The sequence below is a fragment of the Castanea sativa genome, chromosome 1, assembly GCF_040712315.1.
Source record: "Castanea sativa cultivar Marrone di Chiusa Pesio chromosome 1, ASM4071231v1".
In the NCBI taxonomy this organism is placed as follows: Eukaryota; Viridiplantae; Streptophyta; class Magnoliopsida; order Fagales; family Fagaceae; genus Castanea; species Castanea sativa.
In genome coordinates, this window is record NC_134013.1 from 71,468,303 (window position 1) to 71,540,391 (window position 72,089).

At 36.3% G+C, this 72,089-nt stretch overlaps 2 protein-coding genes, 2 non-coding genes and 2 pseudogenes across 4 annotated transcripts; 2 read left to right on the top strand and 4 right to left on the bottom strand.

The window, feature by feature from the left end:
- Nucleotides 1-18,103: 18,103 nt before the first annotated feature.
- LOC142619269 (thioredoxin H2) lies at nt 18,104-20,827 on the bottom strand. The gene is made up of 3 exons (XM_075792332.1): nt 20,598-20,827; nt 20,382-20,504; nt 18,104-18,389 (listed from the first exon to the last, which is right to left on the bottom strand). Exons 1-3 carry the CDS (start codon nt 20,751-20,753, stop codon nt 18,243-18,245), a joined length of 426 nt encoding a protein of 141 aa, XP_075648447.1. The 5' UTR covers nt 20,754-20,827; the 3' UTR covers nt 18,104-18,242.
- A 3,475-nt stretch (nt 20,828-24,302) lies between these two features.
- Nucleotides 24,303-31,868, bottom strand: LOC142633646 (protein NRT1/ PTR FAMILY 2.10-like; annotated as a pseudogene).
- A 1,115-nt stretch (nt 31,869-32,983) lies between these two features.
- Nucleotides 32,984-38,258, bottom strand: LOC142634326 (uncharacterized). Its single transcript, XM_075808624.1, has 10 exons — nt 37,931-38,258; nt 37,772-37,833; nt 37,039-37,182; nt 36,554-36,664; nt 36,150-36,354; nt 35,366-35,424; nt 34,199-34,251; nt 33,881-34,103; nt 33,586-33,694; nt 32,984-33,458 (listed from the first exon to the last, which is right to left on the bottom strand). Exons 1-10 carry the CDS (start codon nt 38,154-38,156, stop codon nt 33,196-33,198), a joined length of 1,455 nt encoding a protein of 484 aa, XP_075664739.1. The 5' UTR covers nt 38,157-38,258; the 3' UTR covers nt 32,984-33,195.
- Nucleotides 38,259-38,287: 29 nt separating this feature from the next.
- Nucleotides 38,288-38,360, top strand: TRNAA-AGC (transfer RNA alanine (anticodon AGC)). The gene has a single exon. It is a non-coding gene; the product is annotated as a tRNA-Ala (tRNA).
- Nucleotides 38,361-50,655: 12,295 nt separating this feature from the next.
- On the top strand, nt 50,656-50,728 carry TRNAA-AGC (transfer RNA alanine (anticodon AGC)). Its single transcript has one exon. It is a non-coding gene; the product is annotated as a tRNA-Ala (tRNA).
- A 19,118-nt stretch (nt 50,729-69,846) lies between these two features.
- Nucleotides 69,847-72,089, bottom strand: part of LOC142622226 (putative disease resistance protein At1g61300) — a 3,004-nt pseudogene continuing 761 nt past the window's right edge.

Here is a 72,089-nt window from a genome sequence, read left to right on the forward strand (position 1 = left end):
TGATAATGCCTCATCTTTGAAGACAATCAACTCCCAATTGAATTGAACCAAAGCACGCACAAAAGTCTATAAATTTAAAAAATACATACTTATTAACAACCCAAGGCCCACAACTATATCCACCAAATGACCAAAAATTACAATTACAGAATTACGAAAATACCTTTGATTCTTACAAAAGTCAAATAAACCTAATTAACTACCATGGACACTAATTCTTCGGTTTTGCCTTAATTTTAGGCTTCCAAAGAGGATTTGTTTTTACTTGACACACGATGGTTACACCATCAAATACACCAAGTTTCACATGAGCACTCTTTAAACAGTAAACTTTCTTTAGCCTTTTTAGAAATCCTGTAAGAATGATATCACAAAAGTAACATTCATTAAAACTTCACATAAATAATATAACTTCAATGACTAATAATTATAACTTATCAGAAGTTCAAAACTAGGATGATTTAAGATTCCAAAAATACCTAGAGAAAGAGGAAACTGGCTTCGAATTGAGCCATTTTCAAACTATATTATTGCCCAAAAAAGATCATAAGAAATAGGGTTCATTTTCACACACAAACATATACAAAATATTACATCCATGTAATGGTAGATGCAATATTTACACACAGACACAAGCATATACACATAGAAATTGATAGAATTTTTTAATAACCCACTTTTTCTAGCACCATGTCCTGAAATGTCTGGAGAGGCATCCTTGTCAATTTTCAAATAAATGAAACAAAAACAACAACAACAACAACAACAACAACTATTATTATTATTATTATTATTATTATTATTATTATTATTGCAGGGATAAAGGGCTCAGGAGTATATATTGGGCTGTGCGCTTTGTTCGAGGACGCTTAGTAGTCCGAGGACAAGTAAATGATAGGGAAGAGGTACGAGTCAAAGTGCCACAAGCAAATTATGACTGCAAAGGTTTGGGCAGGAGGTCTAGGAAGAATGCCTCCTTGGCTAAGCAGAGCAGAGGTCAGAAGGTTTGGTCTGTCATCAAGAGCAACACTCCGAAAGATTCTACTGATAGGGATAAGCATCAGGGGAGCATAAGACAAAGGGAAGCTAAGAAATATCTAAATGAAAGCTGCTACCACCACAATTGAATGTTCTGCAGCTAACTCTCTATCGCATTAATGTGGAGGTGATACCTGAACAGTGATAATTAGCCTTATAGCTACCCCTCAAAGGCTTCAGGAAAGTGCTAATGGGATAAGGATCAAAGCTAGCAACTTGACCTACACGTGGAGGGTGGAGATGAAGAAAAGAGGAGTATAGAAGAGAGAAAGAAATCCCTTACAAAAGAGGAGGGAGGAGAGGATTGGTAGAAAAAAGACAGTAACAACAAGAACTGAAATTGTAATCCATTCTAAGAGCAATATATCCAAGAACCATTCTCCTCGGACATTGTCGAGGAAGGATTTCTTCATATAATACTTGTTTTTCTTTACTTCATTGTCATCTTTAGTCTATCATAGCTATTGCTCAATTCATTAAAGCCTAGTTTTTAGCATATTCTCTACAAATTCATTGTGTTGGGCGTTTTAGGCCTTAACCCTGTTATCTTCTTAGGCTTAGGACTCAAACCACGCCCTTACAGTTGGCACCGTCTGTGGGAAACTACTTGAGCTTTAGTGAAAGCGTTCAATCATGCTGGGTTCAAGGCCAAACCGGGGGGAGTTTGTAGGGTCCCAATGTCAAGATCAGTTTCTCAATCTTGAGCGAATGAGGGACCGGGAGGTTAGTGTGCAAACCACACATACCAGTAGGAGCCAGTCTAGGAGTGGGAGTCACGTCTCTCACAAGGCAACTACTAGAAGTATGCAATTAGAAATTGATTGTTTGTGAAGAAAGTTACACCGCGAGCGACGTAGAGGAACTCCTTCAAGTTTTGACCATTCCTTGGATGGTGAAAGTGACAATAGTTACCGGCCTAGGTCAAGGACTCCTCCTAGTGAGTCTTTTTCGTGTGATGAGGAGTGCCGTGGTAGGCGGAGAGGGAAGAGTCCGTCCTATAAGGGCTTGGGCAACGATGCCAGAAGCAAGACTCTGAATCAAATCTCCAAGTCACCTTTTATCGGGAGAATAGAGAGAGGAAAGCTTTTTCGGTTGTTTACTCAGCTAATGTTCACCATGTATAATGGTAGGAAGGACCTTGTGGAACACGTGAGCCATTTCAATCAGAGAATGGCTATTTACTCTAAGAGACTTTGATGTGCAAGGTGTTTCCATCTAGTCTAGGGCCAGTGGCGATGATATAGTTTGATGGTCTAAAGGAAGGTTCTATTAATTCCTTTAAGGAGCTTACAAGGGCCTTTGGCTCTCGGTTTGTAACTTGTAGTAGGGTTCCTCGGTCTTTAGACTCTCTACTGTCTTTGAACATGCGAGAGGGAGAAACTTTGAAGACGTACTTTGACAGATACTGGGAGATGTTTAATGAGATTGATGGAAATTTTGATGACGTGGCTATAAGAACATTCAAGGTCGACCTACCTGCCGAGCACGATTTGAGGAAATCTTTGACAGGGAAACTAGTTAGTAGTGTGCGTCAACTCATGGATTGTATTGATAAGTATAAGTAGGTGGAGGAGGACCAACAACAAGGTAAGGGGAAGGCTAAAGTGGTCTCTTAGGATAGAAGGGATGTTAGGTCGGACAAATACAACAATAACTGGCCTTGGAGGGATTTTGCTGGGCAATCTGGATCTACTAATGCTCAGATAGTTAACACGGCGTTCTAAGACCCTGTGCATCAAATCCTGGAAAAAAATAAAGAATGAGCCATACTTTAAATGGCCAAACAAGATGGGAGGGGATCCCACGAAGCACAATCAGAGTCTTCATTACCAATACCACCAGGAGTGAGGACACACCATAGAAGATTGCAGGACCCTATGGAGTCATTTGGAGCAGCTGGTTAGAGGTGGGAAGTTAAAGTAATTTTTGTATCAACCTAATGGGCAAAGAGGCCAAACAGGGTCAGGAATTCAAAGAGATGCTTCTTCAAGTCCGCCTTTGGGCACAATCAGCGTTATCCTAGCTGCTACAGGGAGAACTGGTTCTCGCCCCTTTAGGGTGATGTCCATAGCTCGGCCACTTGCAGAGGACTCCTCCCTGGAATCGAAGAGGGGTAAGGCGGAAGTTCGACCAACGCTGAGTTTTTCTAACGAGGACAAGGTTGGTACCTTGCAGCTACATGATGATGCCTTAGTGGTTACACTCAGGATAGGGGGTATGATGTGAAGTGGGTGTAGGCAATGGGGCAAAGATTATGTACCCTGATTTGTATAAGGGGCTAAAGTTGAAACCTGAGGATTTAGCTTGTTACGATTCACATCTGGTAGGTTTTGATAGGAAAGTTGTTATTCCAAAGGACCAAATTAGACTACCAGTATAGGCAGGTTCAGAAGTGGTCGAGGTAGACTTCATCGTAGTAGATGCTTACTCTCCCTACACTGCCATTATGGCGAGACTCTCGCTTCATGCCATGGGGACCGTTTTTTCCACCCTACATTTGAAAGTGAAGTACTTATCTAGGGACTAGGTTGGGGAGCTGGTCAGAAGCCAATCTATAGCCAGGCAGTGCTTAGTGGCTGCAATTAGGCATCAGGCTGAAGGCGAGTCCTCGGCCTCTACCGAGCAGGGATTATAGCAATCAAGGATGCTAGATTTATCTATGGTGATGGTAGAAGGGGCAAAATGTGAGGAGTTAGAAAAGGTTGTTATAGGCGACGATGTGGAGAAATTCTTTTAGGTCGGAGCTCAGTTGCCTCCTTAGGAGAAGGAAGATCTGATAGTGTTTCTCAAAAGGAATATTAATGTGTTTGCATGAAGTGCTTATGAAGCTCTTGGGGTGGATCCAAGTTTTATTTGTCATAATTTAAATGTCAATCCAGCTATCATCCCCAAAAAGCAACCACCTCGGCGTTAATCTAAGGAACATTCTGATGCTGTCAAGGAGGATGTGATCAAGCTTAAACGGGCTGGGGCTGGGGCTATTAAGGAGGTGTTTTACCCTGAGTGGTTGGCCAATACAGTAGCGGTAAAGAAGAAAAATGGAAAATGGTGAGTATGTGTAGACTTCACAGATTTGAACAAAACTTGTCCTAAAGACCTTTCTCTATGCCTCGAATAGATCAATTAGTGGATGCAACCGTTGGCCATCCTCGGATGAGCTTTTAGATGCTTTTCAAGGGTACCATCAAATACCATTGGCTTTGGGTGACTAGGAGATGATAGCTTTTTTTTCGCCTACTGAAAATTACCATTACAAAGTGATGCCTTTTGGTTTAAAGAATGCAGGGTTTACCTACCAAAGGGTGATGACTAGGATGTTCGAGCCACAATTAAGAAAAAATATTGAGGTTTATATAGATGATATGGTGGTAAAGAGTAGGGCAGAGTCTGAGCACGTTGGTGACCTCAGAAATAACTTTGGAATTTTGAGGAAACGCAAGCTGTGCCTTAATGCTTCCAAGGCTCTTTTGGTGTTGGTTTAGGTAAATTTTTGGGTTACATGGTCACTCACTGGGGAATTGAAGTCAATCCTAATCAAATTAAAGCAGTTAACAATTTGCAACCCTCTCGTAATCCTAGGGAAGTTCAAAAGTTAACGAGAATGACTGCTGCCCTAAATCGATTTATCTCTCGATCAGCAGACAAGTGTAGACCTTTCTTTCAGTTGTTGAATAAGTGGAAGGGGTTTGAATGGACCACGGAATGTTTCCTGGCCTTCTAGCAACTCAAGGAATACCTTTCTCGGTATCCCATTATGTCCAGGCCCGAAGAGGATGAAGTTTTGTTTGCCTACATTGTTGTAGCTTCTCATGCGGTGAGCTTAGTGTTGATACGAGTTGACAATGAAGTGCAGAGGCCAATTTATTATGTAAGCAAGTCGTTGCACAAAGCAGAGGTTCACTATTTACCATTAGAGAAGGCCACCTTGGCCGTTGTACATGCTACACGTAAGCTCCCCCACTACTTCCAAGCTCATACAGTCGTAGTTTTAACCCAACTTCCTCTTCAATCATTACTGCAGAAGGCTGATTACACGGGAAAGATTGCTAAGTGGGGTACAATTCTAGGGGCTTTTGACATCAAGTATATGCCTCGCACTTTTATTTAGGGTCAGGTCCTTGCAGATTTAATGACTAAGTTTGCTTAGCCTCCTTTGGAAGAGAAAGAAGAAAAGCAAAACATGGATGAAAAAACAGTTGGAATGATTTCCTTGCAAGAACCTCTATCCTGGAGGGTGTACGTTGATGGTGCAGCTAATCAAAAAGGATCTGGAGTAGGGCTGGTTGTGGTGTCTCCAGAAAAGATCATTATTGAAAAATTCTTAAGGTTAGGTTTCTCGGCCACCAACAACGAAGCTGAGTATGAGCCTTTGTTGGTAGGGATGGCAATGGTTCAGAAGATGGGAGGAAAAGTAGTGGAAATATTTTCAGATTCAAGGTTGGTTGTTGGACAGGTAAAGGGAGAATTAGAAGTCAGAGATCTGAGAATGCAAGAGTATTTTGGTCAAGTCAAGCATTTGCAATCAGGGTTCGAGTCTTTCACCTTACAGAAAATCCCTAGAAGTAGAAATTACACACGCTGACTCTCTTGCTATGCTTGCTACCTTCTCAGCACAGGGTTTACCTCGGGTCATCTTGGTTGAAGATTTGTGCAAGCCTGTTGAGGTGAAGAGGGAAATAGCGCAGATTCATCAAATTAGAGTGAGACTAAGTTGGATGGATCCCATTGTTTAGTTCCTCAAGGATAACATCCTGCCCGAGGAGAGAGGGGAGGCTAATAAAATGCGAAGAAAAGCTCCTCGTTTCTAGTTGTTTAAGACTAAAAGTTGTACAAGTGCTCTTTTTTTAGGCCATATTTGCTGTGTATTCATCTCGAGGCAGTGAAGCCCCTTTTAGAGGAATTACATGAAGGGATTTGCGGAAGTCATACAGGGGACAGGTCACTGTCTCACATGGTTCTCACTCAAGGGTATTGGTGGCCAGGTATGCAAGAGGAAGCACAAGAATGTGTGAAGAGGTGTGACTAATGTCAGATGTTTGCTCCAAACATTCATCAACTAGGGGGTGTTCTTAACCCTCTATCCAGTCCTTGGCCTTTTGCTCAATGGGGATTGGATATTGTGGGGCCCTTCCCTAAGGCAGCAGGCAACAGAAGGTGGCTTTTGGTCGGCACTAATTACTTTACTAAGTGGGTTGAAGTTGAGCCATTGGTGAATATTAGAGATGTGGATGCTAAGAAGTTTGTGTGGAAAAATATTGTCACTCGATTTAGGATTCCTCACAACCCCATCTCGGACAATGGGCTCTAGTTTGATAGCATTCAGGATGTACTGTTGTGAAATGGGTATCAAGAACATGTATTCAACTCCAGCTTATCCACAATGGAATGGACAAGCCGAGGCTGTCAATAAGGTCATAATAAGTGGGCTCAAGAAGAGGTTGGATGATGTAAAGGGCAAGTGGGTGAAGGAATTGCCACATGTGCTCTGGACGTATCGGACTACCCCTCGTAGGTCAACAGGGGAAATTCCATTTTCAATGACTTATGGAGCCGAGGTGGTAATTCCTCTGGAGATTGGGTTCCTAATGCTAAAGACAAGTTCGTTCACTCTAGGGAGCAATGACAGTCTATTAGAGAAGAGCTTGGATTTATTTGAAGAGCGGAGAGAAAATGCCATGGTTCAGTTAGCATACTATTAGCAAAAACTAAAACAAGGGTATGACTCAAGTGTAAGATTGAGACCTTTAGCACCTGAAGACTTAGTGTTAAGAAAAGTTGTGGGTACTGCAAAAAACCCAGCATGGAAAAAGTTGGGACCCAATTGGGAAGGGTCATACCATATTACTTAATAACTGGAATAGGTGCTTATTTCCTTGAGGACTTAGATGAAAATGCTATACCACGTCCTTGGAATGTAAATAATCTGCAAATGTATTATTATTAATGAAAAGCAGCTTTGCCAACTTTTTATTCAGATGTTATATGTTGTCTTCATTATTTGTTTAAGTATTAAACAGAACTATGGTCATGTTTGGCTCCTTGGACCACATACCTGGGGTAAATAAATACTTTTCATTACATGTTTAAGTGTTAAACAGAACTTTGGTTATGTCTGATTCCTCGAACCACCTACCTTGGGTAAATTAGCACTGCCAAACATTTAACTAAGTGTTAAACAGAACCTTGATTATGTTTGGTTCCTCGGACCATCTACCTTGGGTAAATTAGCACTACTAAACATGTTTAAGTGTTAAACAAAACCTTAGTTATGTCTTATCCCTCGGACCACCTAGCTTGGGTAAATTATTACTATAAAGCATCCAATTAAATGTTAAACAGAACCTTGACTATGTCTAATTTCTTGGATTACCAGCCTTGGGTAAATTAGTAACCAGCCTAACCATGGTGTATAATCAAAGTCCTCATTGTGGTAACTTAGTTGAAAATGCGCACTTGAGCATCACTTAAAGCATTTGCAAGTATATCCATGATCAGTTCATGAGCTAGTCGTCATCTATAATTCCTTAAAAATACTGCTAAGGGAAAGGTTATAAGGAACTCTGGATGGATAGATGCTCCACCCTTCTCTAAGATCAATAAAAAGCCCAGTGATATGCAGGGTCCTTTAAGTTAATTATGCTTAAGGTATGCTTTTGAAATTAATAGTATTTTTTTTATTGAGGTTATAAACTTGGATGGTTCAGCCTGTTTTGTTGTTGATTATATGAGATGTGGCAACTACATTATCACTTATGCAGATAACTAAATGAAGCAATATCTCATTTTCATATTGATTAAGTAACACAGAAACCATACTAAGATTCATATAAATATCACAAGTATAGAAGAAAAGCTCATAATTGCCATTAAGCTAAACCTTAAGAAAAAGGCAAATTGGTTACAAATTTTGAAAACAAAAACAATAGTTACAAAAAAAAAAAAAAAAAACTATTCTAAGAATTATTTGATCTTAAGTGCAAGCTTGTCTTTCACTAGGGCCTTGGCAGACTGGGCAGGGGCTGCAATTGAGGATGTTGGACCTTACCCTTGAGGTCCTCTTTGGTGGGCAAAGGAAGAGTAGCAAGGACAATCTCCATATTGTGGGAGGCTTCTTTCTCTTTAAAAGGGTCCCTGGGGGCAGCTGGAGGTTGGTGGCATCAGGGGCCATTTCCGTGGTTGTGTTTGCTTCCTTTTCAACAACCCCAGACTACTCTGCCCCTTTGGAAGGGTTGTTAGAAGAAGGAAGGACCTTGGCCGGGTTGTCCTTGCTAGTATGTTAAGAAATATCTAACGGAAAGCTGCTACCACCGCATTGAATGCTCTGCAGCTAACCCTCTGGCCGCATTAATGTGAATGTGATACTTGAACAGTGATAATCAGCCTTACAGCTACCCCCCAAAGGTTTCGGGAAGGCGCCGATGGGACAAGGATCAAAGCTAGTAACTTGACCTACACGTGGAGGGTGGAGATGAAAAAAAGAGGAGTTTATAAGAAAGAAAGAAGTCCCTTACAAAAGAGGGGGGAGGAGAGGATTGGTAGAAAAAAAACGATAGCAACAAGAACTGAAATTGTAATCCATTCTAAGAGCAATATATCCAAGAACCATTCTCCTCGGACGTTGCCGATGAAGGATTTCTTCATATAATACTTGTTTTTCTTTACTTCCTTGTCATCTTTAGTCAATCATAACCCTTGTTCAATTCATTAAAGCCTAGTTTTTAGCCCATTCTATACAAATTCATTGTGTTGGGCTTTTTAGGCCTTAATCCTGTTATCTTCTTAGGCTTAGGACTCAAACCGCGCTCTTATTATTATTATTATTATTATTATTATTATTATTATTATTATTATTATTATTATTATTATTATTATTATACGAAAATGTTAATTTAATAAAAATAATTATATTACATAATTATAATAGTATTTTTTTTATATATAAGTGGAGAAGATGTTATTGAAAGAACTTTCTTTAAATATACTATGATTGGTTGGCTAATTTGAACATATCCAAGAATATTTTAAAAATATGTACACCCCCATTCCATGGAACACATGTAACATGTTAAATTAAATTTAAATTATTATATGATTCTAAAAAAAAGTTTAAATTATTACATAAGTTTATAATTGTAGCATTTTTTTTTCTTTCCAAATATAACTATAATGCCTATATTATTGAAACTTGAGTTTTAAGGAAATTTGTGAATATATATATAATATTTATTGCTTTTTTCGGGCCCATAACTCAAGTTTTTAATGCATTTTTTTTTTTGTATTTTTTAACCCAAAATAGATAAAATTGCATACTTTTCAAACATTGATTAAAAATTACACTAACTTGTTAGAGACTTTGGTTTTATTTTTAAACCCATAGACCATAGCTTTAACATTTGATTTTATTTTCTACTTGCTGGAAGCTCCCACTTCACATTTTCAATGCCATTCAAGTTAAGTGTCGTCCAGATATGGACTTCTTTTGCAAGGTTAATGTGTAAATATTCTTCTTCATAAATGATCTACCTTTCTTGCTAATCCCAAAGGATTGGTTAAGTGGTTCCTAAGGTCTAATAATATCTATGAGATTTTGGTTCAAAATATCTTGCCAGCATCTTGAGGATGAGATTTCTTGCTATAATAACTTGGTGTGTGTAAAACAAGGGACTGCATCCACTCTTTGTTGTGGAGTGCTTCGAGTAGGATTTGATCTTATCCCAATAGTCAAACCCCTTCCTAACCTGGCCCACTTGCCTCCAAAGCTGGAATGCCTTGATAGAGGAGGCTACCCAAGGAATTGAAAATTTTTAAGTAGGATGTGGAATGTCATTTCAGTGAGAGAATAGTCACATACTCGAAGAGTTTTGAATACCCTCATTTGTCCAAAAAAAAAAATCTACCTTCCTTACTACTTGTAGAGCTGTACATTTCACTTGTTAAAATGAAGCTCGTTTCGTTAGAGCAAAAACATATAAATCTGAATAGATGAATATATATATATATATATATATATATATATATATATATATATATATATATATATCCACCATGGCACAAAAGCATATACCCTTATGAGTTATCTCTAATCTCTATTTCTCCTTCTCTTTCCAATTTTTTATTAACCTTCTCATCGCCACAACTCTTTAAGGCAAACCACTTTATCTTTCAAAATTCCATGTATCATTTTTTTTTTGTTGAGAATAGAAACATATCAATTAGAATGGATAAACATAACCACACAATTTTTGCAAAGTAGCACTCTTAATAAATAGGCAAAAATATCAGTTTGGTCTCCTACATTTGGAATTATTGTAATTTTAGTTCCTACATTTTGGTAATCATCAATTTGGTTCATATTATTTTTTTAATTTGTAGTCAATTTAATCTTTGTTGTCAACTTACTAACAGAAGTTGATTGCAAGTTGAAAATAACATGAACCAATTTAATTGTGTTAAGGCTCTTTTTTTTTAAAAAGCCCACCAACAGGAAGAAGTCCAACAATATGGGCAAGAAGAGAGTTAGCAGATTGATAGGAATGAGCCATTAACAGCAGGAATAATGGATCATAGGCCTATAAAAGAAATAAATAGGTCTTGAGAAAAAGCAAAGGGGCCTAGAGGAGCCCAAAGGAGGAAGTAGTAAACCCATAGACATTATGTAATGAAGAAAAGAAAGAATGGGCCACAGCAGGCCCGATGTAATGAACTAAGAAAGAAAGGAGTTGATAGAAAGCCTATGAGCCCCAAGGATGAAGGATAAAGTAATTGGGTCAAGGAAGCTCAAAATAGTTAACAAGGTGCCCATGGGAATGCAGAATTAGGAAATGGGCTGGGGATGCCCAAGGAAAGCAAATGGGCCAAGAATGCCCAAGGAGAAAGAAATGGGACAAAAGAGCCCACAAGAAATGTAACGGATTGGGAAAGCAATGTAACATGAATAATCATACGGAGTCATTGAAAGAAGGCTGGGCAGCAGGCCCAAAGAGGCCCAACAAACATGGGTCCAATAACACCGTGGCAAGAATAGCAGAATGGTGTGGCAGGAGCAGCAACAAGACTACGAGTAAGGCAAGAAATGGACTAAAAGGAGAAGCCCAAGTGTTGACACCTCATTTTGCAACCCGCATTTAATCTCACCTAGAGGGTAAAAAGGTAATTTTGCCTTGAAAATATGCGTCTTGATTTTGATCATTAGATCCTTAATCTCATTTCATCAAAATGATCTTGATGTTGTAACGATCAAATCGACTGGTCATAAGCCCTAATCGGACCACCAGATTGAAAGTTATCATCAAATCAAGTTTTAATGACTGAGATGCACTATCACAAATTGAGTCCGACCATATGTAATTATGAACAATTGATTTCAATTGGTTATATGTATAATCAATTTGAGATCAATGATGTGTCATAATTTGATTGGTTAGGACTACATTTTATGGCAGGGTTGCAAACACCTAATTAACTAGATAATTAAACATTAATTATTCAGTGAGTAATTTGTGCAATTATCTTTTAATTAGAGTAAATTTGGAATCAATTAAGTCTAAAATGGGAGTGATTGGAGCCATTTAATGTTAATTGAGAGCTAATTTGGGACCTATTAATGTTAATTGTGCTGAAACCATTTTCTAACAAATGACCTCTGCTCACTATTTCATTGATATCTCTCAGAATATTTTGAATATGTGAATGAGGTTAATTTTCCTAGAAACTAGACATCCGGGGCTTCAATTTGAGCACAAGAACGATATAATTCCGATCAGAATTGAGTTAGATATGATTTTTTAAAGTTGGCTCTGCAGGCTATTATAGCAGCTACGGGAAAACCGAATTTTGGCTTGCTCCTCACTCCTACAAATCTCTACATTTAATACTCTAGATTTCTCCCAAGGCTAAAATGAGGTCTAGGTTCATGATTCTTTGTCAACCATCATTAATGGTCTTCCATTCATATTTCCTCCACCACTACTATATAAACCTCCCCCTCCTTCATTCCAAGACAAAAAAATCCCCTCTCTTCTCCTCTCTTGAGTTCTAGGAAGTTGAGTAGTCTTGTCATATCTTGGTCTTCTTAAGACTCAAGGTATTGAGTGAGACTCACTCTTTCTCTCCTAACTCTTCTTTTCCTCCACCCTTAGGACCTCCCTCAAGAGTCTCCTCATCCACCATATGGATCTTGCATGAAGGTATAATCCCTTTCCCTAATTGTTTTTTTTTTGTGTTGCCATGATGAGAGTTTAAGATTAAAGCATGATAGTAATCATTTAAATTTCCTTGAATATGTTTGAATGTTCTTAATTGTTCTTATATGTTCTTCACACGTTCTTGTTTGTTCATCACATGTTCATGCATAACACTAGTTTTAATCTTAAATCCACATCAAAAATATGAAAAATATGTTTGTTTCATAATTCTTTCAAATCCTTGAATCTAGGATATCACCATGCACACACATTAAATTCAATATCTAAATTGATTGACATATTGGATGATGTGATATGAATGTTGGCCACCATAGTCTAGAAGACCGGTTTCACCGGGCAAGGTGGGTGCCTAACACCTTCCCACCTTGTAACATAGCCTCCGAATTTAGATCAAGGGTTAGTAGATCAAATGCGTATCCATGTAATTTTCAATTTTTAGATTGTAACTAGGAAACAAAGCCATGTACTTTATTTTAGATTGTATCTAGGACCAAAGCCATGTAATTTTCCTATGAACAATGTAAATACAATTAAAAATTAATAAAATGAGGAATTTTTCAATTTTGGTTTTCTTATTTTTCCAATAATTAAATAAGTGGCGACTCCATTGTAAAACCCTTGATCTAAAGGGGAAAATATAATCAGTCGAACCTCCATTTTGAGAGGCAATAACACGACTCTACCCATTCACGTGGGTTTGGCCCAACACACTCTATAAAACGGGCTGGGGGTGCAGTCTCTCACACCAAGCAAGGCCTAATCCTTGGAAAGAAACAGACCAATAAAGAATGAAGGACTAGATGATTCACGCCATAAGAGGTCAAGGGTGGGCGGTATAATGCACAGACAAGCCCCAGACCACGACAAACGCATGAGCAGCAGACAAGTTTGGATGTACACAAGAAGTGGAGCACGCGCAAGACCTAGACCCTACCAGCCTGTACCCAACCAATGCAAGAGTGGTGGGTCATGGGCCAAAGGTAAGAGAGGGTATGATTTGGCGGTGGGAAGAAGGGGAAGCCTATTCTGGGGTTTCTACTCAAGCTCTTTTGGGGGAAATGTCCTGCTAGAATGATATACCACCCAAAAGAGGGAAGATGAGCTGGAACTACTAGGTACATGCCATGAGGGATAGGAAGGGAGAACACCCACATCGTGGCAGATGAGAAGGCCATGGTGAGCAAACAAACAAAATAACATTCTTTGTTTAGTAATGGGGAGTGCCACAGCCAGCACAGGTAAGTGGTGGTGGCTGGGGCACTAACAGACCAGTGGTGGTTAGCAAGGATACCCAGACCAGACAAAGGTTGTTAAGGGGTAAAATGGTAAAGAAACAATCGCGGCAGGCAGTATATAAAGAGCCTTTGCCGTGCACAGTAGGGGGAAAACAATAACAATCATCACGAGAGTGATCACCATTACGCTGCATAAGAGAGCACTAAAAGAAAAGAGAGAAAACAAAAAACGGAGAGTTACGGAGAACTGAAATAGTAAAACAGGGGAAGGAAACAGAGAGTTAAAAAGAAAAATAGTAGGGGAGATTAGAATGGCAGGCATGCACTAATGAGTTTTCTCCTTCTCTCCCTCTTAAAACCTACCCTCTGCTAAGGAATACTCTTAGGCACAAGCCATTCAGGTCTGCTTCTTCAAAATGTGTAATTTCCGCTGCAGGATACTTCTGCGAGATTACCAACATTGAGGAAATGGTTCCCTCCTTGGCTACAACCTCGTAACTAAGCTAGATGTGGCAAACTAGTCATATTCTTCTTTGACTTTACTTAGTATTGTTATATTTTCTCCTCTAGTTTTTATTATTTACTCTTACAACTTGTTCCCTTATTTTATTAAGAGATTGTTTATTCAGTTTGCCTAATAATAACGTATCTCGCTTATCATTGTTTTGTTGCACCCATTCCGCCACAACTTTTTTATGCGGCAGTTTTGCCTGCCGTGAGCAAGTGACAATAGTTTCGGCAAACGGAGGCATAGTTTGTGCGCAAGCCAAACTAAAGTGAGTTGCAGTTGGGCCGGTCTCGACTCTCTTATCTCAAATACTCACGCCTAGTGCGGCAGGAGACAGTCCAGCCCGGAAACACAAAAAGGCCCCCCACAAACTGTTATCAAAATGTATGGACCAAATTAACTGTTACCAAAATGTAGAGACCAAACTAATAGTGACCCGAAATGTATGAACTAGCAAGGTATTTTCAATTTATAAATGTGCATCTACTATTGTCGGACCTGTTTATCAAGTTTTTTCATCGTAGGTAGAATGTCATAAATGTAGTTTCAACGACTTCTCTACAAAATTGAGATGCAAAGAAAACTTACCCCTACGTTTTAATTCTTTCTTATAACTCACTGCGATTTTCCATATCCACCAAATTGACCTTTAGGACTAACTTTCAATAGCTCTTGTGCAAATGAAAAATTATGAGACCGTCATGTGATTATTGGCGTGAATCAGTTAGTAAGTATTCTTAATGTGATTTTGGGATTGTTACGTGATCTTTTCGTCCATAAAAGTTGATAAAAGTTAGTCTAAAGTGTCAATTTGGTGACTATGGAAACTCCATCAAGTATTTTTGCAATTGATTTAAACTCTAGTGGGTGTTTTGTTTTCTAGCAAAACAAAATCCCTGATTTGGCTATCTAATATAGCTTTTATAATAATAATAATAATAATAATTTTCTGAGAAAAGAAAATTCTAAACTAGATCACACTAACAATACTGAGAAATAAATTGATTTTTTTATATAGATGAGATTCAAATCTCATATCTATTATTCAACAAGAAGATACTTTACTAATTCAAGTAACTTTAACCTTACACCAAGTGTGAAACTTTAAAGTTTGGTGAGTAGAATTTTGCTTTCACAGTCACCAACCACAACCACAACCACGCAGTCCACACCCACACCTAATTAAACTTTAATAGTTCCTCTTATCAAATGAACTCTATGAATGAATAAAAAGAAGCAAAATCTCATACAATTATGTACCCAAGCAAAAGAACAAAGGCAATGGCAACAAGAATGTGCATTAGTTCAATTGTTTAACACATTTTTTGATTAATAAAGATGGATTTGAAAACAATTACAACACACTCACAAGACCCTCAGCTTTGCCCAAAATAATTAGAAATCGATTAAAAACAGAACCAATGTGAATAAAAATAAATAACAAGAATAAATCCTAATGATCAAGAGAATCAGAGTGGTAATGTGTGAAAATTAGAAACCCTAGAATACTAGAGATTGGAATGGATGATGTCAACTCCACCAAAAGAGGCTATGGTGGTGTTCATGGAGGACGGTCATTGTTTGGATTTTAATTTTTTGAAATATAGTTTTAAAATTTTTTTTAAGTGATTCTTTGTATCCGATTGTAATCTTTTAATTGTAAAAAAATGACATGGCATGATAACTTTGGAGCTATAAAAATGGACTTTTACGCCGAGTTTTTATTGAATTTAATCTCTTTAGGAAAAATGATTTGATTAGAACGGATACAAGGTCGACAATATGACATAGGGAGTAAGAGTGGTTCTTGAACTATAATTTTTCATAAAATGTGGTAAACTACAAGTATTTAGCTATTACTTTTACGTGAAAATACCATTTTTTTTCTCCACTACCTACCATCTATCATGTCACAATTGTGAAAAAGTTATGACAAAAAGAGTTACGGTACCATATTTTCTCCCTCATGGATAGTACACAATAATTTAACCCTATGAGAAGTCAAAGTCCAACATACAAACTTTCACACAAAAAGTTGGCGCACATGCATGCACTACAAAATTTATGTGGTTTGGCAATATGCATACATCCACAAGTGGTGGTAAAAAATATTTCACTATAAAATAATGAAATTACAATAGTAGCACACATACACTCTCACAATACCCAAACTCCAAATACATCATTAGCTCTTTCCCACAAAGAATAGAGCACCCCTATTGTATTTGCGAGTGTTGCATCTGCCTCTCTTTCTCACATACAAATGCTATAACACACACACATCTATATAAAAGGTTGAGTTTAAATTATACCTGATATAACTTTAAGTAATATTACACCACTTGATATTATTTAATTGAATGAAAATTTTAACAAATCCACTGTTAGATTACATTATCTTCATATATTCTCCATGTTTGCAAAATTTCAATGTGATTAAAGATCAATAACCATGTCATCAGCCAATTATTTAAATTCAAGTTTTTATAGTTCAAAATAATGCATAAAAGATGGATCAAATGGTAATGGGTAAATCTCAAATTGCACCCCTAAAGTTTGGATATGTTTGGGTTTTACACCCTGGAGTTTTAGAATTTAGAATTTACCACTTGAAGTTTTGAGGTATTTGGATTTTACACCCTAATGTTTCGAAATTTAGATTTTACCCTCTAAAGTTTAGGGGTGTTTGGATTTCATACCCCAAAATTATGAAATTTTAGAGTGTAAAATTCAAATACTCCCAAACTTTAAGTAGTAAAATCCAAGTACTCCTAAAATTAAGGGAGTAAAATTCAAATTTAAGGACTAAAATCCAATTTGTGTGTTAATAGTTACATATGGCTAGTGGGTTTGCTGTGCATTAATCCTTAAACTTGGTTTTACCTGTTGCAGAATCGTAGGATCCAAGTAGAATTGGCCCACCTAACAAGGACCGAATTCTCAAGCTACACGCAATACTCTCACTATAAATACAAAAAGAAAAGTACAAAAACCCTATATTTTACTAGCTCAAAGAGACACTTTTTTTTTTCTTTTTTTTCTAATGTCATAATTTCCTTTTTTTATAAAAATTTTTTTTTGGATAAGTTTTATTTATTTGTTTTTTGTAACTAAATTTTGGATAAGTTTGTTTTAAAGACATAAATTAGTAGGAGAAAGTCCTATTTTGTAGGCATTTTAGATAGAATTGGAGATATACTTTTAAAGAGTTGTCTTTAAATTCTTTTACCCTTAAACCTGAAGTTTAGGGATATTTCTGAATTACATAAAAATTTAATCCAAATAAGAGGTAATAGGGCTAGTGAGGTAAGATTTTCAAGCTTTTAATCATTTCATGGTAGCCATTTTGCTGTTGGTCTAGTTGCAAGGGTTCGGAGGTTTAGTGAGAGTTCATGAGGGATTTTGAAGATTACTTCTTATCGTGATCACAAGTTTGGTAGAAAGTCTCTAACAAGTTACTATAAGTTCAGTTTGCTTTTGAAATTGAGGTCTTTAAAGCATACATAATTACCCATCTATGAATTAGTGGTATGGGGTCTATTGGTTCTCGATGAATGTCAGGGGTGCCCCATTGAAATACATAATTAACTTCTTCTCTTTTGATAGGTAATATAAGAATTATTATTGATGGAAATTGAAAAAGAAACGTACAAATGCGTTCATGAGAATGAACACAGCAAAGCACAAAATAGAACACAACAGAAAACAATCAAGAGACTAAACTAAGAAAAGAAAAAAAATTGAACAATTGAAGAACATTCTATAAAACCCTAGCTCTGAGACCAATCATAAAGACTTCTCTGGCACAAGCCTATTAATTCAACCAAAGACTTCTCAGAATCTTCAAAGGACTGACGATTACACTCCATTCATACAGTCCACATCAAACATCCTGGAATTAAATTCCAAAAATCTGAATCATGTTTGGGAAATCCTATCATTGTCATGCAACCTAAGAAGTATAAAATCATTGATTAAGAATTCCTTGATTTCTCAAAACAATGTAGAAATTCACTACGAAACTAGGTTCCTTGTCCTCATCCATACAAAGGGCCAAGAAACCAATGAGAAAGCAATCAACTAAAGAGACAAACAACAAACACAAGCTTAACAGCACATTTACTTCAGAAAATATAATAAAATTTCATCATTATCATCAAATACTATATCCCAGTTATATTATCATGATAATCAGTGAAATTTATGGAAAATGAGATGAAACCATGAAAGGATTTTTAATTATGATCATCATCATGATCAAACTGCAGCTTGGATGGCCTTGTGCTTCTCAATCTTCTTCTCAAGCTCATCTTTCTTGGCCCCAACCACCCTGTCCACTTCCTTCCCATTCTTCACCAACACAAAAGTCGGCATTGCCTGCACCTGAAACTCCTGTGCCACATCCTACATACCATTTTGTTTCCCACAAATACCCAAAAAGAAAAAAAGTCAATAATCATATAATCTCAATAATCATATAATAAAAACTCATAATAATCATATAATAAGGAATGTATCTATAGTGTGTTTACTAGAAACAAAGGTTAAAGAGATTAATGCTCAAAGAATCCAGAATGCTATAGATCCCGGTTGGAATTTTGTTCATAATTATCAATCTCATCGATTGGGAAGGATTTTGCTTTGCTGGGATTCTGACCTGATTCAAGTCAAGTATACCCGGCAATCGGAACAACTCTTACATGTGAAAATCCTTATGCAGGCTGGTGAGTTTATGACTACCTTCATTTATGCATTAAATGATGGAATGGATAGAAGGCAATTGTGGAGAGATTTAGAAGATTTGAAACTAGCAGTGGGGGGTGACTCATGGATGCTAGCAGCAGGGGATTTTAGTGTTGTCAAATCTCCTATAGAGAAATCTGGTAAGGAGGCCTTGACCTTATATGAGAAGGAGTTTGGGGATTGCTTGTATTCCATTGAGGTTTTGGATCATAGTTTCAGTGGTCCTCTTCATTCATGGAGTAATAAAAGGGATGAAGATGTTTTTGTGGCCTAAGAAATTGGATCAAGTTCTTCGAAATACTGCCTGGTTCAATAACTTTAACCATGCCTCAGTGGAATTTTTAAGTCCTGGTACCTCAAATCATTGCCCAGTCTAGGTATCTCTTGGGGATAAGCCTAATTTTGGCCCCAAAGCATTTAAAATTTTCAACTATTGGGCTGACCGCAAGAATTTCCTTGACTGGGTGAGGGAAGCTTGGGATGGTGACTTCTATGGCTCTCCCATGTTTACCTTATATAGCAAACTTGAAGCTGTAAAAGCTAGATTCAAGATGGAGAACACAAAATATATTCAGCAGTAACTCTCAGAGTTGAAATGGCCAGAATGGAGTTGGAAAAAGTACAAAGCCAGATTATGTCTTCACCTAGCCATGAGCTGATAAAAAAGGAGAAGGAATGTATGCATTAATTCATCTCTATCAGCAATGCAGAAGAGGCATTTATGAAGCAGAAGTCTAGAATTTTGTGGCTTAATCTTGGGATCAAAACATAGGTTTCTTTCATAGAGCAAAAAGTAAGATCAGAAGCTTTCTCAATGAAGAGGGAGAAAGAGTGGAGGATCCTGAAGCTATTACAGAGCTTGCAATAGCATACTACAAAAAGCTTCTTGGTCAAACACCTGCTCCTCTCAGTGATGATGGGATTGCCAAGTTAAATAATCTATTTTCTGTGAAAATCTCTTGCACGCGACAAGAAGCATTACAAAGCTACTGTAACTGCTTCTGAGATTAGTTTCATCAAAGCAGTCCTATCTCTCTTTGACTCTGGGAAACTACTTAAGGAGGTCAATTCCACAATCATTACACTGGTCCCAAAAGTACCAAAAATCCATCTCAACCTAGCGTACAAGCGCATCAAATAAATCATATCCACCAGAATCAGGCCATGTCTTGCTGAGATAGTAAATTGGAACCAAACGGCTTTTATTCGTAGCAGAAATATTGTAGGGAACATGCTAGTGGCCCAGGAATTAGTAAAAAACTATCATAGTGGGAAAGGCATTGCTAGGTGTACTATCAAAGTAGATTGAATTCAGGCCTATGATTCTATACACCGGGATTTTGTTATTGACTGTCTGCTTGCAATAGACATTCGCACTATAGTCATAGAATGGATCAAGGAATGCATAAGCTATTAGGAAATTGTGAATTTAACTACTTAACCATAATTCTAACACCCTCCTTGCGTGTGGGCTCAAACTCTCTTTTTAATAGGTTACGCCCAACATGCAATGCAATGATTAAATTTACCGGATCCTAAAATGCTGTAGCTTTAAAATTCATAAGCAACAGGTCCTAAAAACATTGAATAATTGCAAATACAAAATTGGAGACAATTAATAAAATAAAGGAGGAGGAGGAGGAGGGTACGGACAGGTAATTCATCGACGTCGATCTTTGCGAATTCGACCTCGGTGAACTTGGAGGCCATGGCGTGGATGGCGGGCTCCATGAACTTGCAGGGCCCACACCACGACGCAGCGAAATCAATCACCATCTGATAATTCATTCATTCATTCAATTAAAACAACAACACAAATTGAATCAGAAAAGAGACAAGAGTTAAAATGAAAAGAAAAAGTAATAGTACGAGTTGGGAGGAGTCTTTGGAGTTGTTGAAATGGAGCTGCCATCTGGCCGGAGAATGAAAGGAGAGGATGCGAGATGATGATGTCTCCGATGATGTCGCTGCTGCTTCCTCTGCGGTTGCGCCGCCTCCTAAGAAGCTTGATATTATAGATCCCATTCTCTCTCTGTTTCTTTTATTTTTCTCTCTCTAAAACTTGGACGGCAGTCCAATCCAAATGGACTAGTTTAAAACTATAAGTGCGACTTGTTTGGTTTTGTGTTTGTCTGCTTTCGAACTTTCAAAAGTCTCTTTCTTTCTTGCTTTCTCCTCTTCTCCTTTTCTTTTTTTTTTTTTTTTTTTTTTTAAAGTAAAAATAAATAAATTCAAAAATAAATTTAAATTAGAACCAATAATAATTTATTAATTATAATTTATTGTAAAAATATTATAAATCTATTACTTCTCCTAAAATATAGGCCGAAAGTCTTGTCCCAACATCAAAATTTTATTTATTTATATTAGTCTCAATACCTATGTTCCACATGTCTAATGAGGTTTTTTTTTTTATATATATAGTTTAATATAATTTTCTAATTTGGATTTATCTATTGCTAGTAAGATCGCATAGGAAGAAAATTTTAAGAAACTAAAATTTAAGATTTGAAAATGAGTAAATTGTTGGGTTTAGTGTGTGTTAGTTTCTAGGGAAAAAAATGTATCAAACTTACGGGAAATATGTTTAGATAGAAAATGTGCTAATTTTTAGGAAAAACGTTTTAGAGATAGTTTTTTTTTTTTGAATTATAATTTTAATCATATCTTTTTATTTTTTAAGAATAAGGATTATCTAATTAGATTGAGGATATTTTTGACATTTTTTGAAGTCATAGCTAATTTTCTAAGTCTTCTTAATATATAGAGATTATCTTTTAATTATGATCAAACCTAACTTTTTGATTTTTTTTTCAATCCACCAACTTTTTTTTAACAGATAAGTCTGCCAACTTTAAGTGTTAGTTATTTATTAGTTAATATAATAATTAATAAATTTTAAGTTTCAGATAGCTCAACTGGTAAAGTCTCTAATGGTTGAATCAATACGTTGAAACTTAAAAAAAAAAAAGTTAATATAAAGTGTTATTTATTATTCTAATTGTTGTTGTTGTTGTTGTTGTTGTTAATAAGAGGAAAGAAGAAGAACAAAAAGCCCATTGTGCACATGCAAATACATAAAGTTTACAATTTCCTTCTACGAGTCTAACACACACTCCATTTTGCATTAGCACACACCCCACTATGCAGTAGCACACACGGCTCAAACCACTATCTACCATAATTTAATTTATTTGTCTTTTATAATGTCTTGTTCAGTTTTTTAATGCCTTTATTGCCTCTGCCTTTTCAATTCCCCCAGTCCATATATCCAACCCCACGGCTCCATGGCCTCCATCCACTGCCCACTCAATAGACAAGGTCATAAGAGCCAATCAACATTACACACAAAACATTAAAGAATATAAAACATTCACAATACACAAAACGACAAACTCACAAACCGATAAAGTCAAAATGTCAAATAAAGGCAAAGCAATTCAATTCCAAAGACAAAGTCACAGAGAATCTCATTTTTCAGTTCAAAGAGAAACAGAGAGAAAAAGCTACGCTCTCACTCTCAGAGCACAACAAAGATGAGATAGGGAAAAAGAGAGAGAATTGAAATACCTTGAAGGGCACTGGGCAAGGGCGGTAGCAGCACGTCTAGGACTCGAGGCCAAGCCTTTCTCTAAAGTCCGATCCGATCTTGCCATCGCTGATCAGCCGATGTGCTCTAGGACCAGGGGCGAGGCTGAGTTGCTCTTTTGTTGTTGCAATCTTCGATTCGATCTCGCTGTCACCGATGTGCTCTAGGACCAGGGGTGAGATCTTGTTGTTGCTGAGTTGCTTTGTTGCTATTGCTTTCAACAGCGGAGCCGCGGAGACGCTTGTGAAAGCTTGAGACACTGGGCTGAGGATGAGGTTTTTTTTTCCCTTTAGGTTAGGATCTCAATTTTGCGTATTGGGTATTTAGGATCTCAATCTCCATGAGGCGAGGTATTGGGTATTTTTTTTGTGTGTGGCATATTGGGTATTTAGTTTATTAAAAATTAATTATTATTATTATTTTTGTTGATTTAAAATTTTGTCTAAGTAGTGAGTAAGATTGATCTTGGGCTTTTTTTCCTGGGGTCTATTGGGCATTTGGGCTTGCTAATTACTATGTTATAATTTTTTTTTTTAATTATTTTTGTTCAAAATTTTATTTTTGGGTTTTTCTCATTGCTTGAAAGCTCCAATATATTGTTAAGTAGAACAAATTATAGAGTAAAGTTTAATTTTATTGGCATAAAAAAAAAACTAAGGGTGTTCCCAAATTTTTTTTTAAAAGGTAGACAAATATAAAATTCTAAATTATTATATATAAATTTTTTTTTTAGATTAGGTTGGTCCTATGACCACTCTGGCCTTCACGTGCCACCACCCCTGTGGCCCATGGAGAATAAGCAATCGTGTAGTAGATGGCGAAGAAGTTGATGTTCGTGGTGGCAAGGGTTGGACCATTTTGGCCTTTGGAGTAGGAGAGACACGAGACACGGAAAGCAATGAAATATAAGATATATTTTTTATTATTATTGAAATGCAAATGTTTAATTTCTTCTTTTTATTTTTGTTGCTTTTTTATTAAATCCATGGTTTTATTTAGTTTTTTTTTAGAGATAATTACAATATGCTGCTAACCCTGTAATTCGAACCATTTTTCCCCCTAAACCTCCAAACACTTTGTATATGGGGATGTGTCAATTTAGTTACAAGGCATTTGGCATGAGTTTATTTAGTTTAAAAAACTCTAAATTCTCTAAATTTTGGCACCCATGTTGCCGAAATCTCTCTCATCTTTTTACTATTCTCTCTCATATTTAGGCAATTGTATTGTCACAATTGCAAATTTTTTCTCTCCTAATCTCGACAATGGTATTGTTACAATATTTCTCTCTCCTCCCTCCAATCAAATCATTTCTCTCTCCAATTTTTTTTTTCTCTCTCTCTCATAATTTGGGCAATGGTATTACTACAATATTTCTCCCTCCTCCCTCCTCCCTTCAGTCACGTCATTTCTTTCTCCTCTCTCCTAATTTTTCTCACAATTTCAACAACACTATTACTAAAATTTACATTTATCCTTACACACCTAAATAACTTTAAATAGTACACATATCATAAATAAACTCATATTTAAGCAAAATTAGCCAAAAGATTCTTACTCTTCTCTTCTAATATTTGTGTCAAAAGACTCAAACCTTTCCTTTGTAAAATTTTAAATATTGCAAATGGGATTGTCTGTAACATATTTAATCTTCAATATTCTACATGGAGCACCTCCTCGTTAATTTGTTAAACACAGATAAAAGAGAAAACTTAATTAATATTCATATAATAAAACACAACATCAAAAGGTGTTTGTAGAGAAAATCTAGCAAATCCTAGTTCTAGTCATATTAGAACCAGTTTTCTTGTCCAGCCAGCCAAGTAGTACTCTCTTACAAGTGCAGCTTTACAAAGGCTTGGGTTTTATAATATTTGGATCCAAACACATTTAACATTGGGCCCATAGTAGATCCCACACATACTATATACAAATCGGCCTTCCTATATTTTCAGACATATATCCCTCGTTCAAAAAGATGTTTCTTAGACTGCTTTGTTAATTTCCAAGGCCAACTGATCAGTTGGAAGCTTAATTTCACCATCACCTTTATATCTGTACCACTTAGCACAAACCAAGAAGACCCCAAAATTGAAGACCCCTAAAGCAGCAATCATGTAAAAAAAGTAATCTAGTTTCCCTCCGTTAAGATCCTGTGACAACCAATCTCTAGTCGGAGCTCTTGCAGTGATCCTGTTAACTATGGAAATTAGAAAAGCACTTAGATAGCTTGAGAAAGTCTGGCCACAAAAGAATATTGATCCAGCAATGCTCCTCATGTTCTCTGGGAATTCCTTATAGAAAAACTCAACTTGGCCAATGGCACAAAAAGCCTCACTCAGTCCAGTATGTACTAGTTGAGGAATTAACCATAAGCCAGACATGGATGATATAGCACCACTTTCTAGAGCAACTCTTAGTGTTGGTCTTGTAAGAGCTAAGTTTCTTCTCTTCTCTTCAACCAAACCAGAAACAAGCATAGTCAAAACTGAAAGAACAATTCCAATGCCCATTCTTTGAAGAAGAGTGATACCACCTTCTTTGCCAGTGAGCTTTTGAAGAGAAGGAACAAGAACTTTGTCATAGATTGGAATCCACAAGGAAATAGTTAGCATGGTAAAGACTGCATAAGATGCTTAAAGAACCTTAAAGTTGCTATTGCCAAGGCGTCTATCTGATTGAAGGGCTTGGAAAACTGCATAACTACTTTGAGACATAATAACGGAAAAAATGATTAATGATGCCCAAACGGGAATTACTCTTGCCAAGCATTTCACTTCTTCTACTTGTTGCAAGCTACAAAATTTCCATGGGTTAACAGCTGATCCATTGGGATTGATTTGGTCTTCTGCAGTAATGATTGCAGCCTTGTCATGGAACCTGAGGCCACATGATCATCTACTTTAGACTCAAATTAATATCCCACATTTTTTCATCTTATTTAGTATTTGTATGAAGTGTGCAGTGTATTGCGAACAACTAATTAAGTAAGAAAAAGCGAGAAAACTTTGTATTGGGGAAAAAAGGATCTTACAGTATGAATTGCGGATATTTGAGTAATAAGATGAAGTAATTAAAATGAAACATATTAACTAAAACAAAATAAATAGACAAAAATATATTCGTCTTTGAATCAGTATATGTTCTATTTTCTTTTCAAATTAAAAAGTCTGATTTTCATCCTCAAAAATTTAAAATATCATATATTTCTTTCTTTAGTTCACCTTTATTAAAAATATTTTGTTAGCATATCTAATGGAATACATATTTTAGGAGAAAAAAAACCTAAACTATATCTTAGAACAAAAAACAAATATAGTCTATGTTTTATTTTGTCCCTAAGATATAGTTTATATTTTATTTTAAAGGACAAAAATATAATTTAACTACGTTTTGAAACAAAAATAATATTTAAACCAAATATATAATGTAACTAAGTGTGAATTATAATGTAAGTTATCATAAACAACTACGAACCAATTTTCATGAAAGGAAGTTATTAGTTCAAATCTCATTTTCCCTCGGGTCAAATTAAACTCACACTTACAAAGGAGAAAAATATGATACAAATTTTCTTACCTAAACTGATCGGTGTAAGGTAATTTGGAGTTCATGGAAGTGCTTGGCATATAGTTGAAAAGGTTAAATTCAAGGTTGTGAGGCAGATTTAACCGCCTCTTCTAAGTGGCAGCCACCACTACTTGTGCCACACTAAGCAAGGGGCTTCCATTAGGTTTCACTTTAACATAAAGTCTCGAGCCCAAGAAAAAAAGTACACATGAAATGAACATGAGGCACGTAGGAATTGCAAACCCAATTTTATTTCACAATTAGAATCCACTTTCTATTGCTAATCTTTGAAGTAATAAAAATATTAGGGTGAAAAAATAAACACTTAGCCACATTATTATATATGCTTTTGACTCTATGATATTTAGTCATGTTGAGTTTCTCATAAGCCATCCATTTCACCAATTATGCGTATGTCAGTTTGCATATTTCTAGTTTCTGATACAGTTCGGAAGACTTTCTGTAAGTTCTATGCATTTTGATAATCCTTACAATGACAGGTAGTCAAAAACATGTGAATGGTTCTGATTGTCAAGAGAGATTTCCATGATTTAATTCAAAAAAGTATTCAGGGGTTATGGCTGCGTTCAAAACGCAGCCATAGTTGTGGGCTAAAGCCGCGTTTTAAAAACGTGGCCATAGTGATGGGCTGAAGCCGTGTTTTTAAAACGCGGCTAGAGTATGTCCTATAGCCACGGTTATTGAAACATGGCCATTGGTCCTATCCTATAGCCACAATTGAAAAAATGTGGCCTTAGACCCTTCAAGCCTATAGTTACGCATTTTAGGCTATGGTTGAAAACGTGGTTTAAAAAAACGCGGCTATAGACCAAATCGTCCTATAGCCACGTTTTTTTGAGCTATAGCCACATTTTAAAAATGCGGCTATAGAACCTTTTTTTCGTAGTGTGTTTGGCTGCACATAGATGATGAAGGTTACTGATATCATGACAGCAAATGTGAAGGTAAAATAGTACAATTGAAGAAACTTTGCTTGCTCCTCTTGCCAGACTTGGTTTCTGGATTGAATTGGTCAGCACCAAAGGCTAGGTTACATGGCCTAATGCCACTGGCTTCGATGATTAGGAGGCTGAATCCGGCTCCCAAGAAGACCAATTGATTAGGCATCGAACCGACACATGTGTTACTGTCTTTTGTTGCACAATGTGGCGGGTTCAATTTGGAGATTGCAGTTGTTAACGTTAGCGCTATCAGCCCCTTGGAAGAAAAAAGTAAATGAACGCTATTGATTGTAACATATGGTTCTAATGATCACGTTCAAAGAACATAAGACATGAATGTACATAATATTTTAAGCAGGGTGGTTGATATCGTACTGGTCGGTACATACCGTACTGGCCAATGCACCAATACCGGTACACTTCTATTTTGTACCGGAAAAAATATATGCCGTACCGGTCGCGTACCGACCAATTTCGGACAATACCGGCCGATACCAGGTGTACCGGCCGGTACTGAAAAAAGCTTTTTTTTTTTTTTTTATTTTAGTTTTGTAATTTTTGAATTTTTGTAAGGACATAATGATAACTTATTTACATTAACTTATTAGTATTATTTGTTTTCTTAGTATGCAATGAACAACTAAGCTTTCTATTTTTTTTATTGTGTTTTTTTTTTCCTTTTAATTGATACTAAAGTCTAAAATTATGAATAATTTGTTATGAATTGAGATAATATTTTATGATAAACTTTTATATTTACTATAATATAAGTGAAATATTATATGCTTATAAACATGGTTCTAGAGATTTTGGTTTGTGTATATAATATATATATATGATGGGTACTGATTTTCACCTTGAAGCCGTCCATAGAGGTCGTCCGTGACCCAACAGTATTGCAAGCACCCCAGAAAACCTTACCTATAACCATCTCGTCTGGAGAAGAAGAGACTAGGACGAGGTCGTCGTGACCAAGGGATGAGACGCTCGTCCAGGGTGTCGGCGATCTCGTCCTTAATAAATTCGTCCGTAGACGGAACGACTCCTATTCATGAGCTAAGCACACCCGACAAGGGGATGCTAGGACGATGGTATCATACTTAGGAAAATCTCTGAGTATAATGTAACAATTCCTCATCTTACGCGTAACTTCCAGGTATCCGTTGTAGTACATAACTCCTAAGCAGTTATGGAAGTTATTTTTAAATACTTACGCCTCCTTGAATCCAGGGGAGGTTATAATTGCGATAACCGTCTATTAGAACACTATATAAAAGCTTATTCAGACAAAGCAAAGGTATGTTATGATTGCTCCCAAAAAGTTGGAACTCCAAAAAATATAGAGAGAAAACTAACTTTGCCGTCGGAGGGTTCTTGGCCGGCAGCCCCGGTCACCTTTGATCGCTTTTCTTTCTTTTTTCAGGCCGTTGAGAGAGCAAGTGGTCATTTCAAGTCCGAAACATCCAGCCTATTGATTTTCTTTGCATCATCAATATATATATAAAATAGCGGTAAACCCGAAACGGTACACCGGTATTGACTGGTATCCGAAATATATTGTACCAGTAGCCAAACTGGTACAGCCTCTGGTACGGTATTGACATTCTTGATTTTAAGGGCTTCAATCTGAAATTGAAATGATACATGGAACTCCAATCTTAAAATGGTAGACACAAATGGTCCAAATTTAAAGGGATTTAGCAATTTCCAGGTTCTATTAATCAATTGCATTCAAAAGTGACTCAAAGGAAAATAAGCCTTAGATGATGACAACTAGATTTTACCTTATTAATGATAAGTTGAAAACAATACAATATGAAAACCTTTTCTTTTATTTTTGGTGGGGGGATATGACAACTGTACTAGGGCAAACAATATAGGACAATAAGCTTCTATTAATGGAAACAATAATGAGATAAAATTTAGTCTCATTTGGATAAATTAAAGTGGTCAGATAAAGAAAAATTTAAAATCTTTCATTAAAAATATAGGAAAATTTGAGCTTTCGTGAAAATGTAAAAGAAAGGGGGGCCAGGGGATGAGGAATGAAAATCAATATAGCATCTTGTTTTCAGTCCTTGTGTTGAAGAATGATTGGAAGATAAATTATATTAAAGCAAACAAACAAAAATATAAGCAGAATTAATTAATAACTTTGAATAAGTAGTAAGTACAAACTACTAACTTTATCAGTAACGCTTAAGACAGTTATAGTTTTGTCTTGTTTGCTAGCATTATTGAAGTCTTGCTCGCAAAGTTGATCCATGAAGCAAATTAAAAGAGATCCACAAACCTTTGAAATTGAGAAAAGTTAAATCTGACCAATAGTCTTAACTTGGACTAGAAATATTCTTCACAGATGGTATTTTTTTTTTTTTCTTTTCCTTGTTTTTCTTCTTCAATCTTTACTCCCAATATAGAACCAGAAATCAATCCAAATGCTTTTCCACCCAAGACTACTAGGGAAAAATTTTATAATAATAATAATAATAATAAATTTTTTTTTAATATTAGGCAAGAATGGTGCTGGGGTTACCAAAAGAGAGGAGATGGAAGCAAAGGCCAAGGTCTTATAACGTCCAAAGTAAGAATAAAAAAAGAATGCCCCAAGCAAGGGTGTCATGTTTGAGGTTCCATTGAAGATGTTAACGATTGTTGTGGTTGTCACACTCTTCATGTTGAACACAGTGGTCAAGTAAACCAGGAGGTTTGATAGACTTCCGATTGTTCCAACACTACAAGAAAAAATGTTTATTGCAACTAAAAAAACCATTGCAATAACATTAGAGTCATTGCAATAGTTGATACAAGATGTTGCAATAAAAATTGAGGTAATAGGTTTATGCAACAAAATTTTTTGTTGCAATAAACTCCAAATATTTTAATAATAACTTTGATGTAATGATATATATATATATATATATATATATATATATATATATATATATATATATATTTATATTGTTGCAATAAATAATTTACTATTTCGAATATCTTGTAAGTATAGGCTATTACTTCACGAAACTTGTTGTAATAGACTGCAAATAATTGAACAAAATAAATCGGATTAAATTACTTCAATGATATCTTCATTGTAATATAGATAATTAATTCATTTTGTCACTGCGATTGACTATGAAATAATTGATACCAAGTTATTGCAACGATATATTCATTGCAGTTATGTGTTTGTCATTGCAATAGATTGTAAAAGAATTAATATCAAATTATTGTTATGGTAACTTTGATGCAATAAGCTATTAATTCGAAATTTTCGTTGCAATAGATTGTAAAAATAATTGGTATCAATTTATTGCCACGATTCTTTCATTTTAAATTATTGCAACAATTTTTCCTAATATATTAAAGCTTCTATTGCAGCTGAAAATTATAAGTTATTGCAATTTATTATTGTTGATGCAATAATTTAACACTTTCAAGTTACTATTGATTTTAACTTATAGATGCGATATTTTGTCTAAAACTACTATATATTTTGTTGTATTAACACTTGATGTAATAGACATTTGTTGATGTAGTGCAAGCTTCTCAAATGTTTCATTTCCTGCATTTTTTTTTGTTACTCATGAATAAAATTATAGAAAAGAAAGAGGTGGGTGCAATGAAATACCAATAGCTCTATCATGTTTTCTTTCTTACCAACAATAAAGGCGATGGCTGTAATTCCTCTATAGTTGATTACAGGCTCATCATCAAGTGAAACAGCATTCTCCTTTTCTTCTCCATTTTGTTTCTTCAAAAAAAAAAAAAGGAAATGTGGTTTTCTTTAAGTTCTAAACTGTGGTTTTGGTTTTAAGGACATAATTTGTATATAGTAAATTGACAATAGACAATAGCTGATCAGTTACAGAGAGTTCATTAGGAAGGAAGAAAATACCTTAGTCAGTTAATCTTACCTGATAGGAACACACTCACAATTTACTTTCTCTTTATCTCTCTTTCTTTGTCACACTCTTATGAAGATTTAGCCTCTCTTAAACTCTATATTTATAGTCACATGCACATACATATGCACATGCACATTTTTACCAACTAGTCTCACCATTTCAAATTAATATATTACACGATTTAGATTAAAAATTATAAATCTAAATGATAGAGCTAGTGGGGTATTTGATCACACCCATCTCTTTCTTTTCTTTAATTTTGTTCATGAATAATAAAAAAATGCAGGAACTGAAACATTTGAGAAGCTTGGAACAATTGGAACTCTATCAAACCTCATGGTTTACTTGACCACCGTGTTCAACATAAAGTGTGTGACAACCGCAACAATTATTAACATCTTCAGTGGAACCTCAAACATGACACCCTTGCTTGGGGCCTTCCTTTCTGATTCTTACTTTGGATGTTATAAAACCTTGGCTTATGCTTCCATGTCCTCTCTTTTATTTAAAATTTTATTATTATTATTATATAAGTTGTCCCTAGTAATCATGGGTGGGAAAGTGTTTGGATTAATTTTTGGTTCTATCTTGGAGTAAAGATTGAAGAAGGAAAACAAGGAAAAGAAAAGAAAAGAAAAATACTATTGAAATCATATTCAATGCCAAGTCTAAAATTTTAAATTACGTATCACCACATAGAACGTTAGATATAATAATATAAGTTTTAAACGACATCACAGCTCACCAATATATTTCCATGTAGTGTTATAGTTACTAGCTAAGTGACATTGTTTTTTGAGTTGTTGGCAGCTGGCGACCCATGCATATGGTTAATGATGGCGAACCTGGTAGCCTAGTACTGGTGTGTGGTGCAAAACATCTGGCACATTATATGATGTTTAAGCCAATTAAGGTAAAATTACCCACATTAAGAAAAGGCAAAAGGTAAGAAGCGAACGAGAAGGGAATTCTTACTATCCTTAACTAATAACTACAAGTTAACCTGATTGCTCTAATAATTTAAGGTCCCAAAAAGAAAGTAATAATTCCGAAATAATTCAATGACAGCTCTTGTGGAATCACAAACAAGATAATGACAAATGAGCGCCATTTATTAAGATATGATATGAAAGAAGTGAAAGCATATGGGAATGAGAGTGCTTGAGGCAGATATTATCATGCATGTACGTTTTTCATGAAGAAAAAACCGATGCATGCTCTTTACAAACCAGTCTCAGAGGGAATTATTAATAAGATCCAATCAGAGGAGTGAGGAATGCTAAAATGGCTCCTCTACTTAACTTAATGGACATATCTATTCATGCAAGTGTAGTAATCTCATAGATTGGGCTTCCCAATGAGGCATGCTAAGCAAGGCCAACGTAGCTACTGTTCAGTGATATTTTGTCATATATATGGAGCTGGATTTGGGAGATCCTCAATGTTACAGTCACTAACAGTGCAGAATAAAGAGTTCTAACACGACCAAGGTTTATGTTTTGTTTTTTGTTTAGCTAGATAGAAAGCATTCCAATTTCCTAAGTGCAAAAGTCGCATCATTAATGACTATTTGTAAATGAAAGGTCTTTTTTGGAAGAATATCAGATACAAAAAAAAGCAACCACTATAAAATATGAGCGGTGCCTAACTAGTCCTGAAAATATCAACGTGGAGCCATGTTTTTCTTTCAAGATGGACTAAAAAACAAAGGGAGAATAGAAATTCATCTCACCAAGGCTTGCCTGTTTAAGGATTTCTTTTGCATCTCCGCCACAAGTTTTGATTGTTAATTCATAGTTAAGATCTCAGTGGCCACTGGATGAACTTTATATAAATTAAATGACTGACGTTAATTTGTGGTTCATAGCGAAAAATTCAACTTTTTGTTGCGTCACAAGCAAGAACGTCTTCTTCGGTAAAAAACAGAGAAGTCTGTCATTAATTCCAGCAGATTTGCATCTTTTCCCTTTCAAGTATCATCTATTGTGATAGGATCAATTTAGGACTAAAAAAGGAACCACCATCCACCAACCAATGTAAATGATCTTGTACACTTTACAAGGTGCTTGAAGATGAAGATGGAATAAGCAACTCCACTATCGGCAAGTATGTGTACTCACAGCCACACGGGCGTGTTTGAGAATTCTTTAACCTCCATCAAAGAATTCAGGCATGTATGTTTTCATGACGCTGAACAGACCTATACATTTCAATGGAATGTAGATATGAGCCAGAAAATTTACCTTCTAACGTGCAGACAATCACTCTCTGACATTATTCACTAAAAATTGGATAGAGTGGATAAATATAAGGGAACCTCAAACTACAAAATCAGATGCCACCTAACAGCCAATAGCCAAAACTGAACAAGTTGGTTTGGTGATGGCTTAAAGTTCTAATGTACATATAACATAACAAATGCCATGTTATAACAGACCTTACTGAAATGGAACCGGAACACCTTGCCTCTTGTTTACAATAGCCATTGCCAAATACCGGGTACCCATTCCTATAGGCGCCTCTTCATCAGGTCCCTCCCAGAAGGGGGCCTCACCTTCACCCACCAGACGCCAGTATCCAGTTCTGAGGGACTCAGCTTGATCATCTGTGCAATTCTGAAGTAAAGCATCCACTCGGAAGTTTATCCCAAGAGAACCAAGAAACTGAGACTGAGTCATTGGGCCATGGACAGAAACATCTCCTGTAAAATGTTAAAATATTGAAATTTAGCTTTGATTCTCCATTCCTCCTTTACTTTTTCAAGGGAGAGAGAGGGAGAGATTGAGAGAGGAAAATGTAGCTACAACAAATGCAATGGGGACATGCACCTGAAGCTTCCTCAGCAGAGTGCCTGATGGAAGCAAAATCAACATATGCACTGAGATCAGCAGATCCAGGATTATCCAGAATGTCGACAAACTTATGTTTTCGAATTGCCTGCAGATAATGTTATATTGGGAAAACTAATAAGAGGGGAGAGAAAACAAGAAAAGAGTATATCTCAGCAAAACATCCAAACATTTTATGGTAAACTAAATAACTGCTGATGGACCAAACATGAAGAATTCATCCTCTGATATAATGGAAGCAGTACAATAAAAATAAAACAGCAAGGTAACAGACCTGCAGACTATCTGAGACTACTCCATTCAATCCATAATCAATTATAAGAGCCCCACCTCCATCAGAGCTTATTCTATCGGCAATGGTTTGGGTCAACTCCATTGCCTTGGGGCAAACCTCAATGTGATCAAGTTTTGCTATCTCTTCAGTCGCAGCCCACTTGCAGCGCTTCATCATGAACAGAGTTGCAGGTGTAGGCTGAGGAGATAGAACAAAACGAAACCTGACCGATATGATGTAAAGAGTATCAAATAATTAATTTGTTTAGCAATTGCATCTGCACAGAGGCTAATGTCAGATAAAGTTCTAGATCTTTACGATGAATCTTCTGCCACATCAACCATCTTCTCACACCATCCCCGAGAAGCCTTCTGTAGTTGAAGATAAATCCAGGATGAGAAAGTAGTTGAAGTATGTCCACGCAAACAACAAGATACAACAGAGAGTTACTAGTATTAAACCTAATGGGCATAATGAAAAAAAATTCTGTAAACCTTCAAAACCAGAATTTGTTTTGCAGCTACTTGAGAGGCTATCACAGTACTTCACCTAGAGTCAACAGGTGGCATTTCATTTGATTTCAAATGAAGTGCCTAAGCATAGATTTCTTTCTTGGCTGGCTACATAGTTGCTTTTTTTTTTTTTTTTTAGTAAGTTACACATGCATCCAGAGTGTCATGAGACTCATGAGCCCACGACTTCACCCTACACCTTGTTCTCATAGTGGAATGAGATGCCAATTGAGCTAGAGCTATGGATAGCTGGTTGCTTTCTTATGGTTCCAGTTTGTATTTTGCTAGCGGCTTCATTTTACTTGCTGTAGATTAACAGCTAGTTTGTACCCCACACAAAGGAACTCATTCATCCAAAACATATACCATAGAGATGGGAATCTTAGCCTAGGAAACATTTATAAATGGTCAAAGTCAAATACACATGAATGTAAATCCCTTGATTTCCTCCTTATTTGGAAACTAGTATGGAGGTTGTATAACATTCCTCACATTTTCACTTCATCTAAAGTGGGAGGACTACTGGGGGCATAAACCACATTATTGTCTTAGTTTTGCAGGGCAAAGTTTATGCGCTATTAAGCTATCATCATAAATTTTGAACTATCTACTATGATTAACTATTTCTATTTTTTACACAGATGACATAATGGCTCACTGTTAATGAACCATAAGGAACAATCTTGTATGAAATATAATAACAACCACTAAATAAACAAGATTAAAGCAGAAATAGAGTACAACATGTGACTAAACTAGACTACAAAAAGTCAAGGAACAGCTAAGGTTTCATAGAATTATGATACGACACTTGAATATCCAATATTAACCTAGGAACTTGATTAAACCTCTATCTCTTCCATTTTCATACAAATAACAGTTTGCATAAGTTTCCTGTCATTGATGGTAATTATATATAATATAACAAGAGACACAACTATCATCCAGAACAACTAAAATTAATAAGACAAACCTGAAATTGATGAACTGGTAAAGCATCATAAAACTCATGGGCAATGATGATTGTAGGCACTGGAATTCGAGGAAGTAGAGGAAAAGTTGGTCAGGAAGATAGGAAAACAAACCATCACATTGACTCTTAAAAATACAGGAAAACAGTACACAGTTTGGTATTATCCCTCAGAGTCAAAATCAGAATTGATAATGACAATATGCTTTAGGCCACATAATTATAAAGCCTGGTCAACAGAGAAACTTCTCCAATATGATAATACATTCAGCATTCCATAAATATTAGACATGGTAACTCGAAATCTCTATCAAATTGAATTGCTTGTAGAATATAACAATAGCATCATTGCTGTCAAATCAGGCATTCTGCATGCCAATCACAGCTGATTCACAGAATTGTAAATAAAACATCGCCTCCAAAGAACTGACATCAAACATCTAATAGTCTCTTTGCCTAGTATGATTGCAATTGCAGCACAAAACCTTAAAAAAGGAAAACATGAGGTAATGTAAGAAACAAGTGATTCATAGGATGATACCCTGAACATCTGGTTCACGTCCTCAAATATCATCCTATGAGATTACAGAACAAAAGTTTTGTTTTGGGATAGAAAATTAATATCTACTATCTAGAGAGATAAAAAGAGAGAGCAGCTTAGAGATTTTTTTACTCAATTTTCAGAACACATACAAACATTAATCTCACACACACACACACACACAAGAATCTATCTATTGACTTGAACACTATTGTGTATGTCTGCTTGTTTTAGATATTTTCATACATCCTGAAGGAACCTGCTCCAGTGCAGCATGCCATGTCACAGGAGTCCCAGTCAATGTGCTGACACTCCTTTTGTTAACCTTGTCATCGGTATTATCTTCATCCTTGCATTTCAAGTTGCTGTGCTGAAGCTTCTGCAGTGTTGGGCTACATTCCACCATATGTATTTGTAATGATTCAGTGAAGTTCTTAAATTTGGAGGCACCCTACAATAAAAGCTACAGTTCTTCAACCTAAAACTTGAACCCATGCCATATGCTCATTAATTAAACAACAACAACAACAACAAGAACAAAAATCCAAGAAAGATGAAGGAATGAGAAGACAAACTAATGTTTTCACTTGAACATTAATGATTAATCAAAAATCCAAGAAAGAAGCATGACAAGGAATGTGGTCACTTACACGAAGAAGATCAACCATCAGAGTTCCTCGTCCTGGACCCAGCTCAACAAGGTTAACTTTATTTGGTTGTCCCATTTGCTCCCACAGGCACATGGCCCAAACACCAACCATCTGAAGTTACATAAGCCAGACATGAGAAATCATTCTTCTTGATTGCTAATCTTCAAAAATGAAAGCAACTCAGATAATAATGTTCATTTTCCTAGAAATTAAAGCCTTCTCTCCCGTACTTTGTTGGATTGGAGTGCTGCTTTTCTGTCTCCCCTTGTTTTTCTCTCTTGCACTTGTTTGATTATTGTATTTTGAATTGATTGTACTTCTCTCTTAGTACACCACTGGTGTACTAGGTTTGCTTTTTTCTAATAAAACTTTTCATAACTTATCCAAAAAAAAAAAATGTTCTTTTTCCTAATCTGTCCTAGAAAATCCTCAGAAAAAATTGAGAGGAGATATGAGCGACTGGAACTTCAATAGTAAAAACTTACCTCCCCAAACATTTGGCTTACTTCAGGGGAGGTTATAAAATCACCCTCTGCTCCAAACACATCCCGATTAATGTAGAAACCAGCCTTAGGATTTGTCAAAACTTCCTCCATGTACTCAGCAATTGAAATTGGCCCACCACGGAACTGAGAACACAAAAGTAACAAGGACTAAGATCACAGCTACAAGCCATTCCCTTATACAAACAGAGCAATTAAGGCACATTTAAATGCTAAGTGGAAACAGAAATCACCAGAGTAGCACCAACATATCAAACTCAATAATTTGAATTTACCGCGGAACAAGAAATAAAAGCAAGTGAAATTCAATTTCAAAGTGTCACAATTTTTAGATATTCTGTTTCTTCTTATAACTGAATTGAGCAATGACATACTAAACATAATCGAACACAAACCCCACGATCAAAATCATTAACTAATATTTTGTTCCTTTAGTTCCAATTAAAAAAAAAAAGAAAAAAAAAGAAAAAGTAACCACTCTATACCTCCATTGGTTCCAAAGTGCCAAACCCATTACAATTAGTATTGAATTTCAATCAGAGACACAACCAGAAACAAAAACCCAAAAAGAAAAAAAAGGGTATTTTCCATAATGAGCTTGTCAATTTCACTGATGATAATGGCAATGTCCACACATTCACACCAAAAAAACTGCACTGTTTACACACGGAAAAATGCAACACATTAAAGAGTGAAAAATGAACGAATTGCGAACCTTGATAATGCCTTTGAGGTGCTTGACGAGCTCGGAGTCCGAAGAAGGCTCATGAGAATGCTCTGCCATATTCAAAATTCACCCACTACAAATACGTATATGTATATATGTGTGTGAAAAAGCTAGAGAGAGAGAGTTGTTATTGAGTTTTATTGTTACCAGGTGGGTTGTAGAGGCCAGAGCGGTCGACGGAGACGGTGGCAGAAGGAGGAGAAGTGGAGTGGTTTGCATTGTCCTCTACGTGTTCGATGAAAGAACTGTTGGGGCTTTGGGACGATGAAGAAGAGGAAAAGAAACGAGGTGAATGTGATGGTGCGGAGTAGTGGTAAGCATTAGAGAATCGACGACAAGAAGTGGGAGCTTGGAGCAGTAGACGTCTCAACATTTTTGTGGTTTGTGATCTCTCTCCTGTCCTGTATGAGCTTCAGAGGAGTGGTATAAACTATAAACTGAGGCTTCAAATGAATTGAAAATTGTAGTAAAATTGATTACAACGGATCAATGACACAACGTGATGGGGATGTAGCTCAGATGGTAGAGCGCTCGCTTAGCATGCGAGAGGTACGGGGATCGATACCCCGCATCTCCAAATTGTTTTTAGATTTTGTTAGATACAACGTTTGAGAAAACAGGAGAGATTGTGTGGGAGGAGTGATTTTGGAGAAAAGAAAATGGCGAGGTCTTTGGTTGCTTATTTTATTCCAAGATAATATATACTTTTTTTTTTTTTGTTTTGGATATGCTAATATATACTTTTCTTTTTCTTATAAAATATCTATATTAAAAAAGTTATGTAATATGGATATGACTAAGAAAAAAAATTGAAAATTTGAAGTATTCCATTTTTTTTTTTTTTACACGTTTGTCACTTGGTAAGTTATGTAGTAAATTACTTGATGTAAAATGCATTAATTTGGATTCAATCATCTTAGGAATAAACTCACAAATTAATAAATTGATAGTCCCTCGTTAATGTAATAAAATCATACAAATCCTCGTATTGCTAACTAAAATAAAATAGCACAAACACAAAAGAGTTGAATTATTGTCCATTACTCTTGGTTTTTTTTTTTTTTAGTATAGTAAGTATTGTTAGACAGATTTTTTAGACATAGCAAAATGGGTCGAAATTTGCCAACCTAAACCTGGTTGAATTTTTGGACTCGAAGTAAAAATGAGTTGACCCGTGAACTGACTTTTTTTTGCTGATCAACTCAACTTGACCACGACTTTTTATTTTTTGTTAAATATTAGCATTAATGTGTTACCATGTTATATATGTTAGAGTAGATGCAGAGAGGAAGCATAAAATAGGAACAAGAGAAAACGAGGGTTTCATGATTCAGTCTTGACGGCCTACATTATTGGAGAAAATCTTTTAGAGCTACATCTTTAATATGTAAGAGTGTAAGTATAAAAGTATGTGTTACAATGAATCATAACATGAGTATTTATATGAGACTAAATCCTAGACTACTAATACGAGTAAGAGACCCATCTTGCATACATAATAAGTAGACTTGGACCTATTAGATTGAGCTAATATGTTTAATATATCTCTAACATTTTTATTGGTAATGATAAAATAAAATTAAGACTGTTAGTTTGTTTAATCATTTTTCTAACTTATATATGCTAATTAGCTAAAGGTAATAGAAGTTTTCATCTCAAAGATTTCCACCGCATATGAACCTTACTTAGTTTCTTCCTTCTCTCTTGCAGAATCAAAAGTCTTGTTATTTGGAAACACAACAGGCGATTGAACTATTAGCTACGGGCATCATATTGTGACTTTTTCCAATCTGTAAACTTTACGTGTAAGATAGATTATAATTAGTGTCTGCGCAGTTTGAGAATTAATAATGTATAACTAATTAAACAAGTATAATCTTATTCATTTATTTTTCTGTAAAAGAAAAAAGTTTGGACCATGTCATAAATCATAATATCTGAACTGAAAAGTCTATTTTAATTTGACACAATGAAATTAGAAATAATTATGAATGTAATTGTATATTTATTGAAGTATGTTTCACTACATTGTATTCTTTTACCTATTGAAAAATGCTAAGAGCATAAACTATTTTATAATTTTTTTTTACAAAATACTAATACGGTTGGTGGTTATTATTAAGTAAAAATATGATGTTAATAATAACTAGGCCCAGAGGAGAACTAATAAGAATTTATCACATCAATATTTTGTAAAAATTTTATAAAATAATTTGTGCATGTAGCATTACCTATTATTTAATTTGTTTGTTTGACAACTTTTGACTTTTTTCTTTATAGCTTTTTTTTTAAGTTATATTTTTATAGTTTATTTGGTTACTTAAAACTTTTTAAAGGGCTTTATTTTTTTAATTTTTGAGCATAATTATTGTAGGGATAAAGGGCCCAGACATGGGTATTGAGCCGTGGGCCTTGTCCGAGGACCTTAAGTAGTCCAAGGACTGGCAATAATGACGTAGGCCTACAGAACAATAGCTCGTGGAAGAAGTTTGGTCATGAGGAATTGGAAATGTTGCCCAAGGAGAAGTACCTCCTCGGCTGAGCAGAGTAGAGGTCATAGGTCCGACCTTCCGTTAAGAATAAGACCATAGACGATTATTCTGGCAAGGATAAACATCAGGTGGGGATAGGACAAAAGAGAGTTGTGAAATATCTGAGAAGAAAGCTGTTGCCACTGCATTGAATGCTCTATAGCTAACCCCCTGACTGCATTAATGTGGAGGTGATACCTGAACAGTAATCTCTAGCCTTACAGCTACCCACAAAGACTTCGGGAAGGTGCTGATGGGACAAGTACCAAAGCTAGCAATCTAATCTACACATAGAGGGCTGAGATGAAGTAAGGAAGGAAAAAATAAAGAAGGAAAATCCCATTACAAGGGGATCATCAGAGAATTTGTAGAAAAATCAGTGTACACACAAGAACTGTAATTGTAGTTAAGTTTAAGAGAAGTATATAAGAGCGGCCTTCCTCGGACTTTGCCGAGAAAGATTTTCCTTGCTCAAACTGTTTGTTTCATGCTTTACAATAGCAACTAACCTATTGTGATCAATATACATCTTAACTCATTGAAAGTTCAGTTTCAATCTCACTCTCTACAAATTTATTGATTTGGGCTCTTTGGGCCATTGACCTTTCTTTTGGGCTTTGGGAACAAAATGTGCCCTTACAACTATATTTAACAAGGGTTTAACATAGCGGTCAATATGTTTCTAACCTTTTTAAAATGACCTTTTTACCTAAATCCAATTGATCACCCAACCTGACATTGACCCTGACCCTGACCTTGACCCAACCCACTCATTTTACCACTTCCAGCATTTTATGTTGCACCTGTTGTTCTTGTTTAAACCATGCAAGTTTAAGTGCTATGATGGTTTCTTTGTAAGATCTATATAAATTTTGCCCCTTTCACAATTGGAAAGAGTTAAGAGACTTGTTTAGAATTCATAAAAACACCATCACCACATACTCACATTTTGAATAAATAGTCATAAGTGCACCACTAACATGGAATTCAATTTTTGAGACACCATCTTCTTTTCTTTCCATACCATCTAAAAATATTAAACCATATTTGTTATTAAAAAGAAGAAAAAAAAAAAAAAAAGCTAGAGAAGTAACACAATTCATATTCAATTTTTATCCTAATCAAAATGATGTGCTGAAAAAACAAATCCCATTAAAAGAGGCAGATGTATTTGTTACTGTTTAGGGCAACGAAATGGGCAATGGGAACTGGGAAGGTCAGGAAACCAAACAAGTGCATTAAAATAACTAGAGATTTTCAACAACTGTGTGCAAGAAGAGTAAATAATTTTTCTTTTAAAATGGATTAAGAAGACTTTTGACAACAGAGGTCATTGTCAAGGGCAGTAACAGGCGGAGAAGATTTTAACAAATGAGACAACAATTGTTCTAAAATTTGTTGTATATATATTGTGAAAATATTACGGAGTACTTCATTTTATTTTATCATTCACAACTTTTTAAATAACATAAGGTCATCCTTATCAAAGTTTCTAAGTACATTATCTCTTACCCTATTCCCTGTTAAGTCTTATAATTGCATTATATTAAATAATAAAAATTTAAATTTAAACCATTTATTAATAATATGATTATTGATCTATGATATTTAAAAATTTTACAAGAAAAAATATATATATATATATATATAATATAATTTTGTCAATGTTAGCGTCTAATTGATAAATATCTGACTGGTGTAGTATAGAAAAGAGACATACGGATTAGGCTATAAATTAAGTGAATACTGTAATGTTGGTAAAGGCTAAAAAGTTCGCCACTCTACTCTCTCAAAAACATGAATTTGACAAATGTTTCCAAGGCATTTCTCAGTTTGATTCTGAAATATATGGTTCCAGTTTTATTGAAGTTTGATCCCCGACTTCAACGGCTAACACCACCTTCCGATGAAGATGTCGACATAGAAGCAGCTGTTCAACCAGATGAGGGTGATGTGGTTGACCCACAACTACTACAAGCACCTGGATTGGTAGTTGAGCTTGAGCACCGCAAAAAGGACTGGAACAATGCTATGGTTGCGTTTTGCTTTGCGTCGTCCATGGCTATTGCACTGCTACCAGTTCAAGTTTACTCTCAACTCCAATCATCCCTCCTCTTCCTCGCTCATCAATTCCAAGTTCGTCGTCACACTCCCGAGTCCTCAGAAATTTGGTCAAATCTTCACGGTCACGGCATTTTTTTTATGGCGATTACACTTCGATTTCCATTTTATTTCAAATGTACGAGCTGGGCCATCTATTTAACTTCCTTCCTCGCCATTTTAATCAGCAGTTGCTTTTAACTTTAGGGGTTGGATAGCTCCAATTCCAAAACCAGAAGAAAAGAGGGGTATTGAAGCCTTGAAGGCTAAGTTTTGATGCATGAAGAATCTTAGTCGTAAGAAGGAACCTTAAGTTCTAGTTTGTCCTGCGTTCTTCTCGGCTCATTCACTTTATCACAACTTGCCTCGCAGCTTGCTTAATTGTGAACAATTTATTGGATTATATCATTCACGCATGAATCCCACTTTAAGAGCATCTCCAATGGAGTAGCTAAAGCCCAAATATTCTCTATAATAGAGAATGAGAGCAAAAAACAGGTCTCCAATAGATTCTTTAAACACTAAATTTTTTTTGGCTCATGAACAGTAACTCATCAAATCTGATGGGTTACTTTTCATTCTTCAAATGTCTTTTATTATTATAATAATCAGGTATTGATTAAAAAAATGTTAGAAGATGTATAGTTGTTAAAAAAAGAATAAATAATGAAGGAAGAAATACTATTTAAATGAGATAGATAATGGGATAGAGAATCTATTGGAAAGTGTATTTGAAAAAGTGGGTAGTTAAAAGGTAAAAGTCACTGTTCATTCTCCAAACAGTACAAAAATTTGGAGAATCTGCTGGAGATGCTCTAAGCACTCCAATTGCTAGCTAACTCCTAAACAAATTATGACACTGTCCAAGTGAATGTTTTAAGGCCTGTTTGGTTTAGCATTTTAAACTCACATTTTTACATTTTAAACAATATTACACATATTTCTACACACTCTTTCATCCACACGTATTTCAAAAAATTACAAAAATCTCATCTCAAACTACTCTACCAAACACCCCCTTAGACTTTTTGAGTTTGTCCATAAAAAAAATATCATTAAAAAAAATGTTTAGCTCCAAAACGGGTTTAATTTCTCTATTATGTGACAATGATGGGGAATTGCCTACTACATCCGTAATATATAAAACTGGTGGCAGGCCACAAAACACAAATAGATTAATTGATTAAGAGCGAGAGAGAGGGAAGAGAAGAGACACAATGTATGTGCAAAATCCATTAAAAAATAGTAAGAGAAAGATAGAGAGATTGTATGTGCACAATCCAAACGAAACCTATATACAAAGGAATTACAAGTATCTTGTTTCAGACAAGATTTAGATACTGCATAATTCTATATACATAAATAACTAAATTTTTTAGAGAGTAATAGCTCTTTATCATCAGACAAAGACACCAATCAGTTTTTGGTATAGGCGGGGATTGAACCCCAGGTCTCTTATACAACTATTAGAGACTTTACCAGTTGAGCTAACTAGAACCCACACATAAATAACTAAATAAATTAATAATGGTCAGCAAAAACATCTGAGAAGAAATTTGATCCACAAAAAATTTAATTTTATATAAACACAATAACACACATAATTAAATAGAGACAAGCAAGGAATCACGGACAATTCATTTAAGGTGTTGTATCTGTGTCGTACATGTGTCATATCCGTGTAGTATTGGCTGTTTTATTATATAATTTTTCAAAAATTGCTCGTGTCATTATGTCGTACCCATACCCATACCCACATCCGTGCCCGTGTCCATGCTTGCTAAGTTACAAGTATCTTGGCTTTTCTTCTTACTTTGCTAGGAAAAAAATAGATTCCAAGTTCATTACAACAGTCCAACTGTCCAAGTGCTCCAGAAATTTGACGAATTCTTCAGTGGCGTCTTTTATGGCTATTACCATTCCATTTCCTTTTTAACTCGAAAAGTACAAGTTGGGCTGTTACTCCATTTCCTTGCGATTTTATTCTGTAGTTTTTTTTTTTTTTTTGCTTTGGGATCTAGCTAGTATAAACGAGGACAGATTATTCACATAGGGCAACAATGCTCATAGGGGGAAATAAAAGCCTTTTATAATGTAGGAAAGTATCAACGTAATTTCTTAGACTATTCTATCTAAATGCTACATTAAGCGTCCATTTGAAATCTGTTTATTTTGCTGAAACTAAAAACTTTTTGCTGAAAGGTTTGTAGAGAAAGGTAAAAATTAGCTAAAATAGTACAATGAGACTCATAAATAGTACCAAAAAGTGCAGTAAGACCCATGAATAGTAGCAAAAAAGCTAATAGTAAAATAAGTTGGCAAAAATAATCTTTACCAAATGGGGATTCAGATCCTCTAGATTTCTTAGGGTACTCTACCAGTAGATTTTCTTAAATCCTAACCACTCTTTAATGATTTAATGGTTAAGATTCTACCATGTCAGCATTCCACTAACAATATTCTTAAAATAATAAAATAATATTGCAAACAAAACAATTAAGATTATTGTTAGTGGAATGCTGACATGGCAGAATCTTGACCATTAATTCATTAAAGAATGGTTAAGATTTAAAGAAATCTATTTGGTAGAGTATTCTAGGAAATTTAGAGGATCAGAATCCACCAAATGGACACTAAGAACATAAACCAACTGAAGGAGCGAGAAGACCACAAATGTGTTAACATTATTGATTCAATTTCTTGTATGTATCATTAATGTGATACTTCATTATATGATGTATAAAAATTATATGATATGTATAATTTTCTTTCTTGCATATTTTTGGTTAACTAACATTTATATAAGATACATTTGGTAAAGTAAGAAGTGTCACAATCGCAATCCATAATCCAGAGATTTGTGAGTATACCTGACGTATTATACCAAATTCAACTAAATACTAACATTAACCAAAACAAATGCGTAGACAAGTACTCTGTTCTTTCCTAATAATAGCAAATCATCCAAAATGTTACATCCCTAAGTAGATAGGAAATCATCAAGGACTAAATCTACTCCATGAATATCTCCATGTAACCTACAAACATTTTCTTTCAAAATTTCAACAATATGCAACAAAATTCTAACTCATCGAAAAAGGCAATCATATCATCTACCTGACCTCTATATACATACTTAACTTCAAAACAACAGCTAAGAGTCTTGCAAATCAACTGGTTGACACATCTGAACCAACAACAACAACAATAAAATATCAAGGGTTTAACATGTTCCAACAAACTACAGCCCTAAAAATGCATCTATGATTAACAGGAATCAAGTACATCTTGGTTTTTATACAAAACAACCTCACAAATCTTAAAAACAAAGATGAAAGAAATTACAAATCCTCTTGTCATCTCTATCACTGCCATTGCTTTCTAGGAATCAAGTACATCTTGGTTTTTTTATACAAAAAGACCTCACAAATCTAAAAAACAAAGATGAAAGAAATTACAAATCCTCTTGTCATCTCTTTGTCATTGCTTTCTAGGAGTCTAAGTATCTTGGTTTTTATACAAAAAGACCTCACACATCTAAAAAACAAAGATAAAAGAAATTACAAATCCTCTTGTCATCTATATCACTGTCGTTGCTTTCAAGAAATAAAAGACCTCACAAATCTATTTAAAAAAAACAAAAAATAAAAGAAATTACAATAGACAAGGGTAGTGTAAAGCCTGTTGGGTTAGGTGACAGGAGAATTTTTAATAAGAATGTAAGATTGTATTTATGCATTAAAGCCTTTCATATTCTGTGGAGATGCTACAAGAAAACTTTCTTAGAATAAAGTAAATCTTAATTCGTGCTTTTCACAAACATTAACTGCAAATACTTGGAACAACATAGTACAGTCATAACACTATAGATAATCATTTAATCCATACTTCTAGATATTTTATAATATTTCTCTCATGATTATAATAACATAAATGGTTGTCACATAATATCTTTGGTTAACCTTTTTGATAAGCATGTAAGCCTAGTGAGAGTTCTAACACTCTAGATCAAGCATCCAACATCCTCCACAGTGCCAGTATCCATAGATTATAACTCATCAACCATGGGAGTGATTGGCTTTACCTTAAGCTGGCCTTGTGTCAAACAAGCACGAGTATAACTTTCCTTCTCACGCTCAGTGGCCAAAAAATTATTTCCATGGAAAGCCATTATTGTTAGCCAGCCCTTACTGGCTAAATTCAGAGCATTGCCAAGAGACTTAACCACAAATGCTCATTTATACTCTCAAATCCATAACTTTTTCAACCATTTTAGATGTAACCTAGCACCTCCACAACATTATTAATATGGCATTTTCTTAAAACATATAATTATTCTTACATAATTAAAATGTACAAAACATTAGTATAGTTCTTTAGGTGTTGTATTTTCAGTTCTCCAATTAAATTCAACCATGATGTTGCATTGAACAAGATAGTGTTATCTCTTCCCATGGACAATTAAATTCAATCATATAACTTATTGACCAATGCAACCACATGATTGATTTAATTGGGGAACCTAAGGACCTAAGGTACTGAACTTAAGAAATTATATGTAACTAACACTCTATTTGTTTCAGTATCAATGTTTTCTGGAAAATGGTTTATTTTCCAAAGAGCATTTTCTAGAAAACTATATCATTTTCCAGTGTTTGGTAACGACCTTGAAAGTGAGCTTGAGGATGTTTTCTGGTGTTTGGTATACAAATTTTTATTTTTATTTTTTATATTTCTTGTGTAATTTAGAACATGTGTATTATGTAAACCAACTAATGTAATCAATATAAATAATAATAAAAAACCAAGAATGACTTTGGTTTTAATACTAAAATTTTGACAATAGATACAATCAAAATTAGTTGTCAAATTTTCATGATCTCTACCACTCATCTTGCTCATATATATGGACAGAAACATCCACACACACACACACACACACACATACATATATATATATCAACCATTTGTCTATATACATAAAATTGACAAGGGAGTGCATCTTTAATAAGTACAAATAACAATAACTTTTAATTGTCTACTCGTTTTGCTGATATACTAATTGTCTATTATGGTCAACCACAAGTCTTTAATATTACTCAAAATTAAGCATTCATATAATGTATCTACATAATATATCATCACTATATAGTATCTGCATAATGTATCTATCAATGAAAAAGATTATTCTATGTAAAAGCAATTTAGAGCCATATAGTCACTGTGTTTAAAATTTTCGTCTTTTACTTCATTCATTCATTCTTTCTTCTTTTTTATTTTTATTTTTTGCACTTTTATGTGCAAAAAAAACTTCTACCTGGAATCCATCAAACCAAAAATTTCTTAGAGAAAAAATAAAATCAAGTTTGAAATTCAAAGTAAAGAATTAGAATTTTGGTAGAAAGAAATGAAATAATTACCGCTGCAAATATGTTCTCTTTTGCAAGTTGGTAGAGAGGAATGAAATAATTATTGAGCAATGAGGGAAAAAAATCTACTCAGAGAATTGTGTAATAAAGGGGAAGAGAAATATGGAGAGAGAGAGTGAGGGAGAGAGGTCTATGGAAGAGGAGAGACCAGAGTTAGTGACAGTAAGGGTGTGAGGAAAGAAAAAGAAAAAGGAAGAGAGAAAGAGTGAGAGAGCGTATTGTGAGAGAGAGATTGTTTTCCAAAAAAAATTTTTTGGAAAACAACCTATAAAAAACAAGCCTTATTTTTATTAGAATTTTCTATTGACTAAATATAGTTTTCCGTTGACCAGTTTTTTTTTTTTTTTTTTTTTTTTCGTGCTACCAAACACTGGAAAATGTGGAAAACTATCTTTACAAAAAGTTTTTCAACAAAACAAACAGAGCGTAAGTCTCAACCAATTGAAAATATAACCATATTTAAAAAGCTTTGGGAAATGCTTCAATTGAGAAATTTGAGAAATATAATTGTAGATAACAATTCAATACATAGTTAATTTGTAATAAAATCTCATGATCTAACAAAAGACTCATATCACGAGTCCATTACTTGAAAACTGAGTAATTCTTAGGTACTCCAAAAGTATGGTAAACGGTGCTTCCTCCTTTCACATTCATAGTGGAGTTCACTCATTAAATTCATAGTGGGGTTTATCATGAATGTGAGGGTAGAGAGCACCATTTCACTATACTTATGAAGTACCTAAGAATTTTCCTTGAAAACCAGTAGGATTAAAGTCTTGCTCTTAAAGAAGCTCATGTTTCAATGTAGGGGTGTCCAAATAGAACCGGAACCCGACCCACCCAACCGCCCAAACCGTCCGCTCCGACCTGAACCGGCCGACCCGATGCCGGTGACGGGTCGGCAGCGGGTCTCTACCCCCTAAACCCGAAAACGGCAGGTCGGTTGGCAGATTGAGGCTGAGAAACCGATTTTCAACCGACCCGACCGTATACTGACTAGAAAACGCTGATTTTCTGTCCGATCTGAGGAGATCCGACCTGAACTCGAAAAGATTAGGTGAGATCCCATCAAGATTCGGCCTGATCTCTTCGAGACATGCTGTGATCTCATCGAGATCCAGCCAATCTCGCCGAGTTTGGCCTGTTCTCTTCAAGTCCATCGAGATCTCGCACAAGATTTGATCAGTTCTCGCCAACTCCGGCGGCTTTTGGCAAAATCCGGCAGAGTTTCTCACAACCCGAAACTGACCCGATGAAAATCCGACCACCCGAACCGACTCCGTTCACCGGTCGGCGGCTTGTCTAGGCATGGAAAACCCAAAGTGATCGGGTCGGTTCTGGGTTGGGCACAAACCCGACCCGGACTGACCCATGGACAGCCCTATCTCAATGTTCTCGTCATCTAAGCCAAGAATTACAACTTAATACTAACAATCTTGATCTCATAAATCTCGCAACCTAAACTCTCACAGGATCAAAGAAATCCTAACACCACCTTAAAGAGATTCCCAAAACACAATTACACACATCAAATAACATAATGCACCAATCCAAAGAAAAAAGACACTCACAAACAAAGTAACTACAATATTCTAAGAAACAAGAAATTGTAAGAAAAACATGGCAATGAGACTAACGTCTTTCTTTCAAGTATAAAAACATAGAACAAGGCCATAAAAAATTTTCTCTAATAGGTATCATAGTTGATACTGAATATTATTTGTATCAAATTTCAGCCCAACCCATTAACCCGAGTCTCAAAATAAATTCCACAATATTCTATAACCATATTATTCTGCTGCAGCTCAACCCTATTACAAAAATTATTTGAACCTTTTTACTTAAATCACTTGCAATTTTACGGACATACTTCACAGCATACATACTATTTACCAGTGAATTCTCAATACCATATTATTTTATTAGAATTTATTACAGCTTCCATAAGGTGGCAGGCTATAATAAGCCCGTGACAAATTTAGGTATTAGAAGAAAATTATTCTCCATCACGTAGTAGTCCATTTGCCATAAAACTTTATTCATATTATTTCAACATGAGATATGACACCCCACAGGCTAGGAATATTATATGTTAAAAAACCAAGCCAATCAATTTCTTTTTTGATAAGTAAGCCAATCAATTTATACTTGTGCATATGAACAAATACCAGAAAATTAGACAATTCAATCAAGCAACATAACCATAGACTTGACAATAATTCAAGCATTTGCATCACAAAAAGCACATGTTGTCGAAATAAAGCTGGTATGCAATTTGTGTTTCACCATAAGAAAATCATGTAACACAACCCAAAAGGCAAAAATGGGTATTTGATAATAATGAGCTTATCAAAATTTCATATTTGATGATAATGGCAATGTCCACACATCACACCAAAAACTACACCGTTTACACACAGAAAAGGCAACACATTAAAAGAGTGAAAAATGAACGAATTCTGAACCTTGATAAGGCCAAAGCGGTCGGCGGAGACGGTGGCTGAAGGTGGAGAAGTGAAGTGGTTTGCATTGTCCTCTACGTGTTCGATGAAAGAACTGTTGGGGGCTTTGGGACGATGAAGAAGAGGAAAAGAAACGATGTGAATGTGGGGGTGCGGAGTGGTAGTAAGCATTGGAGAGTCGACGACAAGAAGTGGGAGCTTGGAGCAGTAGACGTCTCAGCAATTTTGTGATTTGTGATTTGTGATTTGTGATCTCTCTCCTGTGCGAGGCTCCTGAGGACGTGTGAAATAAACTGCGACTTCAAACTAGTTGAAAATTGGTTCAAAGTTCAATGAAATATTGTGATGGGGATGTAGCTCAGATGGTAGAGCGCTCGCTTAGCATGCGAGAGGTACGGGGATCGATACCCCGCATCTCCACTTTTTATTTTCTCCAAACCGCAAGTTTTTTATTTTTGCTTTTTTTCTTTTTTTACCTTTTTGTTAAATGCCGAACTACCTTCAGAGAGAAGGTTCAGAACGATTTATGTTACTTCTAGCATGAGAGGATTTTGGTTAACTTGAATAATATTTGAATCTCTATTCGGTTGCTTAAGATTGTGAAAAAAGAGAAATCAAAATGAAATCAAACAATATTATTTATCAAGGGTGTTTTGGGTTACAGAGATGAAATAATTCTTCTTTATTTTTTGGTTTTAAGTAAAATATAAGAATTCAAATAAGGTTGAGTTATAAAGGAAAACCTCTTTTTTACTAAACACGATAGGACTAACTAGGTTGTCTGAGATTAAAACATAAGAAGTACAATAAATAAATAAATAAATAAGAAAAAAAAACTATTATATTTATAGCTTTGTTGACTATTTTAGCTATAAAATTTTAGTTTTGGTGGTTAAAATTAAGCAAGACCAAGAAACCAGATGGTGCTTGTCATTTATGGTCTTTTCCAATCTGCCGGAACTATTACTTGCTTTACATGTTTCTCTGTTTTTATAAAATTACATTCTGTAAGTAGAATGTATAAGCTGATTTTTATTGTGTTCATGAATTTAAAATTAACTTTTAGTTACTGCTATTTGTGTACATGAAGTCCTAATCCTGGTCATAATATTCTTCAAACTATTGCATTTACATGTAAAGAAGAAAAATTATTCCCAAAGGGCTATTTGGTATTGATGTGCAGCAACACAAAGGCGTGGTTTGGAATTTTTGCAGCAACAATTTTTATGGCATTTTGGTCTTGGAATGATTAAATATCAAGTAGTTTGTTGGATTGCTTAACTTTTTTTTAGTCTCTATTATAATGTAAGTTTCCCTTCATCTAGTTTGGTTTTGGTTTTGGTTTTCACATGCTAGACAGGGCCTTCACAACAGTTACCAAAAACAAGAAAAAACCAAGGTAGTAGGGGGACAACTTGACTAGCTTGCTTTTCTTATGCTTCTATTTTAACATGGACATCAAAATGCTCTGGGACGAAACCAGAATTCGAAGTTAGGGGTGGGCCAAAGTATAAACCCAAAAAAGTTTATAAGAATCAAAATTAACATCTACTCAAGCTTTGTTGAATTTCATCACGTTCATTAACATTACAATCTCATATTTTCACAATTTGGATTGAATACTAATTTAATCGGTGGTAATTTTTTGGAATTTTATTTGAAAATTTTCACGAATTGGGACATCAACACTAGAGGCAATGCTGCATTATCAGCTTCAAATTATTTGTAATTTTTTCTCTTTAAAAAAATCAAATATTATAGATAATTTTCTCATCATTAACCATTTAAGTAAAAGTTTCATTATTTCCATATTATATAGCTCTATTGTTTCAAAATTTAGTCCAAAAAATAAACCAAACAAACATACCCCACAAGCTACAACAACATTAATGTTAATAAAATATTTTCTAAAAATAATTAATAATTCATAAAAATAAACTTACAAACAAGCATTACTATCCACTGTACACATTTGATCATAGTTCCCACGGGCTTCATATTGTTAGATCAATATGCAATGGCCAAAAGGATGTTGTAGTTTTCTTTTTAGTTTTCATGGATTAAAATGTAAAGATTTTGAAGGAAGGGGTCCAAAAATATATTTTTTAGGGGAAATTTTTGTATATAGTGTTTTTTTTTTCCAAATTTGGGGGAGGGGGGGCATGGCCCCCCTCTGCCCTAACATGGGTCCGTCACTGAAAATGCTTGTACAAGTATGTTGCCCCTAGGCTTAGGTTGTTGCCATTGTTGACAAACCATTTGCTTAAGATACCTCTTTGATTGGTTCTGGAGATAGTAAGAGAGTTGATGTGCCTTCAAGCATGAGCCAGTGTTAGGGCTGGGAAAAAAAAAATTTGACAAACTGAATGGACTGACCGAAACCACCTGAACCAAATCCAATTTTCCAATTTTTTCTTTGTTTAGTTTGGTTCCGGTTTAGATTTTTTTTTTTTTTTTTTTTGGGTTCAATCTCAAATTTACAAAGTATTAAACTAAATCAAACTGAAACCGACCAATACGTATCAAATATTAATATATACAAAATATTTCAAGATTGTACTTAGCATAGTGATAAGGACACGCGTGTTTCAAGTTTGTATCCCTCCCTCTCTCTTTGTCATGCCTCCCTTTCTCTTTTTGTCACGCCTTTTTGGCTATCTCTTCAGCCACTCCTCATCACCTCTTCCATGCCTCCATTTTTACTACCTTTCTCCACCTCCCTCCTCATCACTTCTCTCATTTTGGGTATGTTTGCTAAATTTATATTTCTCTTTTTTGCTTAATTGTGAGTTGTTCGTTTGATTTTTGTGTTGTTTGTTTGCTAAAAATACATGATTTTGAGCATATTTCTTTGGTGTTTGCTTGGTGTTTGGTGTTTGGGAGTTGAGAAAATGTGGAAAAATAAAGAGATATAGGGTTTTTCTTTCCTTTGATCTGATTGGTTGATAAGAAATTAGAAGAAATCAAAAGCCAACTGAATCGAACCGAATGAATTAAAATGCAATCAGTTTGGTTTGATGTTCCTTCCCTACGGTTTGGTGTTGGTGCCAAATATGACAAAACCAAAAATTTCGGTTTAGCTGAAAGATGGCCCTTCACCCCGACCGAAACCAACCAATTTCACCCTAGCCAGTGTAGAAAGAGCTAATGGATCAAATATGAGGCCAATGCAAAAAATCTCATATTCCTATTTGCAAAGAGGGCTATTTTTCATGCCTATACTCTCGCAGAAGACGAATAACAGATTTAGAATCTTCCATACACAGAGGGCACCAAGCATCAAGGGTGAAACAAAATGGATGCATGACGTTTGCTCTTGCTAGGGTCATGTTTTCTCTGGCACCAGCAGATGTGTAAATAGGAATGACAATTTTCCCCCGCCCCACCCTCACTTCGCCCCGAGTGGGTTTTTTCCGCCCCGCAAAGGTGATGGGGCGGGGATGGGGTAATATTTTAGCCCCGCACCACGGGACGAGGCAGGGATGGGTTTAGACTTTTTAGACCCACCCCAACCCCGCCTCGCCCTCGTTGCTAACGGTTATAATTGTAAATTTTTTATACCCTAAAACTCTATTATTTAAATAACATATTAATATTAGTTTATTTTATTCTACCCAATGTGGTTCTCTGCCTTTATTTTATTATGTATTATACTATGAGTTTTTTTTTTTGGTGTTGTTTTGTTAAACGCTTGGATATATTATTCAATTTTTTCTAAAAATTGATTTGATTTGATGAGATAAATTTAGTTGTAATTTCAAATATATTTTTATTAATGAAATAGGTTTCTTAAAAAAAAATTGTACTAATTGTAGGGCAAATTAACAAAAAGTAAAGTTTTACGGAATGGGACGGGATTTCGCGAGGCCTCAAGGGGCGGGGATGGGGTGAGAAAGTTTTTCCTGTCATGCGGGGCGGGGCGGGGATGGGGCAAGACAAAACCATGCGGGGCGGGGACGAAGATCCCATCCTTCGGCCCCGCCCCATTGTCATCCCTACGTGTAAAGACTTTAAAAAAGTCTTTAAAAAAAAAAAACTTTTCTTTGGTTAACGTGTAAAGATTTAGGTAATATAATGGATGTTTCCATAAAAAAAAAGGGTAATAAAATGGATGCATTTGGTTTTGTTTACACCCCAAGTTACACCCCAATTCAGTTTGAATTTATTCTCTTTATTTATTGGATTTTTTTCCCCTAAACCGTAGTCGGCAACCCGTAAGTGAATATTTATTTCTGCTTCATGAAGTACTAAAATCTACTCGAAATGATGGCGCTCAGCTCAATCACTTATTATTGTTTATATTTATGCATTTAACTATTTTAGCTTACTGACATCTTCCCCGAAATAACGGTGCGCAATTATTAAGTTTATTTTTGCTTACTAAGAGATCTTCCCCGAAATAATGTTGCTGAATTTATTTATAAGTCTCCTCCGAATAGCTTCAATTATTTGTTACTTATTACATTTTGTGTCCTCGCGGCTATAACAAAGTTGAAAAAGATTGAAGTGTGTGTTCAATCAAAACATGAATCTGAATTCAAAGGCAAAGGAATTTCAGTATGATTCTGACATATATAGTCCCAGTTTTATCAAAGTTTGATCCACGATGCCTGACATCACCTATGGATAAAGATGTCAAGCTTGATGAACTGCAAGCACCTGGATTGGTGGTTGAGCATGAGCACCGCAAAATGAACTGGACTAATACTATGGTTGCTTTTTGCTTTGCGTTGGCCATTGGTAAAGCGCTACTGCCAATTCAAATTCACATCCAACTCCACACATCGCTCCTCTGGCTCTTGCTTGCTCATTCTTAAGTGTAGGAGATCGTAGTAATATAATTCTCGGAGTACCGAAGTCAAACCACAAGGAGCAGGATAAATTCAAAAACAATATAATTAAACAACAATTTGAGTGAAGAAGAAAAGTATTTTTGCTTGGTGATTGTTAACAAGAGAAATAATAAAAACTTATTTAAATCAATAATGTAAATACTAGGATATCGAGGTGTTTCCCTATATCGATATTGATATGAGATTCTTTGTGATCTAAGAAAATATATATTTCATAATTGATTGTTCTTATACAATTAAAAACTTATGATTCAGTTGAACAGAGACAATTCAAGAACGCATGATAATCTCGATTAATAATACAGTTAGAATAGTTTTCAAAAAAACTCATTCACATTAAAACATGAAACTATTAGAAATTCATCTAAAAAATAAGAGAAACATTATCGAACTTATTGAAAGCATGGAAGAACTAATACATCAAAAGAAATCTAATTGAACAATAAAATATGTTATTGTTTAAAACCTTAAAAAGAATCACATTGAATATTCATACGGTATAGAAGAAACATAACCTCTAGCCCTAGTAAAGAGTTTAGGCTGCCATTAGAGAAAGAAAAATACAAGATTTTCTCTCCAAAATTCATTCTACACAGCCTCCCTTCCTAACCCTAGTGTAAAAAGTGTCCAAAGAAAATAAAACTTTTCTTATTTTAATTTCCATCCAGGTTTACAGCAGTAAATTGTGAGTTAATTTTGGCCTTCAAAAATTGAGAATTTCGAAAAACTCAAAAATGGAAAGTTGTAGATATTTAAGTCACGGTTCCAACCCATCTGACCTTGTGTCAATTGGGTTTTTGAGGAGAGAGATATGCCCAAAATACTAATCAATGCTCAAATCAGATTTTTCATTTGCAGATTATGTCTCTTTGATTTCTTTCCTTATTTGAAGCTTCCAATCATGGTAGATGATCCAAGCACTCCAGCTGCACGTCCTTAGACATTTAAGTATGGTCCTTTAGCTCTATTTTAATTCTAGTTTGTCCTCTATTCTCTCACAAATTCCTGTAAACTCATATTTCTCACATAATTTCCTAAAAATAGAAAATTACACATAATGAATGACATCTTATTCAAGAAATTATGTAAAAATAAATAATAGGGACTAATGAAAATCATGGCTTAATTATACAAATTAAGCATAGTAATAAGGAGATAACGCCTACATAAATAAATAACAAGTATACATTTTAAGGCGTTATCAGCTCTCTTTAACAGTTCTACTCGGTTTTGCTTGTTTCTTCGTTAGCAAATTCATCGATTCCAAGTTTTTCGTCACTGTTCGAGTGCTCCAGAGATTAGGTCGATTCTTCACTTTCACCGCATTTTTTATGTCCATTACCCTTCGATCTCCTTTCTATTTCAAATGCACGAGCTAGGCTGTCTATTTCATTTCCTTCCTCGCCATTTTCTTCAACAAATTCTTTTAGCTTTGGGGGTTTAGGGTTGGTTCGAAACTTGAAGAAGAAAAGAAAGTGTACTTTTCGACGAATGTTTCTTACGGGTCCCACCAAGAACAATATCCATTTATTATTGTATCCTATGAACTTTGGGGGGGGGGGGGTGAGAAAATGAATCCATGTTTGTTTGCGTGTATTGGTATGTGTGTTTTGTTTGATTTTTTATTTTTTAAAATTCAAGAGAATGATTTCAACTTTGATGGATGTTTCAAAACAATTTTAAAAATGTGTGGTTTCAGTTGGTGCAGTTTGTTTTCTAGTAATTGAATAAAAAATCTGGGATTCAATCTTCTCCTAAAACAATATTACAAATAATATATTATAAGCTTTTATAATAATGAAAACAATATTATTTAATCTTTATATAGAAAGGAAGAAAGGAAAATTAAATGTTGGGTTTAGAAGTAGTATCGTAACTATTGTCTATGGATTGAGATTAGGTGCAATAGGTATTGCACTTGATGTAATAGGTGCGAGTGGCTGAGATTTTAAGTTGCAAAAAGCAACTTTAAATCTCAACTATTGAATAAAAAAAATTAAAAAAAAAATTAGTAAAAATATATTGTTAAAGAGAGGGAATTAATTGCATGGTACAATTGCATATAACAATTGCACCAGATCTCAATTCATTGTCTATACACTATAGGCAGTTTCATTTTTGGAAACTGAAGTATTAATTGTTTAATACCAAGTTCAACTAAATACTACTATTTCTCAACTACCAAAAAAAATTCAATAATTACTAACATTAACCAAAACAAATTTGTAGACAAGTATTCTATTCTTTCCTACTAAAACCAATGCATCTAAAATTTTACATCCCTTAACTAGGTAGAAAATCATCAAGCACTAATATACTCCATAAATATCTCCATCTAATCTACAAATATTTTCTTTCAAAATTTCAACAATATGCAACAAACTTCTAAACCATCTATAAAGGCAATCATACATTCATACCATCTGTCCAACATTTACGTACATACTCAACTCCAAAACAACAAAATATCAAGGGTTTAACATGCTCCAACAAACAAGAGCCCAAAAACCTAGTTATTAATCTGGGAGGGAAAGTTGACCCGGTCTACGAGCTTAAAAAAATATAATATTTAACAATTCAAAATATTACTTTATCTATTTTACCACCCTATTTGGTAAGGCACCTACCATAAAAGATATTATATTTTTTATCACTTTATTAAAATATAATTTCCTTAATCTTTTTTATCCTCTACATCTCTTTCTCTGCGTTTATCTCTCTTCTCCCAAACAAAAATGCCTACTGGCCACCGCCACCATCAGAAACCCAACCCACTGCCACTGTCACTGCCACTGCCACTGCCCATCGAAACCTACTGCAAAACCCACCGAAATCCACCGAACTGCAAAACCCAACCATCGCCACCAGCCACCACCGCCCACACCCACTGCCACAGCCACCACTAAAACCCATTGCAAAACCCACTAATAACCAACCCATTGCCACTGCCCATCGAAACCCACTGCCGCTGCCCACACCCACAGCCACACCCACAACCTCAACCCCCATCCACCTGTGGACGACTAAATTTCTTAGTTCGAAATAAATCAAACAAGTAAAATAGTTTCACAACTACGAATTTGTATTGATAAATGTGTGGTACAATTCTCTGTAATTACAAAAGGAGTGATCCTCTGATTCGATCTCCTTGAAAGATTTATTGATTGTAATTGTGGTAATGTGATTTTGATTTGAACATAAGATATTCTTCAATTTGGCTGAGGAATGGATCGAAGATCTTTGAAACAGAATTACAATGAATCTCTGGCTATGAGCTTGTTAGAAATTCTTTGTTCTTCGTGTTCTTCGTGTTCTTCGTGTGTTCTTCGTGTTTGAAGGTTTGTGGTGGAAGTTCTTCGGTGCTTTAGAGGCTTGATTCCGTAGAGCTTCGTTGATTTATGGTTTGTTGAGGTTTCTGGAGGCTTTTGAGCTTGATTCCAGTGAACTTTGAGATTTAGGAATATGATTTGGATGATTCCTCTTTGATTGTTCTTCGTATTTGAAGGTTTGTGGTGGAAGTTCTTCGGTGCTTTAGAGGCTTGATTCCGTAGAGCTTCACCAATTTGTGGTTTGTTGAGGTTTCTGGAGGCTTTTAAGCTTGATTCCGGTGGACTTTGAGATGCGGACGAGTAGTTTGGATGATTTTGCTTCGAATGTTGTTTGTATTCGAGGTTGAAGTTCTTGAAGTTCTTGGAGGCTTCGGGGTTTGATTCCGGCGAGCTTCTGGATTTCCTGAACTCAAGATATCTTCTTCCTTCTGTCCCGGTCATCCCGTTCGTTCCTCGTGTCCCCCAAATGTTTTAGGAAGGCTTCTATTTATAGGAGTTTAGGGGTAGGTGAGCGACACGTGGCGGAGTTTGATTGGTCCGCTTATGTCATCGCTTACACGTGCCGAGTGCTTGTGTCACTCGCTTACACGTGCGAGGCTGCACGTGTCATCGCTTACATGTGCCGAGTGCTTGTGTCACTTTGCTTACACGTGCGAGGCCGCCCGTGTCATCGCTTACATGTGCGGAGTAGCCGCTTGTGTCATTGCTTACACCTGCCGATGCGGTTTCATGCCTTTATTTCAATGACACTTGGCAAACTTCTATTGGTTTACGAATAGCGATGGCAAAACCTAGGTTGCCGGTACGTGGCGCTTTGTAATTGGTTGTATTTTGTGGACTTTGGTAGTATGATGTGTCAGCTTGTGATAGGTCGGGAATTTTCCCTCTCTACAAATGCCCCCTCGAGACTCGTTCATGCACACAAATTTTTTTTTTTTTTTTTTTTTTTAGAGTGTGGTGAATGAATGAGTCTTGAAAGAAAGTGGATTCCTTTTTATACTTGACTCTTCTAGTGAAATAGCTGAAGGTGGTGGAGCTTTTAGCAGGATGAAGTAATTGCAGAAGAGTAGTCCCACCCATATGAAAGGTTTTGATGAGACTGAGAAGGGTCTGCTCCCGTATTTGAATATACTCGTGTGACCGAGCTTTTCGAGCAAAGGTTAAGTCAAAGTAATTTCGAGAAGAGTATTCAATGGTACTTGGAGTGGGTTGGTGGGGGTGAAAGTTATTTGCAAGAAGTTGGATGTACTTGCAAGATTGAAACATTTCGGTAGATGTTAAGTCGAGGTAATTTCGGAAGAGTATTTTGGATTGTTGGTGGCGATCACGGGGTGTTGAAGATAGAGAAGAGGTGAGTATGTTGGCATACGGCATGCGAGCTACGGAGCTAGCCTCTTATTTTTAAGGACTTCGGTGAAGTTATATTCAAGGGTATACTTCGGGTCACGAGAGAGAACATGTGGGAGTGTGGTTGAATGTGCTTGCGTTATCGCATCACTCGGAGTTAAGTTGGGGTAATTTCGGAAAAGTGTTTTGGGTTTGTTGATGTTGATGGTGAAGAAGATAGTGATGAAGCAAAGTGGATGGGTGAGACATACGACACCATGGCCCACGACCACCGCATGTTGGGGACTCTACGGGTGTAGATGCCTCGGGAAGTACACCTTCGGATGTGGGACTGGCCGCATGCCTTTGAATGAAGTCCGTCGGCAAGTCGTTGAATGTGCCTGTGTAAGCGGACCATGCGACGGACATTAAGTTGAAGTAATTTCGAAGTATATTTTTCGAAATTCTTCAAGCTGATCTTAAGTTGGAGTAATTCCGAGAAAGTGTGTTTTGTGGTACCGCAACGATGACCTTTGGACCCCGTGCTGGTGGAAACATGGAATGAGGCTTTGGGGACCCTTCACCGACACCAAAGGCTAATTTCGATGAGCTTGTACCTTGGAGGTCATCACAAGTGTTGGATGGGAGACAATTTGTAGGATACCCCATAACTTCTTACCATCTTCACTTGATGCAACTTTATTGGGAAAGCATAACAAATGAAAGATGGAGCTAACTTGTGATCTGGTTTTAGAAACCGGCCAAGTTCTTGTTTGTTCCGAACCACGCTCGATGGGAGACCAAAGCAGGTTGAAGAGAGACTACGGAAGCCCCGGTCTTAGGAACGGTGTCTCTCGGACTTGGATTTCTGTGAACCAAATCCAGGAAAGCATGGAACAACGATGCCGACCTTGTTATGAGTAACTCTATGAACAAACGTGGTCATTATGTGAGGAAACAAAATTTGTTTGAATCCTAAAACAGTGATGATGTTGTGAGAAGGGTTACACCGAACCATGAAGGGGTTGATTTCAAACCGATCATGAAGTGATCTTGGTTGCTCGGTATTGAGAATGACAAGACCATAGTGAGAAGCTGGTGAGAAGGAGGATTTGAAAATTTGAAAGAAGCAAATCTTCATTTCATGACTCGATGTATGTGTTTTTTTTTCTTGATAGATTTAACGGATCCGGCCCTCCTATTTATAGTGAAGAGATGAAGAATGGTAGGCGGGTGGCGGATGAGACTTTTCGGTGGGAACGGTGGATGAGAATGGTAGACGCCGAATGGGAACGGCGGATGAGAATGGTAGGCGCCGAATGGGAACGTTAGGTTGAAGACCGTGGCACCGACGAAAATAATAAGGTGAAGTAAGTGGCCGATGTAATTTCGATTTTGAAACATACTTGTGAGAGTTCGTCGTTTTTGAAAGGGAGCCTTGATCAAGTACGGGAGGATAATTTTGAGGGGAATCCAAACCAAATGGATGGATCTCAAATTATGATCTTGAGAGCTTAAATTTTGGACACGCTAGTACTTTGGAGAAGCGGGTGTAGTTTTTAAGTCAAAACAAATACACGGATTTCAAAATCAAAATCTTTGCGAAAACTCCGATAGGACAAGTTTTGCTTGAACATCTTGATCTTTAGTCGAAAGTTTACATCAAAGCCAATAGCGTAGAATCACGTGATATTTGACGATTTTGGATTCTCAAATGAATAAATAAATGAAAATTGGAAAGTACACGAAAGATTGAACAAGATAGGTCAATCGTAAAAATTGTGACTATTGGTCAAAATGTGTGCAAAGGTCCATTTTTTTAGAAAGCCCGGGCCCATTGTCAATTTTCGAGTCTCGGTTGAAGAAACGGGCCCAAAATTGGAAAGTACGCGAAAAATTGAGTAGGACAGGTTTGTTTTGAAAATTTTGACTTTTTGGTCAAAGTCCAAGTTAAATACTTAATTTGCCAAGTTTTTTTTTTTTTTTTTTTTTTTTTTTTTTTTTTTTTTTTTTTTTTTTTTTTTTTTTTTTTTTCAGGCGGTCCGGATCCGGGTCGGGTCGAACCGGGTCTAAGCGGGTTGGACCGGGCCGAGGAGGATGACGTCATCCGTGACGTCATCAGCCTGGAGCGCGTGTCACGCGTGGCGCGTGCTCGCGCGTGAGAAATCACCGGCGCGTGGGAGCGCGTGGAATCTTCTTGCGGCGCGTGGGAGCGCGTGCACCTGAAGCTGGGATCGCCGGACATTCTGGCGGCGCGTGGCGGAGCGTGGCCCATCGTTTGGGCTTGAAATTTTCACATCTTGTAGCTTTTAGGCCGTAGAAGACTGCTATGTGGTCTGTTTTGTGAAATTGTGCACAGATTTGCACAGTTTTGATGGACTAAACCGGTGGTCATCGCGAGCGCGTGGTGGCGCGTGGTGGCGCGTGGCTCATCGTTTGGACCTAAAAATTTCAGGTTTTGTAGATCGAAGGCCGATAGCTCTAATGGTGGTATCAGTTTTGTGAAATAAAGTCTGGATTTTCACAAATTTGGTCGAGAAAGTCGTGGGTCTTTGTTGGACTTATGGCTTTTTCTTTGGTCTAATTTTGCGGTGGCCGCCTGGACATGATGCAGAAATTCTGGTGGCCGCCCTGACAGGATGAAGACATTATGGTGGCTGCCCTGACAGGATGAAGACATTATGGTGGCTGCTCTGACAGGAGATTTGAAAATTCTGGAAGGGAAGCTTTGATTGTTGAACTTTGTTACTTCTCCTCCTTTTTTCTTGTCTGTTTATCCCAGAAATTTTCTATATAAAGCCCTACGGGCATGCATACATTTATTCAAAGTGTAATCTTCTGAATAAAAGTGTAGAGATTTTATTTTATTATTATTATTATTATTATTATTTTAAATTCATTTATTTATTTGTTATTATTATTAAAATTTTAAATTTTTTTTTTTTTTTTTTTTTTTTTTTTTTTTTTTTTCAGGGAATCATGATGCTTTATTTCAAGGATTCGAAGATCGGGCAAGAACCAGCCTTCAGTCTTCTTCTCCAGCTTTTAAGATTTTTTTACTTTTTCTTTTATCCTTTGTTTAGCCATGCAATGAGATTTTCTTCTGACTTCGCTTTTTTTGTTGTTGCTTGTTTTTGTTTTGCAGCTCAGTTTCCTTGATCTTTGGGTTTTGATATCAAACTTCACGCTGACGTTCTCATAGAAGTGTTTGCCTTCATTTGGTGACTTTGTATTTCATTGATAGCAACGTTGCAAGGACGTATGCCTTCATGTTGTTACATTCTTTTCTTGCATCAACAATCTTTTAGTGATATTCGTCTTTGCAACGACGTTTCCATAAGGATATTCAGCTAGACAATAATGCTATCGCCCATAAAGTTTACGTCAACACTTCATTTGCACAAAAGCTATGCCAACATTCATCTTTGCCATGAAGCTACGTCAACACTTTATTTGCACGAAGCCATGCCAACATTCATCTTTGCTATGAAGCTACGTCAACACTTCATTTGCACAAAAGCCATGCCAACATTCATCTTTGCTATGAAGCTACGTCAACACTTCATTTGCACAAAAGCCATGCCAACATTCATCTTTGCCATGAAGCTACGTCAACACTTCATTTGCATCGAAGCGAGGCCAATAGTCCTATATTGAAGTCGTGCCGACATCCATTTTTGTCATGCGTATCGTGTCAACACTCCATTTGCACGAAGCCATGCCAACATTCATCTTTGCGATGAAGCTACGTTAACACTTCATTTGCACAAAAGCCATGCCAACATTCATCTTTGCTATGAAGTCGTGTCAACACTCCATTTGCACAGAAGCTATGCCAACATTCATCTTTGCCATGAAGCTACGTCAACACTTCATTTGCACGTAAGCTATGCCAACATTTATCTTTGGCGTGAAGTCGTGTCAACACTCCATTTGCACGAAGCTATGCCAACATTCATCTTTGCCATGAAGCTACGTCAACACTCCATTTGCACGAAGCTATGCCAACATTCATCTTTGCTATGAAGTCGTGTCAACACTCCATTTGCACGAGAAGCTATGCCAACATTCATCTTTGCCATGAAGCTACGTCAACACTTCATTTGCACGAAGCTGCACTAATATTGGCCTTTATAATGAAGCTTGAAGTTTCAAGAAGCTCCCATCAAGACTTTGAGGATGCAAAGAGATGCCAATAAAACCTTGAAGATGTGAGAAGAATGCCGCCATGATTTTGACATTGCACGAACATGCCCTTAGAGGAGAGATGATGCAACATCAACTTCGGATGTTGGAGGAAGGTGACATTGTCCGATTTTAGAGACTTGATGTGAAACAACACCACTCGGAAGGGAGATGATGTGGTTCGAATTTCGGTAGTTGTGAAGTGACACATCCTAGAAGAGAGACAATATAGCCTAGACTTGAAAGGTACAAAAAAGATGCCCCCGAGGAGATAAGTGATGCAAAGTATACTTCGAGAGACGTGAGAATATGTCCACAAAGATGAGCAATGCCATGCAGACTCCATTCCTTGCAACGAGAAGGTTGAAGATTTTATTTTACTCCACAACCGAGAATCAAGTTATCATTATTTCAAGGAAAGCTACGTAACACCAATTCTTTGCAACTATCACTTTCTACCACAATGATCTTTGAACATCATATAATGAGCAATTGATTGATCTTAAGCGACGCCTTGCCAATCAAAGGGTTCTTGAAAGCATGTTGATGACCTTTGGACAAACTCTTCAAGCTAGACTGGCAGTCCTTCTTCTTTTTATGTGACTGAACTTAGTGAAAGTACTAGCCTGCCTACGTACCTCGGAGAGGGATAAAGTCATTTACGTAGTTCAACCAAATTTTTTTTTTTTTTTTTTTAATTTTTCTTTTGCTTTGTTTTTGATGATTTTTTTTCTTTTGTTTTGTTTTTGATGATTTTTTTTTCTTTTGTTTTGTTTTTGTTTTTTTTTTTTTGTTTCTTTTTTTTTTTTTACAAAAAGGGAGGGCTCACGTGTGTAATCCTCGCCCTACACCCCACGGCATTTCATGGGTACCAATTGTGCAATAGTGGGTATCATCTCTAATCGAACCCGAGACCTTGGCCTCAAGGGTGACATGGACATCCAACCACTACGCCACACTCACAAGTGGTGACATAGAGTGGGATTAATTTCTCCTTATTGGTGCACTTTCAAAGGTAATGGAAAAACATCATGTACTCTTGTAGTGCTGCAGTGGGTAGTTTAAACTCTTACCGAGGAGCAATTCTTGATTTTCAAGCGTAGAAGCGTTTGAGGAACTTCCCATTGATGGGGCCGATCCTTACACCCTCCTGGTCAATCAACTTGTAAGCTCCATTGGTGTTTTGCCCCGCGAGAGTTGGAAGTACATCACAAGCAATGGTCACATGGTTTTGACCCGACAACTTCATCAAGGTCTAGATCAATCTTGTTTTCTTTGGCAAGCTTCATGATTTGTTCTTTGAAGACGAAGCATTTTTGAATTGGGTGGCCAATGATGCGATGATATTTGCAATAGTTAGGGTCATCAACTTTCCCTATGTCTTCTGGTCGCTTGCATTCTGGCAATTCAACCGGCTGTAATTGCAATAGTTGTTCTAAGATGTTTGGCACATCTTCATTGGGGAACGGATATGATTTTTGCTCACGTTCCTTAAAGGTCGACGACGCACTTCGTTCTTTTGCCATCCTCCAAGTTGTTTTTCATTTGTCTTTGCTCCTCTCCTTGGAACCCTAACTATGGTAGTGTTAACGGTTATTGGGTCTTTGAGATTGCCTTTTGCATTCCCGTCATTCATCTTTACTTCCTTTCGCTTTCTCCTCGGGTATGGGAGGTTTCATATTTTCATGGCAAGAAATACTCAATTCCATGTCGTGCGCACGAGTTGCCAATTCTTCGAATGTTCGGGGTTTTACCCCTTGTAGGATGTACGAAGTCCCCAATGCATGCCTTGGATGCACATTTCTACGAGCAGATATTTCGCATAGTCTATCCTTACAATCTAAACTCAAAGAACGCCACCGATGATGTAGTCAACAACGGGTTCATCTTTCCATCTTGCTTAGTATTGGTAAGCTCCATCATGCTTATGCTACGGCGTGTGCTTGTAGAACCGGTTGAGGAACTCCCTTTCAAGTTGTTCCCGATTATCGATTGACTCGGGTTCTAAGTACGTATACCAATCAAAGGCATTCCCTTTTAGTGAACGAACGAACTGCTTTACAAAGAGGCCCTGCGAGTCCCCGCGTTCTCGCAAGTTTCTACAAAGTGAGCAATGTGTTGCTTAGGGTTTCCCTTTCCATCAAATTGCAAGAACTTAGGGGTTGGTACCCATTTGGCATTCTCATATTGTCAATGCGTTTTGTATAAGGTTTTGAATACATGAGAGAATGTGTGGAAGAACCTCCATATTGTGCTCGTATGGTGTTCGTTATCATGTCCTGCATTGTTGGACGGATATTGAGGCCATTGAGGTGGATTGTTCTTGTCGGGGAGTGTTTTCAATTTCTTTCCCTTCATCATCCTTTGCGAGATGCGAATTTATGACCATGGCTTGATTCACCAAGATCTTGTACTTCGAGTTTGTTCATTAAAGTTGCAATTTGGAGGTCCTTATCTTCAAGTGCTTTTGTGAGAAGGACGACCCTTTGTTCCATTTCAGCCATCTTTTCTTCCATGGTAGAGGTGTCAGTCATCATGACTGACACAACTTCCACAAGATGATGGAGAAGGAAGTGATTTGAAGTGAGCACGTGAAATCTCATCTTTTGGGTTCCCTTTGATGAGAGAGAGAAATCGTGCGACCAGCTTCTTGTGGAGGAAGAAGGGGATTTGCCCCCATACTTGAGGTGTTCCAAGATGGAGATGTCCTTGTTGATGACCTTGTTTCTTTTAAGAGGGTCTAAGGAGATGATTGTCTGGACCTTGGCTTCCTTGGTTGATTGAGATTGAAGCTTATTGTGAGCTTTAGGTTGGCTACAATTGATTGCTCCAATGTGACTGTTGGTGGTAGCCGTACCAAGTTTAATTGAAGTAGCTATTGTTGAAGCTTGAATGTTCTTGCTAGAGGCCATTGAAGGTGGTAGCAAGATGATGAAGATTTTTTTTTTCTTTGAAGAAGAATGAGATGAAAGGCAGAGATGTCCCACTGGGCGTGCCAGAATTTGTGGACGACTAAATTTCTTAGTTCGAAATAAATCAAACAAGTAAAATAGTTTCACAACTACGAATTTGTATTGATAAATGTGTGGTACAATTCTCTGTAATTACAAAAGGAGTGATCCTCTGATTCGATCTCCTTGAAAGATTTATTGATTGTAATTGTGGTAATGTGATTTTGATTTGAACATAAGATATTCTTCAATTTGGCTGAGGAATGGATCGAAGATCTTTGAAACAGAATTACAATGAATCTCTGGCTATGAGCTTGTTAGAAATTCTTTGTTCTTCGTGTTCTTCGTGTTCTTCGTGTGTTCTTCGTGTTTGAAGGTTTGTGGTGGAAGTTCTTCGGTGCTTTAGAGGCTTGATTCCGTAGAGCTTCGTTGATTTATGGTTTGTTGAGGTTTCTGGAGGCTTTTGAGCTTGATTCCAGTGAACTTTGAGATTTAGGAATATGATTTGGATGATTCCTCTTTGATTGTTCTTCGTATTCTTCGTTTGTTCTTTGTGTTTGAAGGTTTGTGGTGGAAGTTCTTCGGTGCTTTAGAGGCTTGATTCCGTAGAGCTTCACCAATTTGTGGTTTGTTGAGGTTTCTGGAGGCTTTTAAGCTTGATTCCAGTGGACTTTGAGATCTGGACGAGTAGTTTGGATGATTTTGCTTCGAATGTTGTTTGTATTCGAGGTTGAAGTTCTTGAAGTTCTTGGAGGCTTCGGGGTTTGATTCCGGAGAAGCTTCTGATTTCGAACTCAAGATATCTTCTTCCTTCTCGTCTCGATCCGTTCGTCTGCGTTCGTGTCCCCCTAAATGTTTTAGGAAGGCTTCTATTTATAGGAGTTTAGGGGTAGGTGAGCGACACGTGGCGGAGTTTGATTGGTCCGCTTATGTCATCGCTTACACGTGCTGAGTGCTTGTGTCACTGCTTACACGTGCGAGGCTGCCTGTGTCATCGCTTACATGTGCTGAGTGCTTGTGTCACTGCTTACACGTGCGAGGCTGCCTGTGTCATCGCTTACATGTGCGGAGCTGCTTGTGTCATTGCTTACACCTGCTGATGCAGTTTCATGCCTTTATTTCAATGACACTTGGCAAACTTCTATTGGTTTCTGAATAGCGATGGCAAAACCTAGCTGCAGTACGTGGCGCTTTGTAATTGGTTGTATTTTGTGGACTTTGGTAGTATGATGTGTCAGCTTGTGATAGGTCGGGAATTTTCCCTCTCTACACCACCAAAATCACAAACAAAAACAAACCCAAAATCAAATCACAAACCCACTTGAAATCAAACACAAATCCTAACTAAAAATCCCTTTATTTTCAAACCTTAACAACCAAACCCAAATAAAAAATCTCATTTTTCAATTCCCAAACCCACAGATCAAACAGGGAGCCAAAAAAAAAGAAAGGAAAATAGAAAGAGCTTGAGAGAAGAGAGAGTGGCCTTGAGATTCCCACCATGAAGCTGTTGGTGATGGTGACGTTCTTGTGGAGATTGTCCATGGAGGTTCAGCCTTGGAAGGGAGGAGCTTAAGCTATGAAGTAGAGAGAAACAGGAGACACGAGAAAGAGAGAAGTGAGAGAGGAGAGAGGAGAGAGAAGAGGAAAAAAGAGAGAGAAAGAGAGATCATTGGAATAAAAAAAATAATTTTTAGTTTAACATAACTGAGAGCTGTTATATAGTGTAAAAATTTTTGACATTTGAGAGTTTGATGCAGTGGGTATTTTTACGGGTTGGATGTTAAATTTGACTTTTTAGTATTTTTGATGTGAATGCTCAAAAATAGTCAATAAAGTGGACCAATTAATGTAATTTTTAACAATTTACAAACTCAGCCGGGTTAATAAAACCTAGTCAAGTCACACAGGTTTCTTAATACCCATCGAGTTGCATCAGGTTTAAATGGGTCATGTACTATTCCGATCCAATTGATCACTTGGCTCGATCTATGTGCTAGGCCACTAGGTCATTGGTCCACTGGTCAGGGCAAGCCAGGTTTAATAACACTGCAAAAAATACATCAATACTTAAAGGAAATCGAGTCTTATGGGTTTTACTTATCTTAATTAATAAAATCTTTGATGATTGAATAAAAAATCTAGAGTTGAATCTCGACCTACACTAAAAATCGATTGGTGTTTTAATATGATAATAAAGGACTAAATATCTAAATATCCAACTAAAATTTGTGTTTCCTTGTTATATTTTGTATCCTTGCCCGTGCATTCACATGTGTTAAGAACTAGTTACACTAAAAATCAAAATTATGGAGAAGGATAGCCTGCTTGAAGAAGTTACATTTGCTCTTGCTTAAAGAAGGATTTGAAGCAAAGAAGTGAGTGCCATTACTTATTCTACAACTTGACTAAAATATAGGCATTCAGCCTTCAGCTCACTTTAATTGCCTTTTGTTATGTATCCCACATCAGGTTAAAATGAATATTCAAAGGGATACTCACAATAAAAGAACTTGTAGAAGGTTAAGCATAAAGACAAAGCATTTATATTGAGAGGAGAGGATAGGAGGGCTCCAAAAGTTCCCATAAGGGAAGTTTAATATACTCCGCGTAGAAAAATATGGTTTTGTGTTCCTCTTAACTCAACTAGTATGTCTTTTACCGAGATTTGGATTTGAATCCTGCCTACATAAAAAAAAACTTATTAGTGTCTTGACTTGATGATAAAAAACAATTAAATAGATGTCAATCATACCCATAAGTTTTAAATTCCATCTATCAAAAATAAAAATAAAACTTAGAAAACATGGTTATTTGACCAAAAGTGGGTTCCAAAGTAAAAGAAAATTTTAATTCATAGGAAACTTACTAGAAAAGTTTTGAAAGTCAGTAGGAAAAACACATTATACTAATAAGCAACATATAAACTGCCCTTCTTGTAAATTTTTACAAAAAAAAAAAAAAAGGCTATCCCAAAGTCTGTACTGATTGAACCAAAGGCTGAAGGACATTCTTAGCATTGGCATGGTCCCACTCTAGGGCTTCCCACATGTTTGTTGAGATTCTTTGTAGTTTAGGTGGAGGAGATGGTTGTCCGCCAATAAGGGGTAGAGAGAGAGGAATTCTCTTTAGTTTTGGACATCCAAATACTTGGATTACTTCGAGAGAATAGCAGACCATTGTGCCCCTATAAATGCTCTCCAGTTGTGGTAGATTATCAAGGGACAGATACCTCAGTTGCGGAAGCGATATTGTGAAATCATTATTAGCAGAGAGGTTGCTGCTCTCACCCAGCGCATATTCATGTCCTGTTGCTATTATTTCTTTCATTTGCTTACAGAGAGAGACATCAAGAGATTCCAGGTTTTTAAGGTGCAGCAGCAAGCTGACCTCAAACAGCTTCTTCATACTTCGACAGACATGAATGGATAAAGTTTTTAGAACAGAAAATGTGCCAGGAGACAGTGGTGCAGCTCTTTCTCCCCTAAAAAGGTCACACAAGTTGCACAAGCTAATAAGTGCTAGGGACTCAAGGTTTTCAAGTAGTATGTAAGATGACTGTTGAAGTATGCACTCTATTCCATTGCAATCAAAAAGTACACAAGTCTTTGATTCACTAGCATTGTTCAATGAAGAAATACTGGATAAGCTGATGATATCATGACATTTGATAATTTGTAAGGTCTGAATGTCACTTGGCAGAAGAAGCATCATATCTTCTCCTCTGCCAATATTGCATTTTGTAAACTGTACTTCTTTTTGAAAAGATTCCATTTCTTCTTCAATTGCCTCATTCCCTTCTCCCACTCGGATGAAATAATTGTTTGGTCCTTGTTCTTGCAGACATCTCACATATGCATTAAAATCATTCTGGTCATACAACTGGCCTGCAAAAGTTTCTAACTTTCTTAGGCTTGCCACTTCCTCTCCTTTCACTTTCAAGGTTTTTGAAGCCCCATAAATCATAGGAATTGGAGAGAAGTGAGTTTAGGTAATATCCCTGAAGGTATAATTTCCAGATTGCGTGCATAGAGATTAAGATACTTAAGACTGACCAACATTTCCATACCTTGGGGTACCTCCTTGATTCCACTATGACTGAAGTCTAGCTTCATTAACACCTTCATCTTTGCTAAGGAGGGCACATACTTCAGTCGGTAACAACCTCTCAGCAGTAAAGCTGTGAGATTCTCCAACCCAGACACGGAATCTGGCAAAATCTCAAGGCCAGTATCAGATAGATCAAGAACCTGGAGTGCATGCATATGCACAAAAAAAGAATTTGGAATGAGAGTCAAAGTATGATTTGATGATAGCAACAGGGTTGAGAGCCTACGACACTTGGGTGATAAGTTGGAAGGGACTTCCGATATGTAGTTGTGCATTAAGGAGACCTTCTCAAGATTCTCTGCCCACTTCTCAATGTCTGGAAAATTCCTCAAATACACACCAGCTTCTACCAGGAATCGAGGACTTGTGCTCGTGATCTGGAGTGCCATGTCTTGAATCAAATCATGCATTTTCACCCACTTCATATCCTTGTTTTGGTCCACAACACTTTCTAGTAGGCAAGAATTTTCAAGCTTATTTAACATAGCATGGCCCTTGTCAAACTCTGCACGCTTGTTCTTCATTCCTTCTATTACTCCTCCTGCAATTAAATGCTCTATCAACTCCTTTCTCCCAATCAAAAAGTCTTCTGGGTATAGTGCACAACAAAGGAGACAATGTCTAAGTCTCTCATCTTGCAGATGAATATAGCTAAACTTTAGCTGTTCATATACCTTCCCCATGTCATTGAGGCCCGATGTAGAGACTCTCAGTTCGTCCAATGCATTCCTCCACTCACAATGGTCAACTACACCCTTCATACTTCTAGCTATTGTGATAATTGCAAGTGGCAAACGACCACACTCTTTAGCAATATCCTTTGCAATTGTTTCTATTTCTGGAGCAACAAGGTCACGTCCAACTTTTTCCAAGAATAAATTCCATGTTTCATTTTCAGAAAGAAGTTGCACTTTGATTTTTTTGCATCCCATCCTTACACATACATCAGATAATCGAGTTGTTAATGCTAATTTGCATTCATTATCTCTAGTAGGTTCCGGGATCCCTACCTCCTCAAGTTCAAATT

What these genes read in the sequence shown, in the direction of transcription:
- LOC142634326 (XM_075808624.1), bottom strand. Translation starts at nt 38,156, where the DNA reads ATGTTGAGACGTCTACTGCTCCAAGCTCCCACTTCTTGTCGTCGATTC. An exon ending in TAAGCCAAATGTTTGGGGAG is followed by an intron (nt 36,665 to 37,038) that starts GTAAGTTTTTAC and finishes ATGTAACTTCAG; the next exon opens with ATGGTTGGTGTTTGGGCCAT. An exon ending in TAGTCTCAGATAGTCTGCAG is followed by an intron (nt 33,695 to 33,880) that starts GTCTGTTACCTT and finishes CATTATCTGCAG; the next exon opens with GCAATTCGAAAACATAAGTT.
- LOC142619269 (XM_075792332.1), bottom strand. Translation starts at nt 20,753, where the DNA reads ATGGGATCTATAATATCAAGCTTCTTAGGAGGCGGCGCAACCGCAGAG. An exon ending in CCAAAGACTCCTCCCAACTC is followed by an intron (nt 20,505 to 20,597) that starts GTACTATTACTT and finishes ATGAATTATCAG; the next exon opens with ATGGTGATTGATTTCGCTGC. An exon ending in TCGACGTCGATGAATTACCT is followed by an intron (nt 18,390 to 20,381) that starts GTCCGTACCCTC and finishes AATGGTATGTAG; the next exon opens with GATGTGGCACAGGAGTTTCA.